The sequence below is a fragment of the Clarias gariepinus genome, chromosome 21 (assembly GCF_024256425.1).
Source record: "Clarias gariepinus isolate MV-2021 ecotype Netherlands chromosome 21, CGAR_prim_01v2, whole genome shotgun sequence".
NCBI classification, from domain to species: domain Eukaryota; kingdom Metazoa; phylum Chordata; class Actinopteri; order Siluriformes; family Clariidae; genus Clarias; species Clarias gariepinus.
In genome coordinates this window covers 976,936-1,049,024 of record NC_071120.1, presented here as the reverse complement: position 1 = coordinate 1,049,024, position 72,089 = coordinate 976,936, and the positions used below count along the sequence as shown (strand labels likewise).

At 40.4% G+C, this 72,089-nt stretch overlaps 1 protein-coding gene across 3 annotated transcripts; it reads left to right on the top strand.

The window, feature by feature from the left end:
* The first annotated feature begins 45,752 nt into the window (after positions 1-45,752).
* Positions 45,753-63,679, top strand: LOC128509508 (uncharacterized). Of its 3 annotated transcripts, none has more exons than XM_053481273.1 (5): positions 45,753-45,962; positions 61,555-61,635; positions 61,720-62,022; positions 62,243-62,533; positions 63,153-63,679. In XM_053481273.1, exons 2-5 carry the CDS (start codon positions 61,584-61,586, stop codon positions 63,389-63,391), a joined length of 885 nt encoding a protein of 294 aa, XP_053337248.1. In that variant the 5' UTR covers positions 45,753-45,962; positions 61,555-61,583; the 3' UTR covers positions 63,392-63,679. The 3 variants fall into 3 exon arrangements, with proteins under 3 accessions (XP_053337248.1, XP_053337249.1, XP_053337250.1); XM_053481274.1 differs by having other exon boundaries at positions 45,754-45,906; XM_053481275.1 differs by lacking the exon at positions 45,753-45,962 and adding an exon at positions 59,395-59,753.
* The last annotated feature ends 8,410 nt before the right edge of the window (positions 63,680-72,089 follow it).

Below are 72,089 nucleotides of genomic sequence, written 5' to 3'. Positions count from 1 at the left end.
TGCATTGATCCGGGTCACAAATGACCTGTTGATTACTGCAGACTGTGGCTTTTCCTCTCTTCTTGTCCTTTTGGATCTCTCAGCAGCTTTCGACACAGTTGACCATGACATCCTCCTTCACCGTTTACAATACCTAGCGGGGTTTACGGGCACTGCCCTAGATTGGTTTAAGTCATACTTGACAGACAGATCTGAGTTTGTCTCCATTGGCCACGCTAAATCATTAAGTCACCCTGTCACTTGTGGTGTTCCTCAGGGATCAGTGTTGGGGCCTATTCTTTTTAATTTGTATATGGCTCCACTTGGGTGCATCATTAACAGCTGTGGGGTCTCGTTCCACTGTTACGCTGATGATACTCAGCTGTACTTGAAGCTGGATGGTAATCCACTTGAGCCCCCTTCTACCTCACCAGCTTCTGTGGCATCTATGCCCTCCACCCCCCCCGCACTCACTGCTTGTCTGGATGAGATAAAGGCATGGATGGAGCAAAACTTCCTTCATCTTAACAGTTCAAAAACTGAAGTGATTCAGATTGGCACTCCACACCAAATTCAGCGACAAAAATTTTTTAGTATTTCTTTTTCTGGTCAGGACATTTCTCTCTCTAAAACAGTCACCAACCTTGGTGTTATTTTTGACCCTTATCTTACTTTTGAAAGCCATATTAAGCACATTTGCAAAATTTCTTTTTTTACATCTTAGAAATATTGCTAAACTTCGGCCTGCACTCTCCCTCGCTGATGCAGAAAAACTGGTCCATGCCTTTGTCTCGTCCAGATTGGATTACTGTAATGCACTTCTTATCGGGATTCCTGGCAAAAATATACAAAAATTTCAGTATGTGCAGAACTGTGCTGCCAGGGTTCTGATGAGAGTGAGGAAACACGAGCACATCACTCCCGTGCTACGTTCCCTTCACTGGCTCCCTGTTACTGCACGGATCACCTACAAAATTTCTTTGCTCACCTTTCAATGTCTGTATGGAGATGCGCCTATATACTTAAAAGAACTCCTTACCACTCACTGGCACCAGCGTACTTTACGCTCCACCAACACACACCTCCTTTTACTTCCTAGGACTCGCTCCCGTACCACTGGAGATAGAGCCTTTTCTTGTGCTGCCCCACGACTGTGGAATACCCTTCCTCCTCATTTAAGGGCTCCACAGTCTGTGACATGTTTTAAGACAAACCTGAAAACGTTTCTCTTTAATCAATGTTTTAACTGATTATTTAACTGTGTAACTATTGCTGTTTTTAATGTGATGTTCTCCTAATTGTCTGACTGCACTCTGAGATTTTCCTTGTAAAATGTAAAGTGCATTATAAATTAAATTCATTATTATTATTATTATTATTATATAGAGGCATGAAGCCTGGAATGCTTTGTAATTTATGTTACTTAAAAAATAAATTTTTGTTCTTTTCTATAGAGAATGTTTCAACTGGATTCCATGGAGAGACCTCATGAGTGCATCTTCTAGGATGAAGCTGGCTTCAATCTCACCAAGAGGAGACGGAGAGGCCGCAACATTATTGGTCAACGTGCCATTGTGGAGTTGCCAGGGCAGCGTAGTGGCAACGTGACCATATGTGCTGCCATCAGCAGCTATGGGGTTATTTACCGCCATGTGTCTTTAGGGCCTTACAACACTGCCCAGCTTCTAACGTTTCTGTATGCTCTACAGGAAGCATTACTGAGACGGGAAGAGAGAGGTGAGGAGCAGGCAGAACATCCCATGTATGTGGTAATCTGGGACAATGTGAACTTTCACCGTGGTCCTAGAATCCGTGAATGGTTTGAAAATAACCCACGTTTTATAAATGTGTGCCTCCCACCATACTCGCCCTTCCGTAATCCCATTGAAGAATTTTTTTCTGCATGGAGGTGGAAGGTCTATGACAGAAATCCTTATGCACAGGAAAATCTCATTCAGTCAATGGATGCTGCATGTGACGACATTGGAGTGGAAGCGACTCAAGGTTGGATTCGGCATGCTAAAGGATTCTTTCCCCGTTGTTTAGCAAGGGACAGGATTGCCTGTGAGGTTGATGAGATCCTGTGGCCTGACCATGAGGCATGATGCTGAGGCAGAATGATTCCAAGACATTGCTTGCTATCGATCTGCTGCATTTTTTGTTTGTGACTACATTTATATGTGTGCAGGATTGTGCAAATACTTCATAATAAATAAATTTTTCCTCTGCTCTGCCCTGAGTGCAGTGTTTTGCATTTATCTCTGTAGTGTGTAATGACTGCTGTGTAGTGTTTATGCATTAGCTGGATGTGTGTGTTATCTGAAAACAGTGTTTGGTTTTGGGTAAAGATAACATGGTTCTGAATCAATTGTTTGATATAGCAAGACAAGTCAAAGGTTTTGACAGTGTAGCTTAAGTTTGGTGATTTGTGTTTAAAGTTTTGAGAAAGTGAAAGAAACATTCAAAAAATGTGTTTTAGCAATTCAGAAATACTGTAATATCATTCCACAGTGCATGTGTGTGTGTGTGTGTGTGTGTGTGATTAAACTCTAACTGTGTCCTTAACTTTGAATGTGACCCCAATAATTGAGAGTGAAGGATTTATCAGCAGTAGAAGAGATAAACACACTTACTGGAGATTCTGAGGCGCCAAGTAGCGTAGTCTGAGTAATCACACTCACACGTGTACGTCTCCCTCATACTGTAATCAGGATTAGTGATGATGAGAGAGAGATCTCCTCTCAGGTACCCATCACGAGACATTTCATATCTGTCCTTCAGTGATCTACATGATGTCTGATTACACTGAGCGAAGACGACGTCTCGATTACTGTCCAAACTCCATTTGGCCCGACCAGAACACTGAGCTCCACATGGGAGAGTCACAGACTGATGGAGCTTTGCATAAATAGGGAAGACACAAGAAGCTAATCCAGGATCTGAAAGAGAGAATAAACACTTTATCAAGAACAAAACTATAAAGATGATTTTTATCCTATAATGTAAAATACAGTGAGAGTCCTGCACTCTTCTCCAGTGTGTGTAGTAATCTGACTGCTGCAGGTGTGAAGAGAGAACACAGGGCTATGTCCCAAACCACATCAAGTGCACTACAGGACACGCCCTAACAGTAATGACATGATGTAGTGCTGTTACTGACTATGTTCACACTTCAGGTAAAAGTAATCATAATAATAATAATAATAATAATAATAATAATAATAATACATTTTATTTGTAACACACTTTTCATTATTTAAATCTCAAAATGCTAACATTAGATTAAAATAAAACCACATCAACAATATAAAACAATTAAAATAAACCCATTAAAATAAACAATTTTGTTTATTTGTTGTTTTTGAAACCACATCAACAATTGTAAGCTTCCTTGAAAGTTAGCTTTAAAAGAGTCAAGGCTCTGTGTGGCTCTCAGATGGACAGGAAGGCAATTCTAGAGCTGTGGTGCAACTGAGCAAAAGGCTCGGTCCCCCATGGTACAGAGTCTAGTAAATGGGACTTTGAGAAGCACACTTCCAGATGACCTAAGGGTGCGGTTAAAACATTGTACAGAGATCAGCTCTAGCAGATAAGATGGTGCCTGACCAATGAGACATTTATGTGTTAACATCAAGATATTCTATTCAACGCGGGATGAGACAGGAAGCCAGTGCAGTAATTGGAGAATGGGAGTGTTCAAATTTCTTGGTTTTCTTTAGGATTCTAGCGGCACTATTTTGGATGTATTGTAATTTTTAAATGTTCTTGACAGGGATCCCAACAAAGACTCCATTACAGTAATCCAGCCTTAATGTTATAAAGACATGAACAAGTTTCTTTGCATCTGGGAGTGTTAAAAGGGGGCGGAGTTTGGAGATATTTTCCAGGTTCCCAACCCCCAGGTTGGTGACTGTGAAAGACAAAGTGATAACCTGACCATTAAAAGTAAACTGAAATATGGGAGAAGAAAGGATCTAATGAGGGGTTCCAACAAGAAGTGCATCAGTTTTATTGCTGTTCAACTGTAGAAAGTTATTGTTCATCCATGCCTTTATCTCCTCAAGGCATGCAGTAAGGTTCAAAAGGGCTTCAGAGAGGCTTGGAGCATTTTTAATATAAAGCTGCGTGTTGTCAGCATAACAATGAAAAGACAGTCCATGTCTGCTGATAATGCACCCAAGAGGTAACATAGAGATGGTAAAAAGAATCGGGCCAAGAACCGATCCCTGTGGAACACCACATGTGACATTAAGCAGCCTGGACTTACATCCTCCCAACATGACACATTCGGACCTGTCAGACAGGTAGGACTGGAACCACTGCAATGTAGTTTGCGACGGACCAATAGTGTAATGGAGACGATCCAGGAGAATAGTATGATCCACTGTATCGGAGGCTGCTGACAAATCAAAAAGGATAAGTAGCGAAGGTGATCCTGCATTAGCTGTCATGAGTAGATCATTTGTCACCCTAAGCAGTGCTGTCTCTGTGCTGTGGGCTAAACAAAAGCCCAACTGGAACTTCTCGATAGGTTGTTGCACTTGAGGTGGTTCAAGAGCTGAAAGGCAACTGTCTTCTCTAGGACCTTCGATAAAAACGTGAGATTTGAAATAGGCCTGTGGTTTCCAAACACATCAGGATCTAGTGAGAGCTTCTTCAAAGTCGGACGGATGACAGCAGCTTGCAAAGCAGGTGGAACGTAGCCAGTTTGTAGAGAGAGGTTAACCAACTGTGTTATTAATTTACTGATACTAGGAATGAATGACTTGAGCAGTACTGTTGGGTGGGGTCCAATGTACAAGATGATGGTCTCATTTCTCACAAAATTCCTTCAATGTGGCTGTTTGAAACCTCAGTGAACCCCCACGTCCTGTGCAGCGAGCTTTCTCCAAATAACTGTAGCCCTGAGGACAGGCTTCATTGAGTGATCAATAATCTCCTGTTTTATGCCAAGTTTAAATCAGGCACATAAAGTCCAGTCTTTTATCCAAGATGTGATCATGTATGAGAAATGATTTATTATTAAGCGATTGTGTGTTCAGTATTTCCATAGTAGCAGGAGACAGATCAATTGGTACATGTCTCTGTAAGCTCCACAATACACTGTAATCCACTCCACGATTTTTATTCCGCCCAGCACTAGAGGATCTCAGAGAGAGGCGGGGCGGGTGGCAGCTACGTAGTCCAGGTACGATGTTCTGATGACGCCTCTCAGATGAGACATGCGCTGTTGCAGACCAGACGGATGGAATTTTATCAACGCCATGCTGGAAATAGACAAACTTTTTTCGGGAGCTTCTATGGATATACCGGGGTTGACGAAGAAGTCCAAGCTGTCTTATGACTGGGTTGCAAAATGGAGGTAACCAGCAGTTAAGACTCTCCCCTCTTTTCTCTCTCCTCTTTCAGATGCATGTTTTTTGTCCTTTTCACAACAGAGGTAGAGAAAGTGGGGAAGTGGAATACATACATACAACGTAGGTGGAGAAGCAGCATACATACTGTACAATGCCTGCGTCCTCTCAGAATGAAAGCAAATAACTTTTATTTAAAGTTGTTTAAAAGTGACCTCTATCTAACTGTTCATATTATGATTTTAATGTGACCTGTATCTCACTTTACTCTGAACAGATCACACTCGTTATTTGACCCGAATGTGCACAGGAACAGTGTGTCATGTGTGTCATGTGATGTGTTCAAGTCTACCAAAAAAAAGAACACCTTAGTCAATTCTCTGGTGTGAGTCCTCAATTTCTTTCGGTGTTGCTTTTACACTTTTAGCTTTTCTTTACCACTGCAGATTCTCCAGTAGCAGCATCTGATCGTTTATTTTGAGATCCCTTTTAACACAGAGTTATTATAATTTTGCTTTAAGTAGCCTCACCTCAAAAGTGTTTGTTTAAGCATGGGACACACTTACACACAGTTATCACAGGATTCATAATGTCTACACTATATTTCACTGCTATTATCTTTTCATCAATTCTACATAAATTTCTAAGTCTGAAGAGACACCGTGCATGTGAACAAAATTTGCCATGTGATTCTGTATAACTGATATGTCTTGGGGTCAAAAGTAAGGAAAGGATTCTGGAAGGATTCTAGTGGCAAGGAATACCATTTCCAAGCTATGGAACTGATTCCCAACAACTGGTAACACTGCAGATTGCCCTTAGTCTGGAAGGCCAAGAGAAACTAATTCGATGGTGTCATTCATAAAGAAAATGCTACCAGTACTACTGCAGGTATTCCAGGGTTACACTCTATAAATCTTCAGACTATTCAACAAAATGGTTGCAGTTTGACTTGCTGAACATGTAAGAAGGCAGTATCATGGGCCAATGTTGACTCTACGACATATGGATTTTAGTATAACATCAAACATTTTTACTTATTTTACAGAAAAAAATAATGAAAGAAAAAAATATATGTGCAACATTTCTTTTGTATATGACTATAAAGTTCAGCCTAATTGTGAGGATATCATATTTCCTTAATCAGCAGAGTGTGCTATGGCCACACAACACTGACATCTCACTCTCTCACCTATTTTACTGACATCCTCCATCTTTACTGTCACGCTCTGGCGCTGATCAAAGACTGCGTCATTCATTTGACATTTCCTTTTTCACGCTGTCAGACTTCTCATCACGCGGTCATGTTTTCCCCCGCTGTCATCGCTCCTAACACGCCCTAGCATTGCCCCACCGGCACACCGGTTTCTCATTTGGCACTGATTACATCCAGCTTATAAGGAAGCGCAGCGCGCTGTCTCGCCGCGTGATTATTGTGTTTTTGCCGCAGTTTTCTTGCATTCAGTTCATGATTCTTTTCACGTTACTGACCTCGCTTAGTTTCTCGTTTTTGCCTCATGTCTCACGTCTGGATTTATTACTACTCTTGAATTTAACGGCTTTGAACTTTTGCTTTCGTTTCCCAACTACGCCCAGCCTCACGATTCGGCACTGACACCACACTGACGGATTTCACAGCTCAGACCTACGCTCACGTTCTCTCTACTACGGCGCATCTTCACGCCTCTGCAATTACACCTGCTGACACAGCCACGCCCGTACGAAGCTCGACCAAAGCCACTCACGTGCTGCTTCTGCACCTGCTCCTGGGTCCATCCACCAAGCCCAAGTGTCTCTCCTTCCTGACAGAATTATTCAGCCATCATGGATCCAGCAGGATTGGACAGAATGAGACAAACACTGGAGAACCAAGGCACGCTCCTGGGAAAACACCAGGAGGAGCTCGCCACCACCAGGCAGACACTAGCTGATGTTACGGCCCGCGTGCAGCACCTCCAGACGCCTACAGTTCGGGGCATAACCCCAGAGCCCCCGCTAAAACCTCGCCTACCAGACCCCCCCCCTTACACCTACGGAGGGGAACCGGGAACCAGTAGATCGTTCCTATCCCAATGTTCGCTGATCTTTGAACTGCAAGACTCCACCTTCTCTTCAGAAAGGTCCCGGTGGCCTACGTGATCATGCTCCTCACTGGGAGAGCCCGGGAGTGGAGTACGGCCCTCTGGGACGCTCACGATCCATGCTGCGAGAGCTTCGAGAACTTTTCGGGGGAGATGAGAAAGGGGTCTTCGACCGCTCTTGTCGATTATAGGGGTCTCAAAGTGATCACCGTAAAGAACCAGTACCCACTTCCACTCATGACCACCGGCTTTGAACTTCTCCAGGGGGCCGGCATTTTCACCAAGTTAGATCTACGGAACACTTATCACCTGGTCCGCATCAGGGAGGTGGACGAATAAAAAACGGCCTTCAACACCAATATGGGACATTACGAGTATTTGATTGGTCGTTCCCTTCGGCCTGACCAACACACCCGCCGACGTCATGCGCGACTTCGTGAACTCCTTTGTGTTTGACTACTTAGACAACATCTTAATTTTTTCCGTCATGTTTGTGAGGTTCTACAAAGACTCTTGGAGAACCACCTCTATGTCAAGACAGAGAAGTGCGAGTTCCACACACTCCACCACCTTCTTGGGCTTTGTTATTTCCCCTTCCAGGATAAAGATGGAACCAGCCAAGGTCCGGGCAGTCTCCAAGTGGCCCACTCTGACCTCACGACGAGACCTACAACCGTTCCTGGGCTTCGCCAATTTTTACCGCCGCTTCATTAGGGGTTACAGCTCTGCCGCCGCCCCACTTACCTCCCTGACCTCCACGAAGACCTGTTTCTATTGGAACACAGGGGCGGAGAAGGCTTTCGCTGAGCTTAAGAGGAGGTTTACCTCTGCTCCCATCCTCATTACCCCTGATCTTTCTCGTCAGTTCGTGGTGGAGGTTGATGCCTCCAACACCTGTGTCGGGGCATTCTCTCCCAAAGATCCGCCCAGGATAATAAAATGCACCCTTGCGCATACTATTTCCGTCGCCTATCCCCAGCCGAGAGGAATTACCACGTGGGAGACAGAGAACTCTTGGCCATCAAGCTGGCGCTGGAGGAGGGGAGACATTGGCTAGAGGGAACTGAGCTCCCATTTTTGGTGTGGACTGACCATAGGAATCTCGAGTACCTTCGTTCCTCCAGGAGACTTAACGCACGTCAAGCTCGATGGTCGTTGTTTTTTTCACGTTTTAACTTCGTTCTATCCTATCGGCCAGGCTCAAAGAACATTAAGCCAGATGTCCTATCGCGCCAGTTTCCCTCTTCTAGGGATCCCATGCCATGCAACACCATTTTACCTCCCTCCAGTCTCATCGCAGCCTTGAGATTTGACAGAGACCAAGGTCCAGCAGGTCCTGCCTCAAGAGCCCGGCCCAAGCAATGTTCCCCCAAATCGCCTCTTCGTCCCCATCCATCTACGTCCTCAGGTGTTGGAATGGGCCCATGGTTCCTGTTTGTTTTGGCACCCAAGGGCTGCCCGGACCTGCTTCATTACCCAACAAATCGGATCGGGGTCCTCAGTTCACCTCTCGCTTTTGGGGCGCGTTCTGTAGACTCGTCGGGGCGACCCCCAGTCTGTCGTCTGGGTTTCATCCTCAGTCTAATGGACAAACCGAGCAGATGAACCAAGCACTAGAGGTTTTTTCTCCGCTGTATGACTACTCGGGACTCAACCTCCTGGAGCAGATTCCTCCCTTGGGTTAAGTATGCCCACAACTCTCTGCCCTCCTCGTCGACAGCCTTGTCCCCTTTCCAGTGCTGCTTAGGCTACCAACCTCCACTCTTCCCAGCCCAGGAACTAGATGTGGATAATTAACCCATGTGCAGTCCGATTTCTACTCCCCTCGTCCATGCTACGGATCCACCCCACGTTCCACGTTTCCCAGCTACGACGCGTCATAAATTGTCCACTAAGTTCAGTTCATGATTCTTTTCATGTTACCGACCTCGCTTTGTTTCTCGTTTTTGCCTCTTATCTCACGTCTGGATTTATTACTAATCTTGGATTTAACGGCTTCGAACTTTTGCTTTCGTTTCCCGACTACGGCCCAGGCTCACGATGCGGCACTGACACTACGCTGACGGATTTTACGGCTCAGACCCACGCTCGCGCTCACTCGACTACGGCTTATCCTAACGTCTCGGCATTGACACCACACTGGCGTATTTCACGGCTCAGACCCACGCTCACGTTCTCTCTACTACAGCGCATCTCCACACCTCTGCAATTACTCCATGCATACGGATTTTACTGCTCCGAGCTTGCGCACCTGCTGACACAGCCACGCCTGTACGAAGCTCGACCAAAGCCACTCACGTGCTGCTTCTGCACCTGCTCCTGGGTCCATCCACCAAGCCCAAGTGTCTCTCCTTCCTGACACTTTACTAGCATGAAGTTTAATAGATGTCGTGTTGGATTGAAGTAATAGTCACACAAATTCCTATCCGAGTATTCAGACTGAGGTCGCATTGCAACAAATCAGATCTGTAACTGAGAACCACACGTGACAGTGATCATGTAGTTTGGCCTGTACACACTGGTATGAAATGGTCAGATCTGATTCACCTATAAACAAAATAAATCTTAATTTGGGCTGGCAGTGTGAACATAGTCTTAATGTTAGAGTGCACAGTAAGTGCATTGTTTAAGTGTGTAGTAAGACAGTACTGTGAGTGTGTAAGGGTGAAGTGAATGTAACCATGTGCAGTGAGAATGTACAACTCAAGTAATCAATGAGAGTGAGCAATAGTGTCTAGTGAGAGTGTACAATGAGAGTGAGCAGTGAAAATGTAGAGTGAGAGTGTGCAGTGAGAGTGTAGAGGGTGTAGTGAGAGTGTACAGTGTAGAGTGAGAGTGTAGAGTGTACAGTGAGAATGTGTAGTAAGAGTGTAGTGAGAGTGTGTAGAGAGTAGTGAAAGTGTATAGTGAGTGTGTATAGTGTAGAGTGTAGAGTGAGACTTACCAGTGGTGAGTGTGAGTGTGAGTAAGAACAGGACACAGTGATGTGGGGGTGTGTAGTGAGAGTGTGTAGTGTAGAGTGTAGAGTGAGACTTACCAGTGGTGAGTGTGAGTGTGAGTAAGAACAGGACACAGTGATGGACGCTGCAGGACTGCATGTCTGAGGAGACACAACACCACCATCAGCACTGCACAGGTGGAGAATAAAGCAGGAGAGAGAAACCCACTCACAGCAACATTACATCATTAAACCTCACATTTACTCACATTCAGGACACTTTAAAAGCTTTCATCTCTCATTCAGTTATGAATTATAACTTACTTTATATCAGCTATAAACACTCGTTCCCTCACCAGTCTCTCTTTATTCTCTCTCTGGAAGTTAATAAGATAAACCCACAGCTGGTCATGTGACTGAGGAAGTGAACAGCAGTGTGAACTCGTCTGTGCTGAAGATGTGGAGAGACTCAGAGTTACAGCTTCACTCCTGACTGTTACACAGCGACTCTGACTCTGCACGGTTGCTAGGAGACTTCACCTCGGTGATTCACAATCAGTGCAGATTCGCTGCTCCAACAGCGTGTCTATTTAAGGGCCCTGATACCTGCACACTTCGTGCGATCATTAGGTATCACAGATCATTAGGTAGCACCAGGGGTGTTTCTAGGATTTTCAGTTAAGCAGGGCTCAGCCCCCATAGATGTTTAACACATATTTTACTTGTTCAGAATCAGTACTCAAATGAGTCTTCTCGATCACACACTCTGTTTACTGTATTTTTATACCTTTTTCTATGTACAGGTACAATCAGATAACATATAACCAGAAAACAGCATATAACTTTAAACTTACATTGATTATCAATATAAACACCACACCTACTGTATGAGGCTGGACAATGGAATAAACTGTGTGGAAGCCAATAATGTCAAACATTTATCTGTTCATTCTCTGACAATTGAAGGGTTTTGTAAGTCACATGGGAGAAGGTCTCCAAATGAGCAGCAGGTAAGAATAGAACATCTTTTTATTTCATGTGACTTGAAAAACCTTCCATATACAATTAAATATAAATATTAAAACTTTGATAATTATGTTATCTAGTTTAATTAAGTGTTTTAGTTACATAAATAAGACAGTATGTTCTCTATTCAACCCGTTAACATGTCATAGCTACTCGGCTATTTATTCTAATTCATTAATATAGAAAAACATTGTTTTAATGTAATTAAACAAAGCATCTTTTTAATATCATTCTTTTTTTTGTTTCTATATAAAAAAGTAACGTTTTCTAAATCAAAGTGACATAAACCCTACTCTAAGGCTAATAAATGTAGTTTTATGTTTTAGGACATTATTTAATACAATACAATATTTATTACATTAAAAAGGATTCCTCTCTTTCTGTAAATCACTGCTATACAGTTAAACCGAGGGCACTGAATGCTGTCTGTCACTATGTTTAATCATTTATGTGTATAACTCTATGGTAGTTAATGCCATATACACTGTGTAATGTTTTATATAGACAGTTAGGTTTAACAGTTAAAACAGTAACAGCATGATTGTTGTATAAAGTAGACTATAGGTTCAGTGTGTATTAAGGGCTTCATGTTCACTAGAGAAACAGCTGGTGTGATGAGGGTGAACACAGTGAATATTTAACTGATTAATTCCTCAGGACATTTTGTAAACTGTATTTATGAAAAAGGACTGAACTGATGCAGATAGAACAATTTATCAAAAAACACACACCTTAACCTAATCCTCCCTCTGTGACGGTGAATTGAAGATCCGCTGAAAGACGGGGAGGAGACGAAGGAGCCGAAGTCTGTCACCGCTTTCATATCAAATTTAAAGGGGACGATGGGGGATCACCAATTTGTGTAAAGTTTATGGAGAATTTTTAGGGGGGCTGGGTACAAATGTTAGGGGGGCTAGCGATGCCCATGGGTAGCATGAAAAAATGCTCAACATGTTATGTGGTGTGGTATGGAGAGCAGCGGGATTATTAATTAGGAAACTAAAAATAAAACAAATGAAAATTAATAACACAAAATAAACAGAGCTCCACCGTCTACGTAAGACCGGACGGGGCTCTGAAAAAAAAAAAAAACTATTATCTTCTCGGGGCGTTCGACCTTACTGAGGATTTATAGGGAGAGAGAGGGGTTGTGTTTTTTATGAAAACTTTATACTTAGCCTGAGAGCGCCTGCTACTCGGTTGCGTGACGATCTCAATCTCTCTCTTACTCTCGCCGGCGTCTTAAGGAGGCTGGGGCTTTACCTCGGTCTCTTTTCTTTCAGTGTGCTTGTCTGTTCTTTTCCTTTTCTTTGGCTTTTTCTTGGCCCTGTTACCTTACCAGTGCTACCTAATATTTGCACGAAGTGTGGAGGTATCAGGACCCTTATGTAGACACGCTGCCAGGTGCGGCTCATTCAGGGTGATTGCCTGACGGCGGCGTTGCCTGGCAACCCCGTATATAAATGACCGTGCCTTTGCCTGTTCAGAACTCCACGTGGTAGCAGCCTGCGGTTCTGCCCATTTTGAACAGTTTAAGCACGGCTCTGCCCCTCGCACAACCCGCGCCGTTACACAACAGGACAAAAAATAAAGACCCAGCCAGAAATGCCAAAGACCCAGCCAAAGACAAAGAAAGAAGCCAACGTTCTAGAGAGATAGAGAGATAAAGAGAGAGTGACATGCCATCAGTCAGGTGTGTGCTCTCAGCTTAGGTTAAAGTTTAAAAAGCACTTAAATCAGATATAAGCCCTTAGTAAATGGTTGTCCAGAGGGGGAGATGGTTTATTTTTAGTTTTCAGAGGAGACAGCAGAGCTCTGTTAGCAGAGGTGGGACAAAGTCATTGTTTGGCAAGTCACAAGTAAGTCTCAATTCATTGCCCCAAGTCCCGAGTCAAGTCCCGAGTCAAGACAGGCAAGTCCCGAGTCAAGTCCCAAGTCAAAGCCAACAAATCTCAAGTCAAGTCCAAAGTCCTACGGTTTGACTTTCGAGTCTTTTCAAGTCTTTTTAGCAGAAAAATAAAATGTATACAGATTAGGTATGGTTGTAAGATCTGTATTTATTAAACAAACCTTTTTTTATGAAAGAACATTGCTCAGATACATAAAAATACAAATGTTAGTAAATGCTAGTAGCAATGTAAAATGGTAGCACATATTCTCAATGAAGTAGGCTACTTCATACAAACAATAACGTTGTTTTCTTCACATAACATTAAAGAACTTTGCTCCCTTCCTTGTGTGATACACTCACGTAGGCTACCTCATACAAACAATCCGGTGCTGTGTCGAAGTTGGTTTCCCCATCAGGATGCGTTTTTTTAGCCCCACCCCCGTGAAAAGGCCACAGGGAACGCGCATTTAGGAGAAGGCTCGCCCGCGAAGGGTTATGCGCGGACCACTGAGATTCTACGGAGCGCAGTAAAGAATAAAAAGGACAGTTAGTGTCCCTGACGAACTCTAGCCAACAGGATGTGTTTCCCTTGTTATCTTGGACATATTTAGAATGATGAACCTCGGCTGAGTCACTTGTAGGCTGTAAACATGTCAGTATTTTGTCTGATATTTCATATCAAATATGCCTTTTCAGCAAAACCATAATGCCAAAATAGAGACCCGTCAGATACAGTCTCAAGACATTAATAATAATAGTAATAATAATAATTATTATTATATATAAATTAATAATAATAAATATTATTATTATATTATAATTAAATATTATATATTATAATATTAATAATCATAAGTATTATTATAATTAAATATTATATACGACTACTACTACTACTACTACTACTACTAATAATAATTATTATTATTATTATGCGAGATAATTAGCATTTTATTCGCGTGATGTCAATTCACTAGGTCACATTATTTGAATAAACCCAAACTGCATATGAAAGAAATCAGCAAATCATGTGTAGTTTATACCAGTGATTAAATATAAACAATACAACGCATGTGCTGACATGTTTACAGCTTACAAGTGACTCAGCCGAGGTTCATCATTCTAAATATGTCCAAGATAACAAGGGAAACACATCCTGATGGCTAGAGTTCGTCAGAGGATTAAAAAACGCTAACAATTTCCTTTTTGGCCTTTACTGCGTTCCGCATATAGCCAATAGGTGCGTTCGACTTCATGCGGCGCTGCACAGACCGATCGCCGGCTGACTTGAAGTAGTGCATGCCGGTTAGAAATTTTGTCCGACTTGAACCGGCGCCGACGCCACGTGACGTTCACATGTGGCATCAAAGTAACGCGAGAGCGTTTCGAGTACAGCCGGCTTGCTCAGCCAGCGCAGCATTTAATTTTTTTTTTTTTTTTTTTTTTGCGTACAAACCAGTATACACAACAGTATACAACCAATTACATAACATATGCCAGATAGATAATTTCTTCTTTAATCAAAAAATTTTGAATTTCTGAAAAAGTCCATAGGTCTTTATTGCTTTCTTGTTAATAATGTTTTCCAAACTGGTGCAGTAGTCCTTAATTTCTTGAAGGAAGTGACTGAAGTTTGGCTTGGATCCTGACCATTTCTTCTTATGAATGTGAAATTTTCCCAGAATAATAAGAAGTTGTACAAGTAAAATAAAGTTATTATTATTAATTTCATTAGAATAATAAATGCATATATCAAAATTATTTAACATGAAAATAATATTTGTTTTCCTTCTAATAAAATTTTCCATATCCACCCAGAAAATCCTCGTGAATGCACAATTACAGAACAGATGGATAATAGATTCTTTTTCCCCCGAACAAAAATCACAAGAGTAATCAATTTCCAAATTAAATCTCTCTAATACACTTTTAGCTGGATATATACCATGTAAAATTTTAAATGTAACCTCTTTTACTTTATTGTTTAGCCAGAACATATCACAGACACGCCAGGCTTTATTTCAATCTATCTCTCCAAAGACACTGTTCCATTTTACACACTTATGAGTAATTGTATCTCCTGTTATAATATTTCTTAGAAATTTATTTGTATACTTTTGTTTAAGAATATCTATGCCTCCTAAAAAAAAACTTTCTTTAACATACATTGCATCAAAAGAATTACTTCCACAGGATCTTACAAACTGTATAACTGGGTGAGGTATGGCATCAAACACAATTGCATACTCTTTTGGAGTAACAGGAAAACCAAATTTTTCCAAAAATTCGTTATACGCTAATAAATTACCATTTGAATTTAAAAGTTGTTTAACAAACACAATGTCATTTTCATACCAATTTTTATAGAAAATAGACTCATTTTTATATTTAATACATCTATTATTCCAAATAATATATTTATTCGGGGAGAAATTGTGTTTATATACCAGCATCCAGGCCAATAAAGCTTGCTTGTGAAAGTTGGCTAACTTTACAGGTAGTTTATCAATTTTAAAATCACATCTCAATAATAGATCTATGCCACCCATCATGTCGAACACATGTTTTGGAATTGTATACCAGATGCTATCCTTTTCTTTCATAAATTTAATTAACCAATTAACCTTGAATGTATTATTTAAAGTTTCAAAACTAAGCACAGATAATCCACCTTGGCTCTTTTGTTTACATATTATTTCTTTTCTCAAATAGTGATGCTTATTCCTCCATAAAAAATTAAACAACAATTTGTCTAATTCTTTGTACACCTTAGATGGCATATCCAAAGCTAAAGACACATAGACAGATCTTGATATCCCTTCTGCTTTGGATAGTAAAACCCTCCCATTCAAGGATAAATCTCTTTGAAGCCAGATATTAAATCTTGTCTTAGTTTTGTTTATTATGGGCTGGAAATTGAGCACACTGCGTTCATTTTTATCTTTATTTATGATAACACCCAAGTATGTAACTATGTGTTTAACAGGAATACCATGTAATTCTGTTAAACTACATGTTTTAATTGGAAACAGCACCGATTTGTTTACATTCATTTTAAGCCCTGACACGGAGGAAAATTCTGTGATACAGTTAATTGCTTTTGATATTTCTAAATCATTTTTCAGAAAAATAGTAGTGTCATCAGCTAATTGGGATAATTTGAATATTCTTCCAAATATGTTTATACCTTCAAATTCAGCTTTTTTTATATGTAGGGCCATAATTTGTGTAACTAATAAAAACAAAAATGGAGACAAAGGGCTACCCTGCTGTATACCTCGATTGATCTCAAATCTACCACTAGTACCTACTGATAATTTGACTGAACTATTGCATCCATTGTAAATAGTTCTAACAGCTTTCTGAAAATATTCCCCAAAACCAAAATATTTAATACATCTGAACATAAACTCATGACCAACAGTATCAAATGCTTTGTAAAAATCTATGAATAAGATATATGAATCAGTTGGTATATAACAATTGTAATCAATCATATCTAAAATTAACCTAATGTTATTGCTTATATGCCTCCCAGTCATGAACCCTGATTGTTCTTCGTCAATAATCTCATTCAGACCTTTTTTTAATCTTCTAGCAAAAACTAAAGCAAGAAGTTTAGCATCATTATTCAGGAGGGTAATTGGTCTCCAGTTATCGATGTAAAGTTTATCCTTATTAGGCTTCGGGATCAATGTAATAAGACCTTGTCTTAGAGTTACAGGTAATTCCTCACATGCAACTGATTCTTTAAACATAGCTGCTAAAAAAGGAGTTAATTGAACATTGAACATCTTATAGAATTCGCTTGTAAGCCCGTCATTCCCTGGAGACTTATTATCCTTCAAGCCTACTATACAATTTTTAATCTCTTCACAACTAATATCCTTGTCACAAAATAGTTTAAAATCATCATTTATCTTTTTTGTTGTTGTATCAGCAATTTTATTCAAAAACAAATCTGTTTTTCTGTCATCATAGGGTTCTGGAGTGTATAGATTCGTATAAAACTGGGTGACATATTTAGCAATTTCTTTATTATTTTCACATATTTTATTATTAATCATAAGTTTACGCACAGATGATAATTCATTATTACGTTTTTCTAGATTAAAAAATATTTCGTATTTTTCTCACCGTGTTCAAGCCACTTCTGTCTACTCCTTATAAAGGCACCTCTAGCCTTTTCTTCATAAATGTTGTCTAATTGTGACTGCAAGTAAGCCAACTGCTTAAGCTCTTCATTTATTAGATTTTGTTTACTACATAATTTCATTATTTCTTCAATTAATTTGTATTCTTTCTCTTTATTAACCTTAGCAATTGTTTTACCTATAACTATAGCTGTGCTTCTTATTTCAAATTTCATTAGTTCCCAGTTGTGACCAAATTCATTAAGTGCACATGCCCTTTTCCAATATTTCTCTATAATTTTAGCAACATTATTTTTAAATAATTCATTCTTTAATAGGGATTTGTTTAATTTCCAATAATTCGTTTTGGGACCAGTCAGACTTGCAGCATCTTTATTGATATTAATCACTATAGCTTTATGATCTGTTAACACTGAAACTTCAATTCCCACTAGTTTAACATCATTAGCACTATTTGCAGAGATTAACCAAAAATCAATACGAGATTGTTTAGTCGAATCATTATTAGCCCAGATATACATTCTTTGCTGTGGGTAAGTATATCTCCAGATATCTAAAAGATCCAATCTTGTACATATATTTTTTAGTACACACGTTTTTTCCTTTCTTTTTGGGGGCCATCGGTCTATTTCTTCATCCATAACTGTATTAAAGTCCCCACCCCAAATAATCACTGCACAGGGAAATTTAGAACACAGTTGCTCAATTTTGCCCTCAATTGTTAAAAATAGATTATTATTTTTCTGCTTATTATTTGTGGCATAAACATTTACTATAATGAATTGTGAGAAATCAATACTAACATGTAGAATTATCCATCTTCCTTCAGTATCTGTATGCTTACTGTGAATGTGTCCTTTGAATTTACCTTTTAATATAACTACCCCTGCGGATTTGTTAGAACCAAATGAGAACCAAACTTCACTTCCCCACTGACTTCTCCAGAACGTTACATCTGCTTCACAAGCATGAGACTCTTGAATAAAATAAAAGTCTGCACCTTTGCTTTGACAATACAAAAATAAAGTTTTCCTTTTCAGTTGGTTTCTTATACCTCTGGCATTAATAGAAAAAATTTAAATTGACATGAACAATAACAAAGTAAAAGTTTAACGTATCCCAAGTGCACTTAGTACAAACATAGTATGTCACATATTATACTTGTTGCAATTATCAACTATAACTTTGAACCTTTTTTTTTTTTTTTACTTCAGCCGTAAATATAGAAACAGTGTCCAACAGCTTTACCAGTTACTGGCTGGAGTCTTTAAATATTCGTAAAGGGTGTTCATCCTTTAATTTCTTTTCCATTCACAAATGCTTTGTTCCCTACCAGGTAAGCTCTTTCTCCATTTTTCCTAGCCTTTTCTACAAACGGCCACAGACGAGCGCGTGCTGCCCTGTCATCAGCTGTTAGGTCTTCTTTCACTTGAACACCTTTGTTTTTGAGTAACTCGTTGTTCTTGGAGCCTTTCCAAAAAGCATCTCTAGCCGACCTAGACGCAAATCTGACGATCACTTGCCTTGGAAACTGCTTTTTCCCATTGCCGTCTATTCTGCCGATGCGATGAACCACATCCACTGCTGCCACGATTGCTTCACCCTCACTTCCAGGAACTGCTGCGCTGCAAAACTCTTTAACCTTAGACTTAATGTTTTCGTCGCGTTCTTCAACTACTCCATATAGACGAAGATTGTACCGCCGACTATATCGATCAGTATCATTCGCCTTTTGCTCCACTTCACAAAGTTTCTTTTGCATTTGTTCCACTCTCAGTTTCATCGTAGCATTTTCTTTTTTTAGGTCTAACACTTCTTGATGACAAAAGTCCAGGGATTTTTTAAGACCCTCAATTTGCAGTGTGTTGTGTTTAACAGCTTCATCAGTTTGGTCCGCTCTTTCGTTGATTTTGGCAGTGATGACGCGAATGATATTGTCTTGTAAGTCGGCCAAAGATGGTTCAGAACTTACTTGCATCTGTTCTTTGCGCGCTTTCTTAGAGAGTTTTTTATCTGGTGTATTGGGACTTGAGTCACGGGCTCCATTACTTTCCTTGTAAGCCCTGCAGGAATAGGAGTGTGTGTCTTGAATCACTCTCTTATCTTTGATGGTAACTATCTCCATTTTTTCCGCCACACACAATTCAACCGTCGCATTTCCATCCATATTAAATTCTCACAGGTTCCGAGATATAGTTGTCAGTATAACCAAAAGAATTGTAAAATATCGTATAAATAACTATATACACCTGATAACAGAATTATGCAACTATATTATTCAACATCGCTGACTGTGACACACTTTTCAACTTTCCTTAACAAAACAGTGCGACCAATTCGTCCGCCATCTTGACCGGAACCTCCCAGCGCAGCATTTCAGGAGCGACTGCGCCAGGCTGTGATGACGTCACAGCTTCTCATGATTGGCCACATTCACCACATGACGATGATCACGAGTCTTTCGTGCCTTAATCCATATAATTGCATAATAAATCAATTTGCATGCCATTTCGTGAATTTTTCCTTTAAATTCTTTATGTTGGATTTGTGCATAAGTTTATTGTACTTTTTTCATACAGACCACTTATAGTATTCAGCTGCATATTTAAGTAATATTTTTAATGGAATAACTAAAATGTCACAGAGATTTTAATGTAATGTGGTCAACATTGAATGATGCTGAAATCTGTAGTTGCTGCTTCACTTGCATGTGCTGCATTGTGCTAGTGTGCATTGTCCAGTGAAAAATACAACATTTAGATCACTTTTATACACTGGTATAAATTATAATAAAGACAAATACATTGTGCTTGTGCATCTATGATTTTTCTCGGTAGCTTCACACACCTTGAGTATAGTCCCATGGTCTCTCATTTCGCATATATAAAGACCATGCATTACCAAGTGCAAGAAAAAACAAAATGAATAATATAACAATGAATGTGAAGGACAGCAAAGGAAGAACCTTTACGCTTAAGGTTTCCAAGGAAATTGCAGAAAGAATGAAAACTGGTAAGTAAATGGAAGAACTGGAATAAATACAAGTTAACAATGATTTGTGTGATTTCTATTAAATTTTTCAACAAAACAACAGCAGTGGTACAGGTATCTTAACAACAGGCAACATTCTAATGGCTATAAATTCTTAAATGCAAAGACAAAAATAAAAACAAATCACGAAACAAGTTTAGAAAGGCATAGTCAATGGAGACCTTCAAGAAAGTTCCAGAGAGAGGACTGTGTGATAGTTTTGAGCATTTCCCCAGATGTTCCTCTCTGATGACATGGCAAAAGTTACAGCCGTTGACACAAAACAAGGTAAACACTTGTGATGAACAAACACATACTGGACACATAAGTGACAACTAAATTTTCAGCTTTCTTTCTAAACAGCTCCTACAGTATCAGCGATCTAGCTTGTGCTGCAGTGTTCCCCCACCTCCTTCTCCATGTCCCTCTACCTTCACTGAGTCACCTGTACCCCTAAATCTCAGTTTTGTAAAACCACCAACCAGCCAGTGCCCTGTGCAACAGACACCTATTAGCCAGGACCTACCGACTACCACCCTAAGGTGGTAATCCTTCAGGAGCCAGAAACCCATCCTCCGTCCAGATAGACCGCCCTGAATCACAAGGTATGGCACCTAAGACTGGAAAAAAGATGCATGTGTTTGCAGTGGTAAAAAACTTTTTTTCAGAAATCACACACAAAATGACGTTGCTACTTTTGGACCTTACAAAAACTTATCAGCAACTCTACTTCTGCAACAAAACTGCTTTTTATAAAAAGCTACAAACTGCTTTTTCACAAAAAGGATACCTTGTCAAGTGAAAAAATTAGAAAAAAGTTAACCAACATGTTAACTACTTACAAAAGAGTTAAGGATCGCCGCCGTGCAACTGGGGAGGGAAAGCAAACCTGGGAGTACTACACAGTAAGTCTAAGACTGCACTGTATAAGATCATTTTGCATCTTATTACAAAGTCACTTTCGTATCACATTGTGCTTTTTCTGCAGCAAATGGATGAGCTATTTGGGTCCTCTGGAATAGGAACTGCACCACCTGGAACTATCTGCTCTACTCCTCTATGTGTGGAAGATCCACCTTCTCAAAACAGGCCTCCATCAATCTCTCTTCCTCAAGCTCAGGCAGCAGGTGCTTCTGTAGACGAGCAGCCGGGGACCTCTGCCAGTACAAGCATGGCCAGGAGGCAGAGATCCTCACAATTTTTTGAGGCATATGAAGCGCATGCAGAACGAAGAACAGCTGTGCTTGAGTCTCTTGTAAGGCCGGACCTGAAGAGATGGCGTCAACTAAAAGAGAGGCGCAGACGATCTTTTGAAAAAAAAAAGATGTTGACCAGTTTGGGAACTGTTGTGGAGGAGCTAAGGAAAATTGAAAGACAACAAGAGCAAATTATACAGTTACTAAAACCTTCTTGAAAACATGGCAAAAAAAGCTTATTCTGTTTCAAGCAAATGTCTATGTACTTTTATTGTCATCTTTCCAATGTTATAAATTGCCTCTTATTTTCAGTTACAATTTCAAAATGCACTTTGAGGTGACACTTCAGAGCTCTTGCCTTGCATTTGTTGCACTTTCATACAATTTTACTAGTAAGTCTTACAGACTAAATTATATTAACTGTCTACAATTTTTAACTTTCACTGAAATGATTGCATGTTGGTACTGCAACATAAGACCTGACATAACACCACTAAACAAAACATAATTTAATTATGTATGAGCTTGATTTGTAAAACAGTATTTGTTCAGTAACTTTAAAATGAAATGATTTACACATGCACATATATTGTTTATAAACTTACCGTCGTTGTTCATCCTGCTGCATTTCTTCCAACAAAAAAAGGTATTTCTATAGCTTCCAGTTCATCTACAATAAAGTAGGCAAACGCCACGTGATCTGCCATGTTTGAGGAGGCAACGAGATCCCCAACGTGTCCGACTTGACGGCTCCGTTTTCAGCTCCTCCCCGACTGCTTCCGGCTAATCTCGCCGATCGAACTGCACAGCGCAGCATGAGCTCGAACGCACCTAATGTTTTATAGCCAAACGAAACTACCTTCGGTATCATTTCGCGAACTGGCGCGTGCACGTTGTTGTCACGTGTTGGACGCTGCCGAATCAAAAGAATCTACGGTAATTTAATTGGATGTCGTGCCGAATGCGCGCATGCGCTCTGTCACACACACGCGCACATAAACAGAGATAGAGCGGACCGTGTTAACATACTTTTTATCTTTGGGCTTTTTATGGGAAGTAGCAAGTCTTTACAAGTCAATAGGCGCAAGTCCAAGTGAAAGTCCGAGTTATTTATGTTAAAGTCCAAGTCGAGTTGCAAGTCTTTTTATATTTTGTCAAGTCGAGTCTAAAGTCATCAAATTCATGACTCGAGTCTGACTCGAGTCCAAGTCACATGACTCGAGTCCACACCTCTGTCTGTTAGTTTTGTGTCATCAGTCTTCTTTAGTCTCTTTTTACTTCACAATTAATCATTCCACACTATCCCCAAACAGGAAGATCTTCCCATGTGTGTCAAAAGCATCCTCCTGTTTCATTAATCCCTTCAGAAGCCCTGTGTAAAGGCTCTTATAAGTATTATTACATGCTCTCTAACCTGCACCACTAAACTTATTTGCTAGAATTTAAATTCCAATGAATTTTGGCAGGTGAGTGAATCAATGAATCATTGACATACAGTAGATGTCAACGTTGACCGTCTGTCTATTTTCACTGTCCATAAGCAATAATGAAAATAACATTTCGTCAGTTGCTGGTCACAGTTTGTGAGGTTGTATCCCCCAATAATTAAAACTGCACAGTTAGACCCCTCAAATATCATGTCATAATGACGAATTAAAATTAGTCTGTTAAAAAATTTTAACGTGGTTGACTTTTTCAATTCAGCGTAATTGGCAATAACATCCCACCCCACTCCACAGCCACACCCCACCCCACTCCCCCACCCCAACCCTGCTCTATGTGACATTTGGTTGAGTCCAATTAGTCCTCTGCACATTGCAGTAACTCCAGGTATCAGCAACAGCCTGAATTTACACAATTAATAACATGAAAAAACAAAAAATTTACAATTTTAAGTTGGTTGAACAAAAGAGAAAAAAAAAAACTCTTCAGGAGGGATGTTACAGTATATACTAATACTAGAATGATACATTCCACATTTGGTGCTGTTATATGAAGTCATTGATTCCCTGTACTAGTTGGGAAATATAGAGCATGATGGTTTGATACAGTTTTGTAGCGCAGGCACATAAAGGGCACTTGTATATAGGTGAAGGGAAGCAGGCTCAATGTTAAAGAAGCTGTAGTACCTTATTACCCGTGCCCGAGAGGGTTTTAATTGCCTATGGATGATGGTGCATTGGTTCCCGCTTGAGTTCTCGCCGATCCGCATGGTAAGACGGTGACGCAGACGGTCACCTGACTTGGCTATAAAGCGCACCGGCGAAGAAGCTCGAGGAGAGAGTATGGAGATACAGCGCGCTGTGACTATTGTAATTGTTTACGGAGCTTTCGAAGAGTCACATGAAGACTGTTTATTCCTTGTGGGTTTCTCCGTCCTTCGGATTAGAATCGACTGGAATGCTTCAGGATTTCACTCTTGTTCCAACTTCAGTCTCCCGGATTATTACCAGCACCTCCAGTGAAACCGATTCATCTCTCCGCACACACACTGTTGCAATAACCAGGACTTTGGACATTCTACCCACACACACACACACACCGTTTATTTGTATATATTTTGTAAATATCGTTTCTTTGTTGGTTTTGGTGCACCTTTTTTTGTTTAGTACTTTGTATAATACACTGGTGGTTTGGCTAAATGGTTGTAGTCGTGTCTTTCTTGCTTAAGGAGTTTTAAAACATCGCCAACACCACAGACAAAGACCTCATTAATAGTGTAACTTGGGTTATAGGATTAATCTGCTTGTTAAAGTACAGCGGAATTTGGGATTGCGAGTAATGCGGTTTACGAGTGTCCGCAAGACGAGCAAAAGGTTTATATAAATTTTGACTTGGAAAACGAGTCTTGGTATCATGTATCACGCATGCGACCCGGAGCGTCACGTGATCACAACTGAGCCGACGGTTTTTCTCTCTTGTGCTGTGGAATTGTGGGTAATCGTCTCCCCTGCTGGGTCTTAGTGCTCGTCTCTTACTGGTATAATCAACATCCGTGCACACGTGTACTGTTTACTATAACACTGTGACCATGTGTGTGTGTGTGTGTGTGTGTGTGTAAAACATATTTTATTTTGTGTCTGTATGCGTGTGTGTGCTGTAAAAGTCTTCCTTTCATGTGTACATGTACTGTTTATTATAACACGTGTGTGCACGTGTATAAAGCAAAAACAGAAAAGAGGTTAAATATCCATTCTCTCTCTCTCTCTCTCTCTCTCTCTCTCTTTCTCTCTCTCTTAGCCTGCACTTTGTGTGCGTGTATCATTGGACACCGTGCCCCTTCACACACACTCCTTCTCCTCCCGCCTTGACACACACTTTGACAAAATTGCTTTGATATATGAGCCCACTTCCAGAACTGAAGTGTGTTCATAATCCAATTTAAGCTTGTAATCCAAGGTTCCACTGTATGTCTCCTCATTTTAAAAATAATGTAAATCAGTCTGTCTCCAGCTGCATTAGGTGGGGCTGCAGGTGTGTATATTCTCTGAGAACTTAACCCCTAACGTGCCAGAACAGTAACGATGAGTCAAGGGGCACCACAGAATGTGATTAATTGTAATTTATTTTTTTAACCTTTTTTTGTTTAAAACTAATTCTTTAGTGTGGTTTATATGTTTGGCCTTTTGGGGGCGCTAGCTGTAAACTCTCAGCCCATTTACTTAAAAAAGTAATAACATAACTTACACAGGGAGGAGGAGGGATCTGTATGACCCACATTAATTATCAAAGTTTTTGGATATAAAATATAGAAATAATAGTAAAGATGTGTAGCAATAATAATAATAATAATAATAATAATAATAATAATGGGGGCTTTCAGCCCTACTAGTAAGTTCAGTGGTGAATGCATTTACTGCTTCACAAGTACAAATGACATGAATATTTTTTAGATAAACTCAAACCTGAATAGTTTTATACATTTTATTACAGTTATATAAAGCTGAGGAGACGCTGCACAACTTTAGACTGAATTATGTGTGTATGGGATTCAGAACAGCACCGTGTCCGTCCTGGTCTGGACCAGTCAGTATAAGTTGTGGCAAGTTGGCACAGAAATCTGTAGGTGTATGAGGGTACAGACTGGCAGGTGTGTGAGGGGAAGAGACTGAGAACAGACTCCTCCTGACATTAGGTGCAGTGTGTCTATATAAGGACCATGATACCTGATAACTACAGTCCAGTACAACGAGAGAGAGCTGAATGTAAATGCACATTGGACGCTGATAAAATTAAATAAACAAATGAATAAACATACTGTTCGACCAAAACAGACTGTTGTACAGTGTAGCTTATTTCCTAATGAACCCTTATCAAGTACCATCATATAGAAACTAACTCACCTGGAGTTTAATTCAATTTAAGTGATTAAATGAGCAAACATGAGTCTAAAACATTACAAACAGTCCATTCCTCTCTCTATCTCTCGCTCTTACACACACACACACACACACACACACACAGATTTTAGGTGTTATATTCAGGTACACAGACTCACCTGGAGAACTGCTTTACTCCGCTCGTTCCTCTCTGTAGAACGGGACACTTCACGTCTCTCTTAGTTTCGATCTCAGACGTAAACAAAGACTCTCCTCACAGCTTTCTGTGACATCTCCACTGCACCGTTCTACACAGCTCCAGACACGCACTAAAGCACTGACGTTCCTCACGCAGTTCTGATCTTATACGAACGTGGACATACATGTGATTTATGTAGTAATCATCATCATCATCATCATCATCATCATCTTTAGACCATCTGTGGAAAAACGATTTTTCCAGAAAAACACAGAGGTTTAATATTTTTCATTTTGTTTGCAGCAGACACCTTTATTTAATTCCAAAAAATGGTAAATAACATAAAGAAATTTCTTTTGGAAAATTACTGACATTCTAGGAAAAACTTTTAAACAAAACATTAATTTTGTCATGTTTCAAAATGATAAAAAATAAGTCATATAGTTACATTTAGGCATTTGGCAGACTCTCTTATCCAGAGCGACTTACTTTTTTATCTCATTACACATCTGAGCAGTTGAGGGTTAAGGGCCGCGCTCAAGGGCCCAACAGTGGCAACTTGGTGGTTGTGGGGTTTGAACCTGGGACCTTCCGAACCGTAGTCCAATGCCTTAACCACTGAGCCCATATATGTTGGTCAAAACAGGAGAGTATTTAAACTCAATAGAGACTTGGTTAAAGAGCACAGTTCCAGAGATTTAGTATTGAGTGTTTTGTTTGTGCAGAGGTGAGGTGAGACACTCAGGTCCATGTGATGTCCACAATCATCTCTTCAGTCTCATCACCATGGAGACACAGAGAGTTGTCTCTACACCAATCTGTGAGCTGCTCCACCTCCTCCCTGTACACTGACTCGTCACTACAGCCGGATAACAATGAGTGAACTGTACTATGACATCTTCCATTGGGTGGAGCCACTGGAGCCAGGCATGGGATGAAAAGAGGACATCCCAGTAAGTAGTACTAGAGAGTGAGGAGCTTCATGACTGAACACTCCATCTCAGTGGTGCAGGTCTCTCTTACAGACAGTCTGTGGATAATGTACAGAACTGGACTCTACTCTGTCCATAAGATGCTGAAACGCTGCAAGACCCCGAATAAATCAAATAAAGTGTCACAAATTAGTACAACTGGGTAGAGAAAACAGAAACAGAAAAGAAATTCTCTTGCAACATTGCAACTTGTGCTTTCTGTGATAATCAGACGTGTCTCCACAGGGGATTTGGTTTGTTTTACATAGTCATCTAATTAGGTGTCCTAGTTAGCCAGTTAGGCAGCATGGTGGTGTAGTGGTGTCGCCTTGCACCTCCAGAGTCTGTTCGATTCAGGTTCGATTCCAGGCCAGGCTCGAGTTCCACCCTAGTGCAGCTGGAGAACCATACCAAGTAAATATAAATAAAAAAACATAATTATATGAAGAAGTCTTAAGGACATTTTTAGTTTAAACTTTATTATAGATTTTTATTTCATATTTTTTTCATTGATGTGTTAGGACAAGTGGCACAGTGATATTCCAGGACTGTAAGTTTTTCATTATTATTATTTTTTTATCAGTCACACTGTAAGGACTTGGTAACGGAGATTAGACTTTCGCTGGCCAGAAAATAAACTCTGTAAAGGTTAAATGTCCAAATACCCTCAAACACTGTTATGGAATGTGTTAATGTTTTAAGTTGTCATATGTCCCAGCACACTATAGGAGACGTATTGTGTGAAGCTCAAAAAGGGTCCCAGATATTAAAGCAGGGCGAGTCGCAGCTCAACGAGAACCACGGAGTCTTAAGAAGATGTGCAAAGTTCTGGCGAGAGGAAACGCTGCAAAGACCCTTCTTCCTAAAATAGCTGCATCATCTGTGAAGAAAGAATCGGTTGACATTTGCGGGGCTGCAGGTAGCGAGGCTGATGTTATTAGCAATGTTCTTCACACCTAAGATGTATTATATGATGTAATGTCCGACAGTCAGCAAGACAGAAGACACGAATATGTATTCTGTTGATTAGGTTAAATCTAGTTAGAAGCAGTAGAGAGCAGTTTAGTTCATCAGTATTTACCTTATAAGGTCAGAACCTGCTAGGTGGTTAGTAGAGTAAGACTGTTAGAACAGGAGTCACAGGACCAGGGTATGAGAGAGTTCTGTTGTACTTCGATAGTGTTCTTAGGCAGTGTTACCAGGCATTGTTCATTTAAGTTCACAAGACATTGTGCACAGATGGGTCTTCCAAATAGATAATGACCCCAAGCATAACTCCAAATTAGTTACAAAGTGAATTAAGACAACAAAGGCAAGGTATTGGAGTGGCATCACAAAGCCCTGATCTCAATCCCGTAGAAAATTTGTAAGCGGCACTAAAGAGGTGAGTGCGAGCAAGAAGGCCTACAAACGTGACCCAGTTACACCAGTTCTGTCAAGAGCAGTGGGACAAGTTTCCAGCAAACTAATGTAGAAAGCTTGTGGAAGGATACTTGAAATGTTTGGCCCAAGTAAAACAATTCTACCACATACTGAGGAAGTGTGTGTAAATTTTTGGCTAATAAAAGTAAGAATATAAGAAAAAAATCCATAAAATTCTCCCTTCTTGATTCTGACATTTAACAAATGCAAATTTTTTTTTAATATTTATTGATCTAAAACAGAAAAAGTTTACTCTGATTTAAAGTTTTTGTGTTTTTTTCTGAAGTGTATGTAAATATCTGGTTTCAACTGTAACTGTAACAGATGGTAGTGTTGGACGTAACACCGTGTTAAACCCAGAAACACGTATTTAAGCTGATGATTAGAGTCTGTTTGAGACAAACTCCGCCCCTCACGTGTCAGAGTCTCGTCCTCACTGAGTGTGGAGATCTATGTTTGTTTCATAAGGCACAAAGTAACAGGTTTAGTTATTAAATCCGCGTCTGCACTTCAGATTTGTACTAAACTATGGCGACTCTTTGGCTGAAATGTAGTACACACTAATACACACACATTAAGGCGACTCGTGCACATGTACAGGGTTCAGTCTCCCTCTGATTGTCTGGTTCAGGAACAAATGAAAAACATTAAATATGATAAAGAACGTCAGTGCTACAGTTTATGTACATTTTAGGGGAAACTGGGAATCACATGTAGTGAGGAACGAGTTAGTGCAGAACATCAGTGAGAGGAAAAATACAGAACACACACAGACAGAACAAATACTAGTGGGAGTGTGAAGGTATGATAAAGATAAAGTAAGAGGAACCTGAGGAAGACTGGACCTGGAGGAAGACTCACACTCGGGACTGAGGGTGTTGATGTACTAATACAGTCTATCAGTTTTTATCTATTCTAACATCATTACTGAGAGATTAACACTAATAATACAGTGAGAGTGTATTCTATAAGACACTGAGTGTAACACAGGAGTAATCTCACACACTGATACACCAGAGGAGGAAGAGAAGCTTCAGAGATCCTGATCAGGAGACTGTGGTTCATCCACACTCTGATTATCACATGGCTATGGAGCAAAGCATCATGAGTCTGTATGTGTCTAGCATCCATCACCTATGTGTGTCCTGCAGCTCCATCACCCCGACACACACACAGTGTGTTTATTAGTAACATATTACTGTATGAACTGATCAGGACATCACTCTATATTTACATTATTTACATTATTTACATCGTGTCCATGTGTTCACTGTAATCATACAGCACAATAAAGTTATTATATACATTATAAAATAATACCCCCCCCCCCCCCGTACTCTCTGTAACTTCCAGTAAGAGCTCAGACGCAGACGCAGGTACATCACAAACGCAGCTCCAAAGCAACAGCAGCAGCACCATTAGTACGACGGCCCACGCTGGTACACCTCCCTCCTGTACTGGACACGGCTCTGTAACACACACACACACACACACACACACACACACACACACACACACACACTAAGAAAACCACCTGTGAGCTCCCCAGTGTTACAGAGGCACTCCATCAAATTTAAACTCAAATGTTATTCGTCATCCACACAGTCATACACAGGTTGATATGAAGAGAAATGTTTATACGACTGCTGTGGACCTCAATATTAAAAAAAAAAAAGTTTTAGTGCAAATTAAGAGAATTAAAAAGCTTTTAAATTTACATAGTGTACAAGCAATAAGATAATGAAAATAAAATAGTAGAATAAAATAGAAATATAAAAAAATAAAAGAATATATAATAAAAAGAAAAAATATATAGTAAAATGAAATAGTTAAAATGTAATGTAGTGCAGTGTAGTATCAGGTCCAGTGTTTGGCAAGATAACGTGCATAATGTGCAGAACACTGTGCAAGGTTGCAGTTCAAGTTCACAATATACTGGTGTGTGAAAATGTGCAAATGTTCCATGTTGAACGTATGTGTGTGCCCTAGTAAAAAGTTGCGTCCTCCTCAGTCTCTCTGTGTTGGCCTTCAGGGAGCGGAAGCGCTTTCCTGACCGCAACAGAGTGAACAGTCCATTGTTGGGTCGCTGAGGTCTTTCATTATGGCCTTGGTCCAGCACCGCTTGCTTTAGATCGAATGATGGTTAGGGAGCTCGGTGTGGATGACACGCTCAGCTGATCACATCACCCTTTGTAGGGCTCGCCTGTACTGCTGCTCCCGAACCAAGATAAGATGTTTCCCATCAGGATGCTCTTTATGGTGCAGGAGTAAAAGTTCCTAAGCACCTTAGAGAGCACTCTAAAGTCTCTCAAGCGTCTGAGGTGGAAGAGACGCTGCCGGGCCTTTTTCACCACGGTGTTGATGTGACAGTACCATGACAGGTCCTGCGTGATGTGAACACCGAGGTATCTGAAGCTGTCCACTCTCTCCACTGGGATCCTGTTGATTACAAGGGTAGTTCCTCTCCTGCTTAGTGCTGAAGTCCACTATCAACTCCTTTGTCTTGCCGACGTTCAGGAGGAGATTGTTTCTCTGGCACCAGTTCTCCAGATTTCCAATCTCCTCTAGGTAGGCCGTCTCATTGTTGTTCATGATCAGGCTGACCACGACGGTGTCGTCAGCAAACTTGATGACGGTGGTGGAGTTGGTAGTGGCCACGCAGTCACAGGTGTACAAAGAGTACAGCAGGGGGCTCAGAACACAACCCTGGGGGGCTCCAGTGCTGAGAGTGAGGGAGACTGAGACATGTCCGCCCATCCTTACTGCCTGTGGTCTGCCAGTCAGAAAATTGGAGATCCACTGACACATAGATGAGCTGAGTCCCAGGTGCTCCAGCTTGGTGGTGAGTGTGGAGGGAATTATGGTATTAAATGCAGAACTGTAGTCGATGAAGAGCATTTTCACATAATTCCCCCTCCGAGTGTCCAGGTGAGTGAGAGATGTATGGAGGAGATGAGAGATTGCATCGTCCGTGGAACGGTTTGGACGATAAGCAAACTGTAGTGGGTCCAGTGTGTCTGGTAGTGAAGAGATGATGAAGTCTCTGACCAGGCGTTCAAAGCACTTCATCACTACTGAGGTGAGGGCTACAGGGCGATAGTCATTAAGAGAAGCAGGTTGAGGTTTCTTTGGGACAGGAACAATAATGGACAGTTTAACATGTTTAATTATTTTGGCGGTCCTCGCGGAAGCTTGCGGACCTTTCAGAAACTCGCAGAACGTTAGCAGGCAATCGTATTGTATTGTGAATAATGACAATGTTTGTTTTTGATATAATGCTGTATGCAGTTAAAAAATAAATGTTGAATTTTCTAAAAAGAAAACCAATTAATTTTTGGTTCTTTTATATATTTAGCTGTTTAATTAAGCAAAAGTAAATTTTATCAAATTAATCAATTAATTGATAAATTTTTGGTAGAATACTCGATTACTAAAATATTCGATAGCTACAGCCCTAGTTCCGCTGATCCTTTTTTGTATTATATCATTAGCTAGTTTCCAGATTAATCCCACAACCGCTTCCATAAACACATTGATGTCACCAGAGCTGTTTCGGAACATGTCCCAGTCTGTGTCATTGAGTGCGTCCTGCAGAGCGGGCACCGATTGGTCCATCCAGCACGTGACCTTCCTCTGAACCGGAACTTTGTGTTTGAGTCTTTGTTAATATTTTGGCATAAGAAAGATGGCGGCGTGGTCAGATTACCCAAACAGTAGACGAGATTGTGCCTTGTAGCCACCATAGTGTAACAGTGGTCCAGTGTCCTTTCGTCCCTGGTCGAGCAGGTGATGTGCGTGAAGTTTTGGCGTCCTGGTGTTGTGTCTGGTGCTGTGTGAGTGCCTCATGCAGCTCGCATGAGGCAGTGTCCGTGTCCGCTTTCCGTGGTATATAAACGCCGCTGATTATGACCGATGTAAACTACCCAAGGAAGGTAAAAAGGTTTGACATTTGATGGACAGTAGTTCCAGGTTGGGTGTGCAGGAGCATGTAAGAGGACAACACTTGCGCTGTTGCACCAGCTGTTGTTCACCATTAAACACACTCTGCCTCCCCTTGACTTTCCTGAGTCCCGTGTCCTGTTCATGCGGTGACGTGAGAAGAAGTCGGCCGGCTAGATGGTGTGGTCCGGCACCGCTGGGTTCAGCCATGTCTCGGTGGAGCAGAGGAGATTGCAGTCCCTTATGTCTCTCTGGAACTTTACCCGCCGCTTCGGTTTTAAATTACTAAAAGTTAGTTAAAAAACAAAAACAAAGAAAAAGAGGTCTGAGCAGTCGTGACATCTTGGATTCACACATTATGTGCTGCTGAACCTGGGCTCTGATCTCTTCCACCTGCAGTCTCTCATCTATAGATATGATGTGTTATAGAAGATCAGCCTACAGTCTCCTGTTCATCAATCATTACAGGCTTCAGCATCATGTGGCAGAAACACATCTCTAACCCTCAGTACAGTCTGGAAACGCTTCAGGTGTGTTTCTGCCAGGAGATGGCGCTGTGTTATAGAGTTTACCTTTACATCCTGCCTTTTTTAGGAAGTATTTAATGTCTAGTTTAGCAGTAGATTTTTTTTTTTTGGATTAAAAATTGTATATTTAGAACACAGAGGAATATACAGGACATCATACTAACTAGACATACCATGGGCACTGCGACGTGGGTGGCCAGAGACAGCTTCATCTAAAATGAATAAATAAATAAATCATATCATGATTCATATACAAGACCCACACACACACACACACACACACACACACACACACACACACAGAGAGAGTCAGAGTCAATTAAAGTGTATTAAAGCTCAGTGCTGATGTTGAGTCCCGTACAGAAGTGTAGGAGACACGAGTACAGATCTACAGAGCTCTTACTGCTCCACTCCATCACTGATAGAGAACTGATGAGGGTCTAAATCCTTTATCTCATCTATGCGGTTTTGTGCGGTGGCCGTCAGTATGGTTCATCACAATTTACCACAAGTTTTGGTGCTGTGATTATGTTTCCATCTTTCCGCACAAAAAAATAAACATTTAATTCCCTGCGGAAGCTCATGGACCTCACAGAACTTCATTGAATGTTGGGCAGTCACTTGCGGCGGCTAACGGTGCCCAACACCTCATCTGACCACAAGTCAAACCGCATAGGTGAGATAGGGGTATTACAGAGTGATGATGTAATGTAGCCTGACTACAGCAAGAGCTGATCTTTATGTTTATGTATTACACACAGAGAGGTACACTGACACACACACACACACACACACACACACACACACACAAACAAAGGAGCAAATAAAAACATGCAGCTACAGGGCAACAACTTCATCTTAGACCTAAGGAATATTGAGTTGGATGGGCTACACAATCAGAAGAGCACATTATGTGTAATCTAAGATGCTGTTATAATCACTAAAGTTAAAAGGAGTGGTTTAAGTTATTTTATTCTTCCTGGAAGCTGAAGTCAGTCCAAGCATTCTTCAGTGTTGTCTTTGATCAACAATCTAAATTAAACCAAATTTAATTTCCCCATAAGAAATAACAGAAATTCTAATTATTCGTTGCCCAAATAAATACATTAAAATAATTAACACAAAATATAAAGTAAAAATAAAACAAATTAACCTGCACCTTTAAAAAAAATAAATAAATAAAAAAATCCTGACAGATAAGTGTTTTTGTTTGTGCGCGCAGGTGCTGTGTGTGTATTTTCACCAGTGTGTGAGTGTGTGTGTGTGTGTGTGTGTGTGTGTGAAGGGGAACAGTGTCCATGATGCGTGCACACACATAATGGCAGGCTGACACACACACACAGAGAAAATGGATCTTTAACCTCTCTGATGAGATTTGCTTTTGCTTTACACACGGACTGTACACACACACACATACAGACACAAAATAATTACACACACACATGTGTCAAAGTGTTATAGTGAACAGTACACACACATGATGATGATTATACCAGTAAGAGACGAGCACTAAGATCCAGCAGGGGAGATGATTACCCACAATTCCACAGCACAAGAGAAAAAACGTAGGCTCAGTTGTGATCACGTGATGCTCGACATCAAAACAAGAAGCGCATATGTCATACATGATACTCTGTACTCTTAAACCAAGACTTGTTCATACAAAAATCTTTGCTTGTCTTTTGAAAAACTCGCAAACCACGTTACTCACAATCCGAGGTTTCACTGTATGTTAAAATCCCAGGAGATTAGCAGTTCCTTAAACACTCTGCGGTGGTGGATCCAAATTGTTGAAGCTCTTGCCTAGATGATAGTGGTGGTCAGTCTGTGACGGCCTTGACCTTGGTTGGGTCCAACCAGATGCCTGCAGATGAGATGGAGAATCCCAGGACTGAGGTGGAGTCGTAATGAAAGTAACATTTTTCAGCTTTGACCTAGAGTATCCCTAACCCTGACACACATGGATCTCGTGATCCCTTAAGAAAAAAAATCAAGCGTCAAAATAGGCAAACACAAAGACAATGAGGAAGTATCTAGAGACATCATTAATGGGTACCGGAAAATCTGCTGGCGAGTTAGTTAAACCAAATGGAACCACCAGGTACTCATAATGGCCAGTGGGGTGTTGAAGGCAATTTTCCACTTGTCACCCTCCCTTATCCTTACCAGGTGTTAAGCCTTCCTTAGGTCTAACTTGGTGAAACCGCGGGCATCCTGGGACAAGAACAGAAGTCATTAGAGGACATGGGTAGCAGTTCTTAGCTGTGATTTCATTCAATCCTCTAAAATCAATGCAGGGTCTGAGGAAATTGCCCTTTTCCACAAAAAAGAATCTTGCACCGGCAAAAGAGGCCCGAGAGACGAATGATCCCTGCAGCGAGTGATTCTGTGATTTATTATTCCATGGCCTCTCTATCTGGGCACGAGAGGGAGTGGTGCCAGGAAGAAGGTCAATAGCGTTGGGCCATTGAGGTGGTAGTGAAACGGCCTGTGACTCGCTAAAAACCTGCCACAGATCATAGTAGTCTACCAGAACCTAGGATAAACTTGGGATCTCCTCCTGTGACGTGGGGGTTTTGTAGCCCTAACCAAGGCAGGCCCCGAACAAATGGTGCGTTCCACTTCCACGTTTTTTTTTTCTTTTCTTTTTCAGGTGAACTGTACTGGTTAAAGCTCACATTAAAGAAAGAAAAAGGTTTTATCATGGTCTCTTTTTTAATATCACAACATGGCACTTTAATCAGAGGTGTGAACCACTGTAGGTGACCAGAATGCTGTGACTCTGTGCTGTATAAGTGTTCAGTTACAGTTTGGGAAGATCTCTGATAATCAGTGTTTGAATTAAAACAGTAGAATGTTTCATTATTAAAAGTTTCATTATTCATTCCAGTGAGAGAGAAGAGAGACGGGAAAACAACAGTTAAACAACAGGTTCATCTATAACGCCGCCTTAATGAACATAGAGTTCCAGAGGTGTCGATATATCATACACACACACACACACACACACACTAAAAATCACATAGTTCACTCAGAAACCACAGTGGTCACAGTCACTGAGATCAGAGACATCACACACACACACACACACACACACACACACACACACACACACACACACACACTGCTGTTCCTCTAAACCTTTATCCGTCTCATTGTTCCACATCATTTCTGTTGTCGTGTCTCATCCTAGCCCTTCTGTCATCTCCTAAACATTCTGACTCTGTTATACCTGTTAAGATCCAGTCCAGTGCTCATGTACACACACACACACCGCGTACACTCTGTTAGCGCGTCACCCTGATATTCTGTAATCGTCATTTTTACTAAAATGTGTAACAGTCACCACCACTGGCAGCTCCACAGTGGGTAAAGAGTAACACATGAAGTGCTCTAGAATAATCTGTTCCAACCTCTGCTTATTGTAGAGATTTTACTGAACCTCATATCAATAAAAACACAGTTTACTTTACACAAAAGATCAAAGCAGTGATGTCATATTATATATAGCACACGTCACATTTTCTGGGAGACATGCATCTCCAGTCTGGGTTCTGCTTCTGACACGAGTGGTTAATTATACAGGTGTTCCTAATAAAGTGGACAGTGAGTATAATATTCTTCATACATAAAATACCAGTCAAAAGTTTGTATATCCTTTATTAAATGTTAATGCTAATTAAATGTTTTTTTTGTTTAAATGTTTATTTTCTACATTCTAGAACAATACTAGAGATTTCAAAGCTATGAAATAACACATAGAATTATATAATTATGTAGCAACAACACTAACAGTCAGTAGTTATTGTAAGACATGAAGGTCAGCTGTTCTGGATCAGTTCCTGTAAGAACAGTATCGTGTCGAGTGTGTCTCTCATGAAGACCAAACCTGAGCTCTGCTGCAGAGGAGAAGTTCATTTAGAGTCACCAGCCTCAGAAATCACCAATTAACAACCAGCACCTCAGATTAGAGCCATTATGAAGCTTTACAGAGCAGAAGGAGCAGATAAACATCTCAATATCAACTGTTCAGAGGAGATTATTGTGTGTTTGGGATAATAAACACCTTCAGTATTGTTTTACAGTGTAGAGAGAAATAAACATCAGGGTGTACAAACTTTCTGACTGGCTTTTTGCACACATGTTGGCTGCCTTGTGTATCTGGTGTTTTTTGGTCCATCCTCAAAAATTAATGCAATGTGTCCATACATTTGACTGACAGTATATATCATTTTTAAGTCCCGCCTACCTTTCACAACGATGTGTAAGTTGACTATAATCTCCTCATTCACTAAATCCCGTACTGTGTAGTTCCCGCTGTCAGAGCCACGCCCATCTTTAATCTGGAGAGTGTTGAGACGAGACGCTCTCTCTTTATAATCTGGACTGCAGTGTATCTTCTCCTCGTCCACGGTGCAGATCTGCAGGTTTGATGGTTGTACAGCGTCACTGGGAGTAAAACTCACCTCCACCTGGTCAGTGAGGGGTAAGTGCAGGTCTATGGGCTCTTCTGGGGTAATAACACGGGACGTCTCTAGAGCTAGTGAGAGAAATAACATTGTTCAACTTTTTGACAAAGTGTTTTACAGATGTGTGTAGCAGTAGTTATGCAACATGTTTAATATGTGTAACACAAAACCAAAGCAAGAACACAAAGTTCTAGTTAGTAATGTAACAGATGGATATCCTTTGTGTGTGTGTGTGTGTGTGTGTGTGTGTGTGTGTGTGTGTGTGTGTGTGTGTGTGTGCTGAGAGCCTTAACAAGCTGTTTAAGTTCGGTGTTCATCCATTCCCCAGCAGTTCATTGTTTAGTATCATCAGTGCTGCTCAGTGGGGTTTAATGGGGTTTAAACCCTCACTGTACGTAACAGCTGATCACACACACACACACACACACACACACACACACACGATAGCTTTAAAAAATTAAGTCATAATTAATTTTTTTGTATTCAGACTCTGATACTGTTTCACAGCACTTAAACACTAACACACTTTAGACATTTTTTACAATACTGTGTTTAATAAATATACAGAGAGGCATAAAAATGCATATACACTTTAAGATGAAAAATAAATGCCTCTCTTCTGACGGTCACATGACGTCTTTAGAGGAAACATAACACTACACACTGCTCTATCTCTTTAATCTGGCATACGCGTAACTCATCCCATAACCTCATACTCCAGTACATCTATCCTGAATGGCAACTACGCTAATTCTCTCCATCTGTTCTGTACTTTTCTACCCATCCCGAGGCATCTGGAGATTGTACCAGCTTCAGTAGACAAAGGCCAACCCTGTGAGGATCCTGAGGCATCCAGAGAAGGACCAGCTCCAGCTGGATTCTGCTTTATGATGGCTGGAGTTACACATCCTGCTCCTGAGCTCCCAGTAATCCAGACCCCATCTGCCCTCTGCACCTACTGACTCCCTGTGCTGAACTGGACTTCATGTTCATTTAAAGAATTTCTGTTATATTGTACTTTCAGCTGCATAACACACATGATGTTATATCATCTCTATCTGCTATCACCCAGATGAGGATGGGTTCCCTGTTGAGTCTGGTTCCTCTCAAGGTTTCTTCCTATTAATTCAATTCAATTCAATTTTATTTGTATAGCGCTTTTAGCAATTTTCATTGCCGCAAAGCAGCTTTACATAGTCAAAAGAATTATTTAGGTTTGTATGAAATGTGAATTTGTATGAATCAAAATCTATTACCATCTCAGGGAGTTTTTCCTTGCCACTGTCGCCGTCACCCTTTCGCCGTCACCCTTCCTTGCCACTGTCGCCGTCACCCAGAAAAATTTGATTCATTCATCTCATCATTATCTAGACACATTTTTTCTCACACATACACAATTTATTATTATTATTTTATTATTATTATTATTTATAAAAAAAAATATTATTATTATTTTTTTATGAATTTCTTTCATTTTTGTGAAGCTGCTTTGAGACAATGACCATTGTTAAAAGCGCTTTATGAATAAAATTGAATTGAATTGCCAGCCGTGGGTGGATAAAACCATCTGCGACGCTCTGAGATCTCGCACCGCTGCCTACATCACGGGACTCGTCGGGGGACATGGAACCATACAAGGCTGCGTCATACAGCGTCCGGAAGGCGGTGAAAGAGGCAAAGCAGCGCTACGGGAGAAAACTAGAGTCACAACTCCAACAGAGTGACTCTAGAAGCCTGTGGCAGGGATTAAGGACAATTACGGACTATAAAGCACCAACAACCGGTATGACAAACGCGGACGTGACTCTGGCAGACAAGCTGAACACTTTCTATGCTCACTTCGAGTCAGCAGTTAAAGATGCTAGCGATGCTAATGCTAGCGGCGCTAACAGCTGCAGACAGGAAGACACTGTCAGCACCGGAAACGCGCTCATCATCAGGAAATCAGCCTGCGCAGACCAGCTAGCACCTATGTTCATAGAGATATTCAACATCTCTTTATCTCAGTTGGTGATCCCCACATGCTTCAAAGAGTCCATCATTGTTCCTGTTCCGAAGAAACCTTATCCTGCTTCCCTCAACAATTATCGCCTTGTAGCCCTCGCCTCAGTAGTGATGAAGTGCTTTGAGCGCCTGGTCAGATACTTCATCATTTCTTCACTACCGAAAACACTGGACCCACTACAGTTTGCATACCACCCGAACCGTTCCACAGACGATGAAGCTCTCATCTCCTCCACACATCGCTCACTTACCTGGACACTAGGAAAGGAAATTATGTTAAAATGCTCTTTATCGACTACAGCTCTGCATTTAAAACCATAATTCCCTCCACACTCGCCTCCAAGCTGGAGCACCTTGGACTCAGCTCATCTATGTGTCAGTGGATCTCCAATTTTTTGACTGGCAGACCACAGGCAGGAAGGATGGGCGGACATGTCTCAGCCTTACTCACTCTCAGCACTCGAGCCCCCCAGGGTTGTGTCCTGAGCCCCCTGCTGTAGTTTTTGTACACCCACGACTGTGTGGCCACTACCAATTCCACCGTCATCATCAAGTTTTCTGACGACACGGTAATGGTGGGCCTGATCACCAACAACGATGAGACGGCCTACCTAGAGGAGATTGGAAATCTGGAGAACTGGTGCCAGAGGAACAATCTTCTCCTGAACGTCAGCAAGACAAAGGAGCTGATAGTGGACTTTAGTACAAAGCAGGAAAGGAACTACCAGACCCCCATCATCAACATGAACCCAGTGGAGAGAGTGGACAGCTTCCGATACCTCGGTGTTCACATCACGCAGGACCTGTCATGGTCCTGTCACCTCAACACCGTGGTGAAAAAGGCCCGACAGCATCTCTACCAACTCAGACGCTTGAGAGACTTCAGACTGCCCTCTGAAGTTCTCAGGAATTTCTACTTCTGTACCATAGAGAGCATCCTGATGGGAAACATCATGACCTGGTTTTGAAACAGCACCATGCAGGACAGACGAGCTCTACAGAGGGTGGTGCGATCAGCTGAGCACACCATCCGCACCCAGCTCCTTGACCTGGATTCGATCTACAGCAAGCGGTGCTGGACCAAAGCCAGGAAGATCGTAAAACCCCTCAGCCATCCCAACAATAGACTGTTTTCTCTAATGCGTTCTGGGAAGCGATTCCGCTTCCTGAAGGCCAACACAGAGAGACTGAGGAGGAGCTTCTTTTCGCAGGCGATAAGGTCTCTCAATCACACCACCATACAGGACTAATAACATCTTTTTAAACTCCCAACATTGACCGGACAATCATGGACAATCATGGACACATTCATACACACTTGCACTACATATTTATACATCTGGACCATTGCACAAGACACTTCAATAAGTCACTTTTCATGCATATTTGCACAACCACTGTCACTTTTAAATTTTTATATATATACTTTTTTTCTTCTAGATTTCTATGTTTTGTAATATTTTTATTATGCCCTTATTTGTACAGTTTATTTTACTAGTTAAATTCATTTTTCTTTAGTATTTCTTTTTATTCATATTTATTCCTTACGTTTTTATTTTTTTAAGGTCACTGGCGATTATAAAAGCATTTCACTGCATATCGTACTGTGTATGACTGTGTATGTGACAAATAAAATCTGAATTTGAATTTGTCTGCCCTATTTAATGACACTATAACCTGAACCTGATCCTGGACCACAGACATGCTTTAACCTGGTTCACAGCCGAACACGGGCCAAGGTGGAGATGACCATAGGGATCCTCAAGTATACTATAAGAGGAGAGAGCCCCCATCCTTATATTGAAGAAGATGGCCCAGAGGAACCTCTACAGATTTTTGCACACAACAGAGATGGAAGAATTTTGAGAGACAGGATTTGTCAAAATTACATCTATTAAATAGTTTGCACTGGTCTGCTGTGTAGTTCATTTCTTTATTTCCTGAAAAACAATGAAAGTAAAATGGAATAAAATGTGTTTTTTTTAAATGACATTGCTATACATAAACCAACCGTCTGCTAGCCGCATAGAGTCGTCACTCAGGGTTCACTATATTAAGACTGTGTCGGTTCCCCGAGTTAAGCAAAAATGTAGAAAGACACAGAAAGTCTGTTTTAGTAATTTTATTAACATAGATACCACAAACTCGGATCACACTGAATGCGCAGCCGGCACCTCTGATCTGAAGCTAGGACTGTTAAATATTAGATCTCTCGCATCTAAAGCAGTTATAGTTAATGAAATTATCACAGATCAGGAGTTTGATATACTCTGTTTAACAGAAACCTGGATTAAACAGGACGAGTATGTAGCTCTAAATGAAGCTAGTCCTCCTGGATACAGCTACATACACCAGCCTCGGTTAACTGGTAGAGGAGGAGGCATCGCAGTTATTCACAATGATAATTTTACTATTGTACAAAAACACAGACACAAATTTAATTCATTTGTTTCAGTTCTCTATAGTAACATAACAAGTGTAGCTACAAATATTAAGTCAGCTCAGTCGATTACAATAATTGTCATTTACAGACCTCCAGGGCCGTACTCGGAATTTCTTAGTGAATTTGCAGATTTCCTCTTAAACCTAGTCGTTTCTGTAGACAAAGTGTTAGTTGCTGGAGATTTTAATATTCATTTTGAAAACCCAGAAGACCCTCTGAGAACAGCATTTATGTCTATACTGGACTTGGTAGGAGTAAATCAGTGTGTAGTAGGACCCACTCATAAAGCAGGTCACACTTTAGATTTAATAATATTATTCGGATTAAGTATAAGAAATTTATTTACAATTCCACTATCTGAAGTTATATCAGATCACTATCTTGTCTCAATTCAAGTGTGTCACAATAATAATGTACACACAGCGCCGCGCTACCGTATGAAACGTACATTCACATCAACTACCAAACAGAGTTTTATCAGTAATCTCCCAGAGTTCCCAACTTCGATTAGATCACCGTCTGACCCCACATAACTCGATCAGGCAACTGAATATTTAGAGTCGACGTTATGTTATACCTTAGATAATGTAGCTCCAGTTAAAAGAAAATTTATTAGATATAAGAAACTCGCTCCCTGGTATAACGATCATACTTGCTCTTTAAAACAGACCGCTCGGAAATTAGAAAGTAAATGGCGTTAAACTAAATTGTTAGTATTTCAAATAGCATGGAAGGAGAGCATTTGTAATGTATTATATATATTATATATTGTAATGTACTGGTAAAAATAGTACCCATGCTGCTAGTCATTTCATCTAGATCGTCTGCATTTAGGGGTCTAATAAGAAATGTGTAAGGAATCGCCACTAGAGGGCACTGTTTTGTCTTTTGTAGTTTTTGTTTTGCAGACTCGGTTTCCCAGAAGGCACCTTGGTCAGGTGATGCGGGAGCACACCTGAACCGAGGTAGGTCATTAAATCTTCTATAAATAGCTGGTTAGTCTGGGAAACTGGGTCGAGCATTGAACGTTTGTACGTACTGTCAGTTAAGTGGGCATTTTGTTTTGTGTATTGTTTTTCTTTGTTTATATGTTGGTTTATTTTATATTATTTTGTAGTTCATGTTATTTCATAACTACAAAGCATGTCCCCAGACTAGATGTGTTTGTATGGCTAAGTGAGTCTTTGGTGTTCAAGTGTGTGTGAAGCTGATTCTGTGTTGAGTCATGTTGTGTTGTGTGTTAGAGAAGAGGTAAGTAGTTAGCCTCTGTGTGTCCCTTAGCCTCTGGGCTTCTGTGTGTCCCTATTTGGATGTTTAGCTATATGGTAGGGGTAGCTAAGTGTATGTTAGACTAAAGACATGTTTAGCTAGATGTATGTTTAGCTAATTGTCATGTGTATCTTATTGCCATGTCTTTAGCCTTAGTCCTGTCTCGGGTCTCTAGTCCTGTCTCTAGTCTCCCCATTACAGCCTACAAGTGACTCAGCCGAGGTTCATCATTCTAAATATGTCCAAGATAACAAGGGAAACACATCCTGATGGCTAGAGTTCGTCAGGGGATTAAAAAACGCTAACAATTTCCTTTTTGGCCTTTACTGCGTTCCGTAGAAGCTCAGTGGTCCGCGCATATAGACAATTTTTATAGCCAAACGAAACTACCTTCGGTATCATTTCGCGAACTGGCGCGTGCACGTTGTTGTCACATTGGACGCTGTCGAATCAAAAGAATCTACGGTACTTTGATTGGATATCGTGCTGAATGCGCGCATGCTCTCTGTCACACACACGCGCACAGACACATAAACAGAGATAGAGCGGTCCGTGTTAACATAGTTTTTATCTTTGGGCTTTTTATGGGAAGTAGCAAGTCTTTACAAGTCAATAGGCGCAAGTCCAAGTGAAAGTCCGAGTTATTTATGTTAAGGTCCAAGTTGAGTTGCAAGTCTTTTTGTATTTTGTCAAGTCGAGTCTAAAGTCATCAAATTCATGACTCGAGTCTGACTCGAGTCCAAGTCACATGACTCGAGTCACAACCTCTGGTATATAGTGAAGAAAATGCAAAAAGGTATCCAGCAGGTTGAGAGGTGGGGAATAAAATGGGGCTTTAGATTCTCTGTTGAAAAAACTAAAGTAATGTTTTTTACTAGGAAGAAAATGAATGAGGGGATTAATTTAAAATTATATGGAAATAGTTTGGAGAAGGTTAATAAATTTTGCTTTCTGGGAGTACATTTTGATCCAAGGCTAACCTGGGCAAAACATATAAGGAAGGTGGAGGATAAATGCAAAAAAGTAATAAACACAATGAGGTGTTTAACAGGACTGGAGTGGGTGCAGACTATCAATCACTGAAATATATATATGTAAGTTTAATAAGATCAAGAATTGATTATAGGAGTGTGGTGTACGGATCAGCAGCCAAATCTGTACTTACAAGGCTTGATAAAATACATACTAGAGCTTTGAGATTATGCTTAGGTGCAGTAAAAACATCTCCAGTATATGCGCTTCAGGTGGAAGCAGGAGAAATGCCTTTAAACATTCAACGTAAACAACTGCTGGTAAATTATTGGATTATTCTGAAGGGACATAGAGACAGTCACCCCACTAAGAAAGTGTTATAAATATGTTGGGAAAAGGAAAGAGTACAAAAGAATAGTTTTGGGTAGGTAGGAGATGAGTCAGCTAGAGATTTGGGGGTGAGTGAAGAAGAGTTCTGTCCAACTGTGATATGGCCTGACAGTGTGGAAAATAGAAACCATGGAAGTTGATTTTAAATTGCGTCAAATCAAATCAATAAATAATAATATAGACCTAGTGGATGAATTTTATAGATACGTGGAACACAAGTATAGAGACCATATTCAGATTTACACAGACTGATCAAAAGAACCTGAAACTGGAAGGACTGGATCTGCATTTGTTTTAAGTAACCAGGGAAATGAAGAGCAAACGAACTTCGAATAAACAGAGTGTGTATACAGTCGAACTGTAGGCCATCATGATGGCATTAGAATGGGTTGGAAAGGAGGAAAAAATAAGTAAATTCTTAATTGAAGTGATTCACTGTCTGCACTGATCAGTCTCAGATCAGGGGGTCCAATAGCCGTCAGGATCTGGTGTATGTGGTATTGATAACATATATGAGAATAAAAGCAAATGGTAAAGAGATTCATCTTATTTGGACTTCAGCTCACATACTGTAGGTGTTTTGGGAAACGAGAGGGTGGATAAATTAGCCAAGCAAGCAATTAAAAAAGATAAAATTGAAGTAAATATAAAAATGTCGAAGGCTAAAAGGTAATGTATAGTTTGGAAGGAAGCTGTGAGAGAATGGCAACAGCAGTGGGAGAGGGGAATTAAAGGGAGACATTTATATGGCATTCAAAATCAAGTTGTAAGTGAGACAAAACAGTAATGACAAGATTAGGAATTGGACACAGTAACCCGAATAGTACACTATACATTATAGGGAAGAATCCCACTGGCGTGTGTGAGGTTTGTCAGATACCTGAAACCATAGAACATGTACTTATAAATTGCAGAAGATATAAAGAACAAAGGAGGTAAATGATGGAAGAACTAAGAAAAGGTGGATTGGTCGGGACAGAGATAAAGATCTATTGGAAAGTGGGATGACTGGGCGAGGAAAGAAAAGCATCTGTAACTTCTTACTTACTACTGGTTTGATGGGTAGAATGTAAGGATGAGGAGGAAATAATCTGGAAATAGAGAAACACCAAGGGAGAATCAACCAGAAGGTGGCGGCAGTGCAACACTTACGGGTGCAAGCCGCCGTTAAACTCCAAAGAAGAAGTAAAGAAGAAGAAGAAGAAGAGGTAAAGAAGTAAACACAGCCGCGCGGAGCTCCACTGGATACTAACAGAGAAGTTCTGACCGCACGAGCTCCTCTGATCCTGAACCTGGTGAACAGTGACTCAGCAGGAAGTGTTCCTGTACACAGGTGACGTCACTCAGGTCCCGTATGTAGTGTTAGTTTGGAGACTCGGACAGTGAAGTGTAAGTGCTGATATTATAACTGATTATTTCTGCCTCATCACACACAGCTGTAGTTAATGTATCATTAATAACAATCTGATTAATACACACGTGTTAGGAGTGAGTTTACAGGACATACTGTATTTACTGCACTGCCGTCAATAACTTCTGTTCGTCACGTGACCGAAATGTTTATTTCATGAACCTTCATTTAAAAGCTCGTTATACTGACCTCTAGTGGAGACATTGTGTAGCACAATTAATATGGACATGCAGCTGCAAAATAATATTACATACATCATTAACAGTGTGTGTGTGTGTGGGTGTGTGTGTGAAAATCCACTGAGCAAAGGCAAATGCTAATGCACATGATCTCTGAATCTTTAAAAAGAAGGTGAAGAACTAAAACAGAACAAAAGTGAAGAACTTCTTTCGATTTAAATTATGATCATAAATACAATAACAATCTGTTTGGAATCTTTGACCAGCATTTAGATAAATAAGAAGTCAATGTAAAGTTTATTGATCTCTCTGTGACAGTCAGGAAAGTGATTCCGCTCCTTAAAGGAGAACACAGAGAGACTGAGGAGGAGCTTCTCCTCCATACGGTCTCTCAGTCAGACACCACTCAGGACTAAACCATTCTCTGCATTAGGACGTAGGACATAAGACTAACCATCTTTCCATTATTGCACATTGCGTATGTATGGATATTTCTGATCACTGCACATCAGCACACTCGGGTACATTTACACTCACCCTGGACATTTCTGGACATTGGCACATTCAGTCTCACACACCCTGGACATAGGCACATTTACACATTCATGCACATTTGCACATGCACAGTCCTTTTTCAGTGTTCACCCCCCCCCCCCCCCCCCAATGTACATAGTGTATATATTTATTCTTACAGGTAAGGTTTTTCTATAGTTTTCTATATTTCACTAATTAATATATAGTATAGCTAGGTTTTTTTTATATTTTATTATATTTTGTTCTATTTTCAATAGCTTTGTTTTTCTATTGCTAAGTTCCTCTATATTTTATTTCTAATTTTATTCCATAATTTATCTTTTATTTTTACTTTAAGATCACAGGCAGTCGTATAATCATTTCATACGCATTTCATTTGCATAATCGAATTTAAATTCAAAATTTATTTGTCACATACACAGTCATACACAGTACGATATGCAGTGAAATGCTTAGACAACTGCCCGTGACCCTAAAAAATAGACAATGAATAGGATATAAATATAAAAAGGAAACCAGAAGGGAAATTTGACTGAGTAAGAATGAAATAAAATATAAAATTAAAAATAAAATAACACTATACAGTACAAAATATACAATATAAGAAAAATGTATGAAAAATATAGAAAAATAAGAGACATCTGTACTGTACAGGACAAATATACAATATAAGAAACATTTATGAAAAATAAAAAATGTAAAAAATAAGAAACAGTTGTGCAATACAGATATATAAAGTTTATGGACTTTTGTGGAAATTAAGTTGAATATAAATTGAATAAAAAACAGAAATGCCACATATTTAAAGTGACTTGTTCATCCGGGTAACAGAACGTCCAGGGGGTGTGCAAATATGCTTGATAGTGACACATTAAAGTGACTTGTGATAGGGTAATTGGGTAATTTAACTAATGTCCACTAATGTGTTGTGCAGTGGACACTAGTGTAAGTGAATGTCCAGAATGTCCACAGTGAGTGCAAAAACCATGTGTGTGGATGTGCAAAATTAAGAGATTAAGAGACCGTATCGCCTGCGGGAAAAAGCTCCTCCTCAGTCTCTCTGTGTTGGTCTTCAGGGAGCAGAATTGCTTTCCTGACCTCAACAGAGAGAACAGTCCATTGTTGGGGTGGCTGAGGTCCTTCACCATCTTCCTGGCCTTGGTCCAGCACCGCCTGCTGTAGATCGAGTGCAGGTCAGGGAGCTCGGTGCGGATGGTGCGCTCAGCTGATCCCACCACCCTCTGTAGAGCTCATCTGTCCTGTATGGTGCTGTTCCCAAACCAGGTTGAGATGTTTCCGTCAGGATGCTCTCTATGGTGCAGGAGTAAAAGTTCCTGAGCACCTTAGAGGGCAGTCTGAAGTCTCTCAAGCGTCTGAGGTGGTAGAGAAGCTCTCGGGCCTTGTTCACCATGGTGTTGATGTGACAGGACCATGACAGGTCCTGTGTGATGTGAACACCGAGGTATTTGAAGCTCTCTCCTCTCTCCACTGGGCTTCCGTTGATGATGGGGGGTCTGGTAGCTCCTCTCCTGCTTAGTGCTGAAGTCCGCTATCAACTCCTTTGTCTTACTGACGTTTAGAAGAAGATTGTTTCTCTGGTACAAGTTCTCCAGATTCCTAATCTCCTTCAGGTAGGCCCACCACAACGGTGTCATCAGCAAACTTAATGATGGTGGTGGAGTTGGTAGTGGCCACGCAGTCATACGTGTACAAAGAGTACAGCAGGGGGCTTAGAACACAACCCTGGGGGGCTCCAGTGCTGAGAGTGCCTGTGGTCTGCCAGTTAGAAAATTAGAGATCCACTGGCACAGAGATGGGTTAAGTCGCAGGTGCTTTAGCTTGGTGGTGAGTGTGGAGGCAATTATGGTATTAAATGCAGAGCTGTAGTCGATGAAGAGCATTTTAACATACTTGGACACTAAAAGGGGAAATTGAGTAAGTGATGTGTGGAGGAGATGTGAGATTGCATCGTCCGTGGAACGGTTTGGATGGTAAGCAAACTGTAGTGGGTCCAGTGTGTCTGGTAATAAAGAAATGATGAAGTATCTGACCAGGCGCTCAAAGCACTTCATCACTACTGAGGTGAGGGCTACAGGGCGATAGTCTTTGAGAGAAGCAGGATGAGGTCTCTTCGGGACAGGAACAATGATGGACTCTTTAAAGCATGTGGGGATCACCGACTGAGATAAAGAGATGTTGAATATCTCACTGAACACAGGTGCTAGCTGGTCTGCGCAGGCTTTGGGGATACGGCCTGAGATGCCGTCTGGTCCTGTTGCTTTCCTGGTGTTCACTCTCTTGAAGGCTCTCCTTACGTCATGGTCTGAGATGATGAACACGTTACCGGTGCTGGTGGTGTCTTCCTGTCTAGCTGCAGCCTCGAAGTGAGCATAGAAAGTGTTCAGCTCGTCTGCCAGAGTCACGTCCGCATTCGTCATACCGGATGTTGGTGCTTTATAATCCGTTATTGTCCTTAGTCCCTGCCACAGGCTCCTAGAGTCACTCTGTTGTTCCTCCCGTAGCGCTGCTTCGCCTCTTTCACCGCCTTCCGGACGTTATAAGACGCAGCCTTGTACGGTTCCATGTCTCGTGTTGTAGGCAGCAGTGCGAGATCTCAGAGCGTTGCGGATGGGTTTATCCACCCACGGCTTCTGGTTGGGAAACGTTTGAATATTCTTCTTCTCCACGGTATCATCTGCTAGTTTCCAGATGAATCCCACAACCGCTCCCGTAAACACACTGACGTCATCATCGGAGCTGTTTCTGAACATGTCCCAGTCTGCGTCATCGAGTGCGTCCTGTAACGCGGCCACCGATTGGTCCGTCCAGCGCGCGACCTCCCTCTGAACCGGAACTACCTGTTTCTAGCCTTTGTTTGTATTTTGGCATGAGGAAGATGGCGGCATGGTCGGATTTACCAAACGGTGGACAAGATTGTGCCTTGTAGCCGTCCTTGACTGTACTGTAACAGTGGTCCAGTGTCCTTTTGCCCCTGGTGGGGCAGGTGATATGCTCATAAAAGTTCGACGCTGCGCGTTTGAGGTTGGCACTGTTAAAGTCCCCCGCCACAATAAGCGCAGCATCCCGGTATTGTGTTTGGTGCTGTGTGAGTGCCTGGTGCAGCTCCCATAAGGCAGTGTCCGTGTCCGCTTGTGGTGGAATATAAATGGCGCTGATTATGACCGATGTAAACTCCCGAGGTTGATAAAAAGGACGACACATGATGGACAGTAGTTCCAGATTTGGTGTGCAGGAGCATGTGAGTGGGACAACGCTCGCGCTGTTGCACCAGCTGCTGTTCACCATTAAACACCAGTTATATTTGGTTATATTTGGATATTTGGTTGTGTATTCTGGCCTCCCCTTGACTTCCCCGAGTCCCGCGTCCTGTCCATGCGGTGAACCGAGAAGAACTCGGCCGGCTGAATGGCGTGGTCCGGCACCGCTGGGTTCAGCCATGTCTCAGTGAAGCAGAGGAGATTGCAGTCCCGAATGTCTCTCTGGAACTTTATCCTGGCTCTGAGGTCATCGAGCTTGTTCTCCAGTGACTGGACGTTGGCGAGCAGGATGCTAGGTGTGCGGTGTGCACAAGCTCTCAGCCTGTTCCTGACGCCGGCTCGTTTCCCTCGGGGCCGCCGCTTTGCGTCGCGTCATTTGTACTCCCTCAGGATCTCACTCGGCCAGCTCGGATCCGGAGTTAAAAGCGTTGAATTGTGAGTACATTGTATACCAATAGAAACAAGAGTGTCTCTATCATACCTAATGTACTCAGTGGTGATGAATTAGCTGGTTTAAAGTTACTGAAAGATAGCTTAAAAGACTAAAACAAAGTAAGATAGGTTGGAGCAGTCGTGACGGCAGCCGACCTCACCAGCGCCATCTTAGAAACAGATATCACAAATATCGTACTGTGTATGACTGTGTATGACTGTGTTTGACTGTGTATGTGATGAATAAAATTTGAATTTAAAAAAAAAAACACAAGGAAGGTTTGAGGTTCACTAAATCTTAATAAATGAATTTAAAAAAATCTCCACTGTAATTCAGAGAGAGACTCCACGTCCACGAGCCTTTAAACCAGACGACGGTCAGTCATATGATTCTGGCAATTGCAAGGCCTCGTTTACAGAGGTGGAAAGTAACGAATTACATTTACTCGCGGTACTGTAATTAAGTAGTTTTTTTTGTGTATTTCTACTTTTTTACTTTTTTTGTGATTTTGGCGTTTTGATATTTGGCTGTGTATTCTGGTTTTGATTTTGTCCCTCCAGTTGACTTTGGTTATTGCTTTGTCCCTTTGGTTTGGTTGGTCTTTGTATATATTTGTAGATAATTTCACTGTATGTTTGTGCACTCACTAGTAGTAGGGGCGTGGCTGCCATTTATTTGGGGAAGAGGGAATTTATTCACTGGTTTTGGTTTAGGGAGTCCGGGAACGTACCTGTATTTGTTTGTGTGTGTTTTTTTTGCAGGTACTCTAGCTACTAAATATAAATACCATTTTGTTTATTTTGGCCTGGGTCCACCCTAAATCTGATTTTCCTCCTGATGTGTGTGTGTGTGTGTGTGTATTTTTTTTTATATAAAAACCTCATTATTTCATCAGTTAATGATTGGATCTAGTTCTTTCTGCCATATACCACCATTTCCATACAGTTTAAAATAGAACCCTGACCCATTCTTTTGCTGTATGGCCCAACCCTAGACTGGGACGTAACACCATATTTAAGTGACCACTTTGATTTTCAAGCACAAGAAAGACAACAGCTTTATTATGCAAAGGTGTTCCTTCAGTTAAGAACAACTAGTTTGAGATTTCTGATGACGGACGGACCGACGTGTAATTATGGAATATAGTGAGGAGGAAGAAGGGAAGGAAAATGAGTGGGGAAAAAGAAACAGAAAATCCGCTGCAGTTGCAAAAGGAAGAAAGATGAGCGATCAAACCCAGAGGAGTCAGAGAGTGAGGATGGAAGAGGAGCGGGATTAGGACTACTGAACGTACTGATAAGATTTAAAGGAGAGGAAGGGGTTAAACAAAACACCCAATAAAAATGATAAACATTATAAGAGTTAAAGGAGGTGAAGTTTGGTATTGGGGGGGTTGGGGGTGTTGGGGGGGAGGGTAACCTATTGATAGGATGTAATACTGAAGCACGGATGGAGAAGGAAAGAAAAAGGACTAGTGGGGGGGATATGAGGGTCATTAGAGTAGTGAGAGTGGGAGGAAAGTGGATCAGTGAATGTAACGAGGTGATCACATGATCACAGGACTACACTAACAACCTCAACACTAACATGGAGGAGATGATGGAACAAATCCGGATGAGAAACAGTGCTGTGAGAAATGTGACAAGAGGAGCAGAAGAACTGTGACAGAGACAATAATGTTAGAGTTTGAGGGTGAGGGACTGCAGAGAGAGGATTGTCGTGGATTTATAGATATAAAGTGTAAAGAACATTTGTACCAAAACCATTAAGAGTAAGAAGTGTCGAATTCGGACATGTGGCTCAGAATCGTAAGAGGTAATGAAGGTGTACGAGAAGTGGAGGAGACCATGGATATGGGGAGTGTGGAGAAGGAGAGAACCCAAGATGTTGCAGCTCTGGGGACAATCAATAATAGATTAGTGTATTGGGGATGTGAAGGGTTGAAAAGAGAAATAAAAGTACAGAAGATAAGAGCAAAAGAAGAAGTGATGTCATATGCAGGGGCAGATAAATATGTAGAACAGAATAAAAACAGAAATGAAGGAAGATTCAGCAAAGAGAAATCAGTAGAAACGTAGGGACAAGACAAGAAGAAGGAGTGGAGAGAAAAGACGGAGCTGGAGACATTTATAGCAAGGGGTATTGAAATTAATCCATCATACGAAGTTAATTTTAAAACAGAAAGGATACAGATGATGGTGAAAGCAGCAGAACATGATTTAGATACGGAAGAAATAAAGTGAGAAGAAGAGAATCATGAACTACAGACTGTTTATCAGGACAAGAACAGAACAGTGCAGATCCAGTAATCCTGCAGAGGAGCCTTAAAGCCCATGGACAGGAGTTTAAAAACTGTCCAGAGATCAGGAAGAGAAACCAGAAATAATTAGCATTCAAGAAACACATGGGTCAAGGTAAAGTGGGAGGTCAACATTTATGGTTGTGTTGCAGTGAGAGGAGATTTTAATAATAGCTTTACATGTGATAGGCAGATCAATGTACTACTACTACTCTGTCCAAGTTTTCAGAAATTAGTATTGAGTTTGTGTTTTCCTGCCAGCTGTGGTGACAGGTGTTTATTAGTTATAGGTGTTTATTTATTAACACTCTGGAGGAGAAGACTCTAATCACCTGTTATTTCACAGTGTTATTTCAGGGGTAGCTCAGTGGTTAAGGCATTGGACTACGGTTCAGAAGGTCCCAGGTTCAAACCACAAAGTTACCACTGTTGGGCCCTTGAGTGTGGCCCTTAACCTTCAACTGCTCAGATGTGTAATGAAATAAAAAAAAAAAAGTAAGTCGCTCTGGATAAGAGGATCTGCCAAATGCCTAAATGTAAATGTGTTATTTCTGCAGGGGAATGTCTGGGCAATCCTCCATCTCTGGGATCAGATCCCTCACATTTACAGCATTTGGCAGACACCCGTATGCCCACAGCAGGGTGAGTGTGTGACTCAGCAGTATACTCGCTCAGTCAAAGCTAACAAGAGCACACTTCCTCTGAGCTTCACCTTTAAAGCTGGCGTTCTATGGAAGAGCAGGTGACACATGTTCTTGTTTAATGAAGCCATTCTTACTGAAAATACTGTGTAGTGTGGATTAGAATGTATGTCTGGGCACAGGAAAGCATCTGACCTTTGATCGGCAGTGTAGGTTAGATGTTTTTTTTTAAAGGCTTTTTGGTGTGTGCATTGAAGGGACAGCACCTGTGTATGTACATGAAGCTTCAATAAAAACCTTTCCTCCTCTCTGAGTTTGTGCCTGCTTACATCTTTATTAAGAATCAAATTAAAAAATGATTTACAATTTAACATACATGTATATGAATATCAGATTCTTTTAACAATTTTATGTCAAATTAAACAGCACATAATAATCAAAACAACAGAAATGAGCATAGGATTACACTAAATCAAGGAAACAACATTAATGTTTAAGTAGTAAAGAAGAAAAAAACAGAGTCAATCAGAGTATTTAAAAAGTTGGGTTTGGCATTTTCACGGCACAATTCTCCAAATATTCTAAATTCTCCTACGGAGTTCATGTAAAGACCTTTGAGATCCTCCTCCAGCTGCTGCACTGTCTTTTTGTTCACCTTTAGATCGCCATCTTTGCGTTTCTCCAGATCTTGGTGTACTTCCAGATCTTTATCTTTTCTTTGGGCTAGCCAGGCAACTGACAAGAAAGTATGGTCGATGTTTTTGGACTGACAGCAGCAGGCGGTCCAGAAGTGGTCTGGGATATTGACTCCTTCTTGAACAAAGTCATTATCTCTCTTAATCACTAGCCAGGTCTTGCCTGGTACTGCTCCAGTCACAACATGCGCAAAGTCCTTATCACAGTTATCTTTTATAAATTTCTCCATTTTCTTCTCCACCTTTGTACCCCATTCATTGCTGACATTTTGAGTTTGTGGAACGGCATTAGTGTGTGTGTAGGTAGCAATGGCGCAGTCCTGCTTGTTATTGTGGCAGCGTGGGAAAAGGTGCCCCCTCGTATAACCTTCTGCACGAGGTGAAGAGTAATCATCATATATTGCCTGGTTTTTACCTATGTCTTTCATCTCAGGATTCTCGTGTTCCATATCAGGTCCTCCATTGGGGTCATCAAGCTGGAGAAGAAAATAATGGTTTTGACATATAATAAAACATATAATGAGAAGATGTACAAAATCAAGAAGATGGTCAAAAACTAATAAGTCAGATAATGGTTACCACAAATTATGAAGAGCAACAGATTAAAAAAACATCTACAGTGAATAAATAAATGTTTGTGATTGAGTACGTATAAGTGTATTTAATTATTTCCATTGTTTTAAAGTTAATTATTTGAGCTACTCCATCAAATACTTGCTTATTTAATAAAATTGCAAATTATTATAATTACAGTTATCATTATTATCAGTTCTGTAATAATCAGAGACTCACCTGAATTCCTTTTAATCACAATTACACACAGTTTCACCGGAAGTGCGTAGACCTAAAGATTTTAAAGATCTTAAAGATCTAAAATTCATCCCAGATACACAATATTACCATTTCTCTCAAACATTGTTCACAAATCAGTCTAAATGTGTGATAGTGAGCACTTCTGCTTTGCTGAGATAATCCATCCCACTGTACAGGAGTGACGTTATTGTTTTTCTCCAAAAAAGAAGAAATTCTCAGAATTAAGCAAAAGCACATCATCTTAAATGTAGTGCTGTGATAAAAGGATCTGGATGTCATTGTGATGTGATTTTAGTGACAGTGCACTGTAGGAGACCCTTACAAAGGGAAGAGTTGTAGTTATTAGCAATGATAGAGTGAATTATAGTACTGTTGGTTTTACATGTGGACTTTCTACAGCAAAAACCTTATTGAATTTAGTTGATTTAATTGTAATTTTTTTGCAACTTATAATAGACTGTACCAAAGTGCATTCATTTTCATACATATCTTTACAATTATTATCATTTTTTAAATAATAAAAAACACCTGACTCTCATTTAACAACTTATCTGTTTTATTGCCACAATAATTGTCTGTGTAATCATCTATTTTTAAATATACTTTAAAATAATTATGAATCAATTGAACAAACAAATAAATAAACAAATAATTCATATGGTATTTCTCTGTAATCTTGTGTTATCTTCTGTAAACAAATGTTTGGGTCTTGGTCATGCACTCCTTAGACGGTCCCTTAGACGTTATTGGTGGGTTTCCTCTTTGTTTTTGTTCCTTGTCTGCACTTTGTAGACGGTCCCTAACAGTCTTCTCATAACCGGCTGTGTGTAGAGACCAGTGTTATTTCTCCCTGACAGAACACGGCTTGTGTAGATTAAAATCACGTTGTAGCCTGTTGTGTACGTTACTACAGTTATAACGAGGCGTCGTTTCTAAGTTTTGTCTCAGATTATTGTATTAAAAGATAAACTCAATTAAAATCAGTTGTTCAATCATCTGTCATTGACATTAATGTTTAGCTTTTATTTGTTAATGAAAAACAGATTTTTTTGTTATAGTTATGGTTTAGTTTACATTAGGTTGTGAATGAATCATTTTTGTGATTTATTTTGTTGATAAAATTAACACTGTAGGCAGGACGGTGGTGTTGTGGTTTGCACTGTCTCCTTGCACCGCCAGGGTCCAGGCTCGATTCCCATGTGTGCATAGAGTTTGCATGTTCTCCCTGTGATTGGTAAGTTTCCACCGGGTTCTCCGGTTTCCTCCCACAGTCCAAAGACCTGCAGGTTAGGTTAATTGGCGTTCCCAAATTGACCGTAGTGTTTGAATGAGTGTGTGAGTGTGTGTATGTGTGTGTGTGTGCCCTGTGATGGATTGGTCCTTGGATTGGCCCCTGCCTGGTGCCTTGAGCCTCCTGGGATATGCTCCAGGTCCCCGTGACCCTGAATACAGGATAAAGCAGTGTAGAAGATGAGTGAGAGCTATTATCTATTCTAACATCATTACTGAGAGATTAACACCTATAATAAAGTGAGAGTGTATTCTATAAGACACTGAGTGTAACACAGGAGTAATCTCACACACACTGATCCACCAGAGGAGGAAGAGAAGCTTCAGAGATCCTGATCAGGAGACTGTGGTTCATCCACACTCTGATTATCACATGATTAACACACACAGTACATTAGCAGTATTTAACAGTTACTGTATGAACTGATCAGGGATATCACTCTATGTTCTTCGTTTGGCTGCTCCTGTTAGGGGTCGCAACAGAGGACCATCTGTCTCCATCTACCTTCATCTAACTTCACATGTCCCCCCTCAACACATCCAGAAACCTCCTCTTGGGCCTTCCTCTTCTCCTCTTGCCTGGCAGCTCCATCTTTCCTCTGCAAATGTCCAAACCATCTTAATCTGGCCTCTCAAACTTTCTCCCCAAACTGTCCTTCCTGTACTGTCCCTCTAATATACTCATTCCTAATGCTGTCCATTCTTGTCACTCCATTTCAAATCACAGCAAATCACAGCATCTTCAGCTCTGCCAACCCTCAGCTCTGCTGCCTGTCTTTCTGTCATGTACTCCTTCTTGCTCCTACTGATCTTCATGCTTCTTTCCTCCAGTGCATCCCTCCACCTCTCTAGACTCATCTCAACCTGCTCCCTACTGTCACTGCTGATTACAATATCATCCGAAACATCGTAGTCCATAGGGACTCTTGTCTAACCCCATCCTTTAACCTGTTTACCATCATTGCAAACATAAAGGGACTAAGTCTAGATCCCTGGCACATCTCACCACTGTAACACTGTCCTTGTACATATTTGACACCACCATTACATACTTCTCTGCCACTCCTGATTTCCTCATGCAATACCACAGTTCATCTCTGGACAGCCTGTCATACAATTTCTTCTAAATCTATGAACACACCTCTTTCTGACCTTCTCCATCAGCATTCTCAAAGCAAACATGGCATCTGTGTTGCTCTTTCTTGGCATGAAGCCGTACTGCTGCTCACAGATTGTCACCTCACTTCTCAACCTACAGTAGTTTTTTTATCACTTTAGATCTTTAATATAGTAAGCAGCTCCACTGCTATCTCTCCTAAACTCTTCCATAGCTCCACTGGAATGTCATGCGGGTCAAGTGCCTTTCCACTCTTCATCCTCTTTATAGCTGTCCTCACCTCATCCTTACTAATTCCCTGTACTACCTGATCCACTACCCGCACCTCAAACATACTCCACAAAATACTCTCTCCTTTTTCTCAAAACACTCTTTTAACATTTTTTTTCAGTACATCTCCACTTGCATCTTTTATCACCCTAACATGTAGTATATCCTTCCCCGTCTCTCTGTCTGGCCAGTTGCTATACTGTAAATCCTTATCTCCTTCCTTTGAGTTTAGCTTCTCTTACAACTCACTATACGCCTGTTCCTTAGCCTTTGCCACTTCCCTCTTCACCTTACATTGGATTTTCTTACACTCCTGTCTACTCTCATCATCTCTCTTACTAACCCAGTTCATTTTTGCAAGCCTCTTACTCTTGATGCTTGCCTGTACTTCCTCATTCCACCACCAGGTTTTCTTCTCGTACTCTCTTCTGATGTCATGCCAAAACACCTTCCTAGCTGTCTCCCTTACCCCTTTCGGCAGGATCTCACCAGTCGTCAAGCATCTCTTCACCACTACCCAGTACCTGCCTCACTTCCTCTCTGAATGTCACACAATGTCCTTCTTAAACTTCCGCCATCTAATCCTGGGTTCAGTCTTCACTCTCTTTTTCTTCTTCTGTGCCTCAAAAGTCATCTTGAAGACCACCATCCGATCTTGTCAGCCCCTGCAATCACTTTACAGTCTCTAATCTCCTTCAGATTGCATCTTCTACACAGCAGATAGTACACCTGATTACATCTTTCCCCACTCCTGTATGTCACCCTGTGTTCCTCTTTCTTCCTAAAATATGTTCACCACAGCCATTTCCGTCCTTTTTGTGAAATCTACAATAATCTGTCCTTCCACATTTCTTTCCTGGATCCCTACCTCCTCATCACCTCCTCATCACCTTTGTTTCCTTCTCCAACATGCCCAATAAGGTCAGCTTCAATCACCAAACTTTCTTCTTTGGGGACACTCACTATCACTTTGTCTAGCTCACTCCAGAAATTGTATTTGTCCTTCAAATCCCACCTGTGGAGGGTGTTTCATACTCATCACTCTATCAGACACTCTCCTCACTTCCTGTACTCTTCCCTCAGTATTAGATCTACACCATTTCTCATATTATCTACACCACAATAAAACAGTTTGAACCTCCAATGTTCCTAGCCTTGCTTCCCTTCCACTTGGTCTCTTGTACCTTTCTCCACTCCATCATATCAGCTAGCTCTCTTCTTTTACCAGTCATACTGGCAACATTCAAAGTTTCTAGTTTCACCTCTACACAACTTTTCCTTATCTCTCTTTCTCCCTGGACACATCTGCCCCCTCACTTTCTCTTTGTTTCTTGGTCAACAGTAGCCCAATTTCCACAGGCCTTTACTGATCCAGCAGTAGAGTAGATCTGAAGTCTTTTTCATGATCTGCATATTGATTTGGCACGTCCTCCTCATTCATTCGTGTTTGGGACACTAAAACTACACTGGCTTATGCAACATTAATGGCTGAGTTTCATTTCCCAGCTGAATAAATCTGAGAAACCATGAGAAAGCTGACTGTTTATTTATAGTGTTGAGTTTTATTTAAATAGTGTAGGTTTTAGAGAATCTGATCTTAGTCACATTGATGGGTGAATTTAAGAAGAAGCAAGACATGACATGGTGATGGTAAAGGAAATAATCAGCTGTAATGCAGGTGTGTAGAGCTGATGTTGTGTGAGTGATATTACAGAGAAACTGATGGACTAAAAAATCATTAAAGTAATTAAAGTTTCTGCTCTGTGAAGCTGCTTCTGTGATTAATAAATGTGTGTGTAGAACTTCAGTTCTTCAGAATAAAGCTGTGCTACACCGCACTCTCTACACATTCATATCACATACACCATGCACTGTACACCTCAACACTTCTCCTTATAGCACTGTTACAGATCACTGCTCTAAGGATGAACAATACCACAAACACATTACTTCCTGTTGCAGAGTCTCATGATCTCACTGCAGGAGCTTTAACATCGTGGTAGAAAGACAAGTTTCTGCAGAGTTAAACAGGAAGTAGACTTTACTCTTTAACTGAACACTTCAGACTTTAGATTTCTCAACTCTTTCCCCTCAAGTCGAGTGAAGTTCAGGCAGTTTGGGATTAGTGATTTATTTATCAGAATTATTTAGTGGATGTGATTTGAGTTCTTGGGGTTTTATTCTGCACTTCCACCTGCACGAGTGTTTGTTCTTCTCCAGGTGAGTACTGAATCATAATGATATGGGTTTATTTTATTATAGCAAACACATACACACACACACACACACACACACATGCACAGAGAAGAAAAAAGCACGTATATACTAGATGTAACTGTTTCGGTTCATCTGTACATGTCTTTGTAGTTATGTTGTGTTGTGTTTGTGTATTTGTCTGTGTTGTCCTCTTATTTGCACTCTGTTAGTCTTGTGCTGTTTTGTGAGGGGGAACTTCAGTTTAAAGGGGGATGTAGCGATTTAAAAAAAAGATGTCGTACCGTCTTGTGTATCTTCAACATGCCAGATCTTTGTGTTCACACTTCTCATGATCTGAGGTTCAGGTTCAGTTTGAGGTTAATCTTTCTCTTTATTTTATTAAAATGTATTTTATGCTGCATGAAAAGAGCAGTTGTGGAATTTATGCTGTACTTACCATCATTTCTTTTGACTGTGCGAAGCTGCTTTGCCACAATCACAATCGTTAAAAGTGCTATACAAATAGAACTGAATTGAATTAAATTCAATTTAGGACACACTCTTCTAATGACTTTACCCCTTTAAAGATGTTTACATGGTGTCTGTTACACTGAGACACTCAATAACCATCAGGAATCCGTTCAGTGCTCGTTACCTCCAGCTGTTGTGTGTTTCTTTCAGTTTTTTCCACATGTGTATATGAATATTGTATTTACAGTGGGGGAAATATTTATCTCATCCTCTGTGGATTTTGGAAGTTCGAGCACTTTATGAAGAAATGGAGGGTCTATAATCATTATAATACATTTATCATAAAGGATAGAGAAAGAATATCAATCAAAAAAAATGTTTTTAAGTGCATAATATAAATGTTATAATTTAGTTGCATTTCAGTGAGTAAAATAAGTATTGCTCCCAAATAATTCAATAATAATTTGCCAACAATAACTCTGGCTCCCCCAGACTGAGTATGGTGGTACACAGATTAATTTAAGAAGGTTCTAACAACAACACTGTATGTGTATAGCAGCCACCTGCCCACAGAATCTCTATCTTTCATTTGAACCTCACCACCATGGGCAGGACCAAAGATCTGTCAAAGGAGGTCAGGAACACGATTGTAGACCTGCACAAGGCTGGAATGGCCTACAAGACCATCAGCTAGAAGTTTGGCGAGAAGGAGACAACTGTTATTGATTATTAACAAATGGAAGAAATACAAAGTAACATTTCTCCACTAAATACTAATTATGAATATTTTTAAAAATACTTATTTTACTCAGTGAAATGTGTAACCAATCAATGTATAACCTTTATATCGAATGCTTTTCCTGGATTTATGAATTATATTCTGTCTCTATCCTTTAGAATAAATCACAGATTCTTCATTTCTTTGTATTTGGGCAAACTAACAAAATCTGCAGGGGATCAAATACTTATTTCCCCCACTGTACATCTGATTGTCATTAACTAGTACTGTACCTTTCTAACACGTTTAAAATAAATAAATAAATAAACTTATCAAAATTCTATTAGCTTTGGTGCAGTTTTTTGTGTGTAAAAATACAACACATTCACAGTAAATCTACCGCTGCTAATCATATGGCAATAAGTTTTAACTTTAATAACTTTAATAAAGTTGTTGAGAAACACACACACACGTGTGATTATAGTAATCAGAGCTTCTGAGGGAACTTCACTATCTGTTCCTGGAACATCATTAATAATACTGCAGTGTGGATGTTTAAACCTTCAGATAGTTGAATATATTTCTGGATGTTTAAACCTTTAGAGTTTTACTGACATTTAAACATTTATGTTCCAGATGTGGCTGCAGAAGATTAATGAGGAAGCATGAGGAGCTATGGGGCCCATGTGATGCTCTGCTGGGGGCTGATCTTGGCCTGTAAGTTACCCTTTACACACACCCACACACACACACACACACACACACAGTCAGATCTGTAAGTGTAAGTGTGTGTCTCTGCAGTGGCGCCCCCTGTGGCAGTGACCCACACGGTGGAGGTCAGACTTCATGACTCTGCTGTCCTACCGTGTGGACGGAGATGTCCTGGTCCGGTCAGATGGACCGAGTCCCGTAATCGAGACGTTGCAGTGGCTCAGTGTGATGAGACGTCCTGCAGCTCTGAGGAGGGGTTTCTCGTCTCTCATGATCGGTACCTGGAGGGGGATTTCTCTCTCACCGTCACGGCAGCTGATTACAGTAGGAGGGGTTTATACACCTGTGAGTGTGGAGGTAAAGACGTGTGTGACGTGAGGCTCAGCATACAGCGTAAGTGTTTATCACTGATGTGTAAAGTCCTTACTGTGTGTGTGTGTGTGTGTGTGTGTGTGTGTGTGACTGTTATTATACACGACTCTTAGACACAGTTTTCTTTATTCTGTCTTCATCTGTTTTTATCTCTACACTGAGTGTCTGTGAGACTCAGGAACAAATAGAACAAGCTTGTGTGTGTGTGTGTGTGTGTGTGTGTGTGTGTGTGTGTCCTCAGCTCTTACAGTAACTGTACAGACGGGTCCTGGAGACTCCCTCCTGCTGGACGTTGTGATGCCTGAGTCAGTGAAGGTGACGTTTATCAGACTCACTGCTGAGAATCAGAGCTCTGTAACACTGTATGAGGTCACTGGGGGTAAAGGTCACCGTCACCCTGAATATCAGCACCGGCTGTCACTCACGACCTCATTCACACTGAAGGAGCTGAAACACTCTGACAGCGGAGTTTACACTGTGTGGGACAGCAGGGATGATCAGATCATAGCTACATACACACTCACAGTTACAGGTAGGACTTTATACACACACACACACACACACACACACGCACACACACAGTTACAGGTAGGACTTTATACACACACACACACACACACACACACACACACACACACACACACACACACACACACTCACAGTTACAGGTAGGACTTTATACACACACACACACACACACACACACACAGTTACAGGTAGGACTTTATACACACACACACACACACACACACACACACACACACACACACACACACACTCACAGTTACAGGTAGGACTTTATACACACACACACACACACACACACACACACACACACACAGTTACAGGTAAGACTTTATACACACACACACGCACACACACGCACACACACACACACACACACACACACACACACACACACACACACACACACACACACACACTCACAGTTACAGGTAAGACTTTATACACACACACACACACACACACACACACACACACACACACACACACACACTCACAGTTACAGGTAGGACTTTATACACACACACACACACACACACACACACACACACACACAGTTACAGTTCCACTGAAGTTGTGTGTCTAAGCTGCTGTATAGTTGTGCTGGTGTGTGTGTGTGTGTTCAGGTGAACACTGGACTGACTGGACACACCCTGCTCCCCTCACTGGACTCGCTCTCCTGCCTGTTCTGGTGCTGGGGTTATCAGGGTCCTGTATATGGTACAGGATGAAGAAGAGAAGGAGGTTTGGAGAGCCTGATGAGGGTGTGACTGAGGAGGAGAGAGATCCTGCTGTAAAACAACACTGTTCTCATTTACATATGAAGCTTTGTAGAGATCTGTGTTGCATTACGGACCATCAATAGTGCGAGTTTGCTCAAACAGTTATGGCTCTGGGTTATTGATCAGAAGGTCGGGGGTTCGAACCCCATCACTACCAAGTTGCCACTCTTGAGCCCTTGAGAAAGACCCTCGACCCTATCTCCTCCAGGGGGCGCTGTATCTGCTCCCAACTGATAACACACTCTGACCCGAGCTTCATAACAACGAAAAATAATCATTTCACTGTGACAAATATGTGGTTCCTCTCCAAACTTTTCCCTTCACTGTGGTGTAGAATGACTTTGTATGCAGGGGGAGGAGTTTACACGTTACATCTTTATGTTTTTTTTACCATCGAACATTTTTTAACGAAATCAGTGGGTTAAATTTTGTGATTTTTCACAATGCAGGTTCTCTGTTCAGCCGTCACACCTCCACCAGCAGCTCTGTTAGTCTGGAACATCTGCCATGTTCACAACTTCTCTCCACATAAAGCTTTATCATGGAACAACGCTAATATTACAATTCAAAGGAAGTCACTTTCTTCAAAATCACATCTAAGAGCTTTTGATCACATATCTACAGTATCGTTGCTACTTGATGGTTCAGGTTCTGTACTTTACACATTTAGAGAATATAAATCAGTGATTAATGTTATCACAAGTGTCTTATTACAACATTGTAAATCTCATCTTAGTTCATGTGAAATAGTACAAACCAATAAACCAGCCATTGGAGGCGTTCTCATCACTGGCAGAAAATGTAATAAACATATACGTTAAATCATTCCTAATCTAAACATGAACGTTCAAAAAGATATTTTTATTGGGCTTCAATAATTTATAACATAAATGGGAAACAATCATGGCTCCATTTATACAAATATCCTATTCCTAACTAGTTCACTTTAACATATTATAAAAGTATAACCCTGTATTTATTCTGTTAATTCTATAATTGTAAAGTATGTGGACATTGTGGATCCGTGGACATTCTGTAACTAACACAGAGAGTGTATTCCTCAGCTTTTTTAAATTTTTACTTGTGTTGTGGCGGCAAATTGGAAATTATATTTTTTATTTTATTCATGAATCATTTCACATTAGATGATATACTTATCTTTATTTCCACCGTAGTAACAGGTCATGTGAATACACTGTCAACTTTTATATCTTAATGGCCAAATTCTACATTCATAAATGTAAATTACTATTAATATTTATTCACTTATTTTTGTTACATTTGTCTATACATATATCATCTATTGATCTGTGTTTAGTTATTTGTATTTTTTTCACTTTTTATGTCTGAATCTTATACTTTTATTCATTCAGTACTTTTTTATTTTAAATATATAAATTATATATTTATGAAATTAATAAAAATGTGTTGCTGTTATTTTGCAGTTATTACATGGTGTTTTACACAATCAACAGAAAATTAGGGTTTAGATTTGTTTTTTCTGGCTCAGGGAGGAACAATTCACCTTATAACAATTCACACTAGAGGGGTGTGAGATGTATAACCTCCCAGCCCCAGGGACTAACAGCAGGTTAACCTGAGAATGTATCTGGTATTTTAAGTTCTTAGCCAAACTTCATACTCTAGACACACTAGACACACCAGTTAAATGTTTTGTAGCCTCCTATAGCTGCTCCTGCATCACCACCGCATCCACCCACTGGTATATATTCACCACCATCCTGAAAAATATCAAAGTCTCTTTTCATAAAGTTTAGCAAATTTAAATGTAAATAAAAGTAAGAAGCTATTTTAGATAGTAACTAGTAATAGAAATATATTATTATTATTATTATTATAGAAAAGTACTAAGTAATAGTAATATATTAAAAGTAACATTACTAGTAGTTTTACTAATATTTAGTATTACTCATAAAGGTACTATGACTTGAGTAACTAACACAACACTGGGAGTCAGAGAGCAGTGAAGCACTGAAACAGGGCATGTTATATAAAAGGTGGATGTTGCACTCAGTGTGTATCACGTCCTCACACAGTGCTGGTGACTGAGAGGCGGAGCTTTAAACTTGAGTGACAGGAGGTGATGGAGTGACAAGAACGATTAGTGTTCACTACAGCTAGTGTTTATAGAGACTGAAACTTAAGACCTTTGTTTCACTGAAGCTGCACATACACACACTGCACAAACACAACATCTACACACTGCTGTTATAATAACACGTAGAAACTGTTATTATAGCTCAGAACTTTTCACATTTAATATGAAAAAATGATTATGAAATTATATACCTTATAAATTTCAGGTAAAAAAGAAACCTTTAAAAGGTTAAATAAGTAACACTAAAACTGAAAAACTTAATAAATGTTTTAATAGATTATTATGAGTATAAAGTTGTAATACTTGGAGAAAAATTATATATTTTTTATATTATTATTATTATTATTATGATGATGATGATGAGGCCCAGTCAGTAATGAAGTTCGGCTCCACTGGAGGAACGATGTCTCGTCTCTGTAACAGACAGAAGAAGAGCTGCAGCGGTGTGAACTGGTTCCAGACGTCTGACAGACGAGTGTCTGATCCCAACACACCAGACTTTACACTGATCCAGACGGATCCATTAAAGCTCCAACACCTTTCTCTAGATCATGGAACCACAGAAACAGTTTGACTTTGCTGATTGTTCTGAGCTGAAACAAGATGCTCTGTTTTTACCCCAATAAATACAGGAGTAGTGTTTATCCTGAAGACCTGAGCTTGTGAGTAACACTACATGTTCAACCTGGAATAAATGTGAGGGAGATTTCAGCTCAGTTTACACACTGCTCCTGTCTCTACAGTGAGTGTGTAGAGAGTGTGTGTAGAGAGTGTGTACTGTAGTGATGGTGAGAGTAAGAGCAGGACTAAAGAGACACACTGAGATCATCAGGACTGTTCAGACTGAAGCATCTGCAGACACGTGGGACTAAACCACAGAGGTAAACAGGCTCCTCCCCTTCCTGCTGTTGTGTTCTCTCGTCTTTTCTTCACCTCATGTTTGCAGGCCTCGTGCCTTCTGTGTGTGTGTGTGTGTGTGTGTGGAGTTTGCATGTTCTCCGTGTGCTTGGTAGGTTTCCTCCAGGTACTCCAGTTTCCCCCCAACAGTCCAAAGTTAATCAGCATTTCCAAATGATCTTTTGTGTGTGTGTGTGTGTGTGTGTGAGACCTGTAATGTATTGGCACCCCGTCCAGTGTGTGCCCCGCCTCGTGCACTAAGTCTCCAGGGATAGGCCCCGCCCCACGTGACACTTTTATACACAGGATACAAGTGGGGTTTGGAGGTACACAGTATCAGACAGGGTTGATACATTTCATACCAGCTGCTGTTTATAACTAAATATCTACTGTAACATTAACATTCCTGTAATTTATTCATATTTATAACCTAAAAAAGTGCTTTGATCATCTGACACAGTTATACACAAACACAATATGAATAAACTAATAAAAACTACTACTCTATGTATTATGTCCTTATGGAGCACATTGTGTAATCATCATCATCACCACAGGGCAGGATGGAAAAAGTAAGTGACCCCTTAAATGTAGTAACCTGTAGCTCTTCCTTTAGCACAAACAGCCTCCACTACATTCACAATGTGACTGTCAGAACTGTACTGAGATGGTGTGAGTGTGAGATCAGACAACACACACCTACTGAAACATAAAATCAGTAAATAACAGCCTGATGAACAGAAACTCAGGCAGAGAGAAACTCAAAGTCCTGTTCCTGGTGTACGATCCACTCATCACATGATCAGTCTAGACTGTAAATAAACAGAAAGATCATCTGCTGTGATGTGAATGAAACCTGGAGCTTCATCCTCAGTGTTAGAGGAACTTCAGGAGACACAAATCATCCTCTGGGATGTGTCCTGACTGGACAGAGGGGTGGACATGATAACTCTGGTCCTAAACGTCTCACACTTGTTCACTACATAGTGCACTAGTGCAGGAGCTCTCTGTGATCAGATCCCAGAATGGAGGAGGTTCAGAGCCCTGTGTGTGTGTGTGTGTGTGTGTGTGAGACAGATTGGGTAATGGATCCAGTGTTTAAACACACACTTATATAATATACAGAACACAGGATACACACATTACAGGATACACACAATCATTTATTTACATTCATCAAAACTTATCTGTTTATTTTTATCTAGAATAAGATAGGAGGAAGGGTACTGAAGAAGAGGGAGGGGGGTCTGATGCCTCCTCTCCTCTTACTGTACTTTAGCCTCCCTCCCTCCCTCCCTCCCTCCCTCACACACACACACACACACACACACAAACACACAAACACACAAACACACACACACACACACACACACACACACACACACACAGTGTTTTGGAATAGCCCACTTCTGGAACAAATTACCTTGTAATCCAAGGTTCCACTGTACGTACATTTTAGTTTTTTAAAGAGTTACTTAAGTAAATGTAAAAGCCTGCTTTTTTAAGGACTTTTAACATTACAAATTTTATTGTAACATATTATAGTAATATTCATATATTCCATATATACATCTCATAGTTCAGTATTTCTCTAATAACTAATTGGTGAATACAGTATTTATCTATCTGACTGTCAGATGGAGGTGCTGGACTTAACACCGTTATCAAGCCAGAAACACGTGTTTAAGCTCAGGATTAGAGACTGTATGACACAAACTCCACCCTCACGTGTCAGTGTCAAGTGTGGACACTTGCGTGGATAGCAACACTTGTTTTATAAGGCACAATGTAACAGATTTAGTTATTTAATCCACATTTGGACTTTAGATTTGTGCTATAAAACAATGGCAACTCAAATACACACTAATACACACACATTAGGGACTCAGGAACAAATGAAAAACATTAATATGATGAAGAACGTCAGTGCTACAGTTTATGTACATTTTAGGGCAGACTGGGAATCACATGTAGTGAGGAACGAGTTAGTGCAGAACATCAGTGAGAGGAAACGTACAGAACATTTACACACACAGAACAAATACTAGTAGGAGTGTGAAGGTACGGTTAAGATAAAGTAAGAGGAACCTGAGGGAGACTGGACCTGGAGGAAGACTCACACCTGAGGAAGGGGTTTATGGTAAAGCTCAAGCAGGAAGAGTCAAATGGTACATCACTAAAAATACAGAAATAAAAGCAACTATATAAAGTGTAAAAGCTGTTTATTAATTAAATAAGGGAAGGTCTGGGAGGAGAGGGGGGCGGGTGAGGAAAAAGAGGAATAAACACTGTGAAGATAAAGTGGGGGTGCAGGTCCAGCAGGCATGAGGGCACAAAGCTGGTGAGAGTGCAGTGGCAGTGCCAGGCTGAGAACCTGGGCACGTAGCGGAGGCAGTGACTGAGTGGGAGTGGCAGGCCAGACACTGACACAGGGAACAGAAGAAGCTTTTCTGTGCCAGAGGACGGAACGTGAACATCTGTTAGCTGTTAGCTCACTGGCTAATTTATGAACACACACCTGTTAGCGACCCTTAAACTCACTCATTCTCATCTCTGTAAATTTTACATTTAAAAGGTTTCTATATTTTCTGTCTCTATTATTATATTATTATTTCATATCTAATATATATATATATTTTTTACAGACTATTTTTATTTATTTTATTTGATCCTTTCTTTAAATACTCAATTTTCTATGTACATTTTTTTGGTTACAGGCAGTCATACTGTATAAGTATTTCACTGCATATGATACTGTGTATGACTAAGTATGTGACGAATAACATTTCAGAACTTTGATTAAATCTGAATTCACTTGTATGTGGGTCAAAGCTGCCATCATGTTTAGCTTTAATCTCAGGCCAGAATCGCTGTAATGATCTGCAGATAGACAGCAAAACTAACAGTTTATTACTGAGTATAAACTATTTCAAAGAGACAAATATATATATTGTAGGCCAGGTTCAGACTGACTTTGAAAAGCCCTGATCTACACTCACACTCTATCACATGATCATGTGTGTACAGCATCCTTCACCTGTGTGTGTGCAGGATTAGCATCGTCTGATTCAATCTTACATTTACTGAAATATTACAGCACGATGAAGCGATTCTTTATCATTACTAGACGGCATTGCTCATGCTTATTGAGTCCATTGTTTAAAGATGACAATGCCAAATTTTGGTCCATCATGATAACCCCGCCCCCAGTCGCTGATCCACTGATGTAAACAGCTCAATGTTCTGTCACATTAAAGTCTAAAATGTATCTGACGATCTGATCATTTTTGATTCATACACATTCACATTCCATACAAACTTAAATAATTCTTTTGATTGTGTAAAGCTGCTTTGCGACAATTTCAGTTGTTAAACCGCTATACAAATAAAACTGAATTGAAGTAAGTGCTGTCATGTCAGGAGCTTTGGATGTCTGATAAGAAAGAGCTGGTTTAAAAAGGTGTAACTTGGAATTAACTTGGTGTAAAAGTAATAACAGCGTTCTCCTCCCTGCTAGAGTCTTGTCTATAAGGGTGCACATTTATATTCATGAGCTTCTGCTCAGGCCTGTTCTCTCTTCAGATTTCAGACGGAGCTGCTGATTTTCTCTCCACAGACGCAGGTACATCACAGATACGACCACAAGCACAGCTCCAACCAGCACCAGCAGCACTATCAGTACAACATCTCCCTCCTGTTTGGAGTCTGGACACGGCTCTGCAACACACAGACAAATCACTTAATATACTGAAGAAACAGGGAAATATATACAACATGTAATATACTCTTACATAACACACTCATCATTATGGGCATCAAGTGGATCAGTCACTATTGAGAGTGAGAGGGGTGACATCATACTGTAAACTTTATAGAAGCTTCTGGAACCTTCAAGCAACTTCAATATTTGATTTCTCCAAATTGAATGCTGATTTCTGAGTGATAATTACAATTATTAACTTTTTTTTCCTTACAGTTAAACATTCAGTAGATACAGGACTTCATTAACAGACCGGTTACTTTGGCACTTCAGTTAGAGTACTGTGGTTTTAGTTCATGTTAGCAAAGAAACATTCCTTAAAGTCACATCTTATGTAGTGTATTATACTGTATATTATAGTCCTAATGTTACATTCAGGGCATATTACAATTGTTACTGCACTAAAGGAGTATTAATATTTACTTTAGTAATGTTTGGTAACTTAACAATAGTTAGCTAAAGAAAGAAATGTTAATGCTAGCATTAGCATATAGAAACACACTCTGGAGCTTCTCCACCTGAAGGAGGTTTTATAACTGTTTAGTGTCTATTTATAACTGCAATAATGTTTATGAACTGCTGCAAGTGAAACAGTCATAAATCAATCAGTTATGTTATAAATGTCAATAAGGTGCGATAACTTTAGGTCACACAGCGCCGCCTGGGTATCGCGGGTCAGAACGTTACTGAAACAGTGTTTTATGTTTGTAGTTTTAAAAAGGTAATAACAGTGTGAACTATCCTGAGACCTGAAGCCCGTTTCACTGTTAACACTCTACTCATTTATAATCAAACATTACGACTAGTTTATTACAGTATTTTTCACTCCTGAGTATCTGTGTTCATTCTCAAATTTTCAAACTAAAGAAATGTTTTTGGCGAGTATAAACTTGTGTGTGAATAAGTGTGTTACATGTAGAAGTTATAACTGTATTAGTTATTTAAAAGAAGATGAAGATGAAGACTGCATGGTACCTTCTGAAGGTCTGTTATGTACACAGTGATGAGTATGAGATGAAGACTGTACAATAAGCACAATATTGTAGAATAACACTAACACAGCAATGCTAATATGGTAGTTTGTATCTAAGTGAGTAACATATAATATTAATATAACAGTCATGTTAAACCTGATTAAAGGGTTAGACTGGGAAATGTAATAGAAACAGTTTAAACATTTGGACAATTACATTCTATAAACATTATATACTTATACACTGCCCGGCCAAAAAAAAAAAAAAAAGATCACTTACACACTTAGTGACATCAAATCATAAAAAACAACAGTAGAATTCACAACTAGGTTTAATAGTGAAAGTAAGAGACTAATCTGGAAAAAGGATACGGTTTAAATGAATGTACTAAATGATTCATCTATCACATCTATAGTGTTTTTTTATTGCCATATTCATATTGCCAAGATGATAATGCCATATTCCAATATGATGATGAAGCCAGGATTCATTGGGCTCAGAGTGAGATAGAGTGGTTCAGGGAGCATGAGGAATCACTTTCACACACAAACTGGACACCACAGAGTCCAGACCTTAACACCAGTGAGAGTCTTTGGGACGTGCTGGAGAAGACTTTACACAGCAGTGCGACTCTCACATCATCAATACATGATCTTGGAGTGAAATTAATGCGGCTTGATGTTGTGACGTTACTTAAGCTTACCGATGCCCCGGCCGTAATCAAAGCAAAAGGTGGAACAATGAAATATTAGAAAGTCCATTTTGGTTTTGGCCGGGCGGTGTATATTACTCTGGAAATGTTTTATTAGGTAAATGAAAAATAGCTACTTTTAAGAGAAATCACACTGACTTGATATAATATAGCTAAATGTGATTTTAAGGAGGATTACATTGGTTCTGTTTAATGTAGCTACTTTTAGTTTTTAGCAAAATTACAAAGGTTTATGGTAAATCATTTTTTACTGGAGTACAGACATACCCCTGAGACTGCGGCGTGGTCGCGCTCCAAGTGCAGGTTTAGCGACACCTGA

Excerpts from the sequence above, each read along its gene's own strand:
- LOC128509508 (XM_053481273.1), top strand. The coding sequence starts at position 61,584 with ATGAGGAGCTATGGGGCCCATGTGATGCTCTGCTGGGGGCTGATCTTG. Across the intron at positions 61,636-61,719 it reads CTGGGGGCTGATCTTGGCCT|TGGCGCCCCCTGTGGCAGTG; the intron begins GTAAGTTACCCT and ends GTGTCTCTGCAG. Across the intron at positions 62,023-62,242 it reads CGTGAGGCTCAGCATACAGC|CTCTTACAGTAACTGTACAG; the intron begins GTAAGTGTTTAT and ends GTGTGTCCTCAG.